This window comes from Trachurus trachurus (genome assembly GCF_905171665.1).
Source record: "Trachurus trachurus genome assembly, chromosome: 5".
Lineage (NCBI taxonomy): Eukaryota > Metazoa > Chordata > Actinopteri > Carangiformes > Carangidae > Trachurus > Trachurus trachurus.
The window spans coordinates 25,681,804-25,753,892 of NC_139896.1; the positions used below are offsets into that span (position 1 = coordinate 25,681,804).

Here is a 72,089-nt window from a genome sequence, read left to right on the forward strand (position 1 = left end):
GGCCAGCATAGCACAGATGGTTTCCATGGCACTAAGTCCTACATGGAAAAACAAAACATAGACTAAAACACTCAAACATTTAAAACAAATCTTTCCATTAATAATCAGATTTAAAAAAAAAAAAATTAAAGTCTGTGTTTGCTCTACATTTAAGATCCTAACCATGTCATGCAGTAGTGTTTTGTGCAAGTATGTCTTATGCAATACATTAGCAGATTACACTGACATATTTTCAGCAGGAAATGACTACTCAATGTGACTTTGTACACAGAGAAAACACATAACAACTTTCTGATCTTCTGTAGCAAACAGATCTAATCTCCCCCTCATACTTAAGTTTCACTAAGTCCTTTGATTCAAAAATGAATCCCTTTCACAGAATTCACAGCAGTAGACTGTTTTAAAAACTCCGGCTCACCTTGTTTTGTTGGTATGAGTGAAACAGTAACTCCATTCACCTCCCTGGCAGTGAGCTTGCCTCCATGTCACGGCTGTCTCTCCACTTCCTACAAACTTGGAACAGCTAAAGGGCTGATTTGTTGGCATAGTGGCAGGTAAAAGTGGGCAGGTCAGTGCTTTGTAAACTTCCTCTATTGTATGTTGCCAAGGAGACAAAGGGCACGGCTATTACCTAGACCAAAGCTCAATCTCTCTGTCTGACTCCCCCTTTCACTCCGTTCTAATAAATTTTACAGCCTGGAGTGGAACAGAAACCACTGCAGACAGTTAGTAAATGTTTTTTCCTCACTGTACTGTATTTTCTTTCACATACATCAGAGAGGTCAGACACACACTTCTCTGAAGTTTGTTTTCAGTCAATATTTTGTACAAAATATTTATTTTGTGACAATTTTTTACAGGTAATTCATAAAGGTGAACGGCTTTCTTAAAAAGAAATAACAAGGCAGTAAAAATAGTCATAAACAAATGGACAACAATATTCCAATGTACTTGTCAATGTCAGGATGAAATGATGAAGAACAGTGTTCAGGTAGAACATAGAGCTAGCAGCCACTATCAGGGAGGACAACTGAACAAAGGGCAATAAAAGTAAAACGATTCTGCCACATCACTGCTGAACAGGAAATGGGAGCAGAACGATCTGTGTGTTCCAAACGATGTGGCGACCTTGTGCTACTTAAAGTGCCATTGTTCCGATAAAGATTGCAGCAGCTGAAGTGTCTGATGTTACAGAAGAAACATTTTCCTGCTATTTTTTTGTTTGTTTGTTTTGCTGCTGGATGAGCAAAATGAGAAATAGGGATGTTTTTACATTAAAATGACAAGTTTATGGACGCTTATCACTAGTTCACAAAATCAAACATTTAAATGTCATAATTTATTTTAGGATAAATATGCACATAACACTTTGAGGCTTTTTTTCTTAATGCAAATTAAATGCACCACACCAATATAGCATGCAGCCAAATAATTGTGGCTTGTCATTTAAAGCAGAAGTAAGTGATATATTTGTGTTAATATAAGTCTTAAATAGTTATATCTTCCGACAGCAATCACTTACATAGAGTGTTTGGACCGAAACACGGGTCTGTCAGTCACTCTGCTCTGCTCTGAGCCGAGGAGAAAACATTTATCGTATCCTACAGTTTTTATCCAATGAGGAGAGAGAACGGCATGCAGGGCTGTGTGGGCAGCCAAGGGACGCCGTGAATGTGGTGACGTAGGGACGAGGACTGTTATGGTGCGTTCAAGGAAACTCGTAACTCGTGTTTTTCCGACCTGTGAAGTCATACCAGTTCGATCTGGTACGAGTTCACGGGTCGGAAGTTACGAGTGGCCGTTATAGTGCACTTTCACAGGTAAAACAGGTCGGAAAAACACGAGTGGGTTGCCTGAAACGCTACAAAGTCGTAAGTTGTGACTTGAAGCTGTAATTTACGGTTTCAAAAGCCTACCTGGAACGCAGCATTAGCCAAAACGACCGGATCGCTTACTTCTGCTTTAAGTTATGTCCAAAATGAAATAGAAATGAAAATGCGTCCTTCAGGAACAGCATTACAGTTTGGTGGCTTTAACATCTTTGCTAATCTCTTCCATCTCTGTGTATGTGTGATTGTCGGCTTCACTGTGAAACTCTGGCGCAGTCTTTTCTGTGACATCTGATTCCTATAGTGGGGTAAGAACACAAAGTAGCACATTGATAATAAGAAATACTGGTACAATATATCATTACTTTGTTGCCAGTTACCTGACAAGATGACAAGACATCTTACCTTTGATCTGAAGCAGATCAGGTCAGTCTTCCTCACAAACACATCAGACCTCAGCTTCGCCTGTTTGCATCCACCTGAAAAATTAAAACAAAAAAACAAACAAATTCACAACCACAAAACTGATTTATAGCAGGTCATTACATTCAACCTTTAGACATTTTAGTGTTTCACCTGTCATCATGCTAATCAGCAGACCAGAAACCATAGTTGTCACCATGCCCAGCAACGAGAAGTAGACGTAGGACAAAGAGTACCAGGAGTCTGCCAATGGTGGTCGGATACTGATAGACAAAGGAAATCATTTTAGTAATCAGACCTTGATGTGCTACATTAGCTCACATTCAGTCACCACTTGTGATACCGTCTAAACTTTGTATTTGACTGTTTAGACTGTCTCCATAGTAATCTCCTGTGCAACACTAGCGACAATCTTCCTCTATTTCTAGACTATCTTCCATCTTGTGATATAGATTTATAAAGCTGTGATACAATTTGTTAGTTTTATTTGATTTGACGATTATCATTCCCCTGTGCTGGTTTCTTTGTTTGAATTACACCAATGGGTGGAGGGATGGGACATGATGTCCCATTAAATGTTGGCACAGATGTAGCTAAAGGAGATATACATACACATCTATACACACATACACATATATACTGTACACATCACTTTTGTAGAGATTGTGTGATATGGCAATCCTACATATATTTATGCCATTGATGTCTCTGAGTTTGTACAAATAGATAATAATCCAGATCAAGTGGAAAAAAAGAAGATGATGAATCTGCACCATACAAAGAGTTATTATGTGACACCAGTAGCATTTAGTAATGCTTACATCAGTATTTCAGTCAACCATCCTAATAGAACAGCAGTGGTGCAACATGGCAACAATTCATTCTTCAGCAGAGCTGTAAGCTGATACCATCTTTTTACAATTCAGGTAATAAAGCCATATACCTGTCTTGTAGAAGAGTCAGTAATACAATAAAACAGTAAATGAATAAATAAATCTGTGATTGATGAAATGATGTTCAGGACAGTTTGGCCTTGTGCGCTCCTCTGAGTACTACTCAGTAGTTCTTTATAGTATTCAGCTAACAGGACTGTACCCAAAATAAATTTAGTTTATTATGATATATAAAGCCACAGAAAACCTGCACATCCACATATTTTGTTTTGTTTGTTTTTTGTTTTTTAACTTGCCTGACCAACAGTTGCTGATGAGCTTTCTGTCAATTTACTCATCAACTGATAAACTATTAGTTGAAACTCAGGAATAAACATTTGTACTTTGTACATCTAGCCTCTGTGTTTGGACCTTTTCTTTATGTATTTGTATTTTCGTTCTGTCACTGTGTATGACATGGATTTCAGAGTGCACTGGAAGTCTAGACAAAGGTTTACCTCTGAACTGTCCACTGAGTGCAGCATATTTGCCTAATCAAACACAGTAGCACCTGTTCTTGTTGCATACATAGAGGAGCATTGTCTCTATGCTGGCATACACTGATGAAAGCAGTGAGGGTTTTACCTTTTTAGCCTCATTTGTTTTTTTAAAGAATGGAAATTTACTGTGGCCATAATATTGCTAAGATACCATCAGATGGGCATGACTCACTCAGGCTGAGGCTGGGAGGTCAGAGTCACTGGACTGGTCCAGGGAGCCAGCGTTGTGTAGTTTGCAGGATCACAGCCTATAGTACTAAGAGGGAGAGGAATCGTCTTCTCATCTGTCGGTGGGTAAAGCTGGGCTCCAATCCCCACCCACAGAGTCAACACTAGGCCAATGATCATCCCCATCAGTCCACCCTACAAAGTAAACATGACTGTAGTCAAATATTTCATGCATGTATCACATTTCTTTTGTGCTGTCAAAGGACATCGTTGTCTGAGTAAATGTTCCAGTGGTAGAGAATACTCACTATTGAATTTGTTGTGCGGAAAAGCATACCTAACAGATAAAGACCTAGGAGCGGCCCGCTGATCATGCCAAATATAGACAGAGCTGCCTGAAAGTAGAAAATTGTCAGGAGGCTTGTAGTTCTAAACATTCAGCTCATGGTGGTGCTGTAGAGCAGCAAGTGGCTGCAGCAGTGTGTCTTTGTCATAGTGCGAGGAGACGTTTACCTGCAGAACACTTCCCATCATAGAAGCAACTCCAGCCATCCCAATACACAGGCCACCAAAGAATACACCTGGGAGATACACAATTAAAGTTTGAAGGCAGATTAGCTCATTTTCTCTACAAATTTTACGAAAACGTCAAATCTCCATCAGACAGACTAAGTTATTCTCAACAAAGATTTGTCATAAGTGTAACTGGAGAATAGTGTTTTATATTTTTAAAAGACAAAACTCAAAAGGTATAGAATAGTTTACAAAAGTACTAAATTACCAGTATTGTTAGATTTTTTTTCTTCTATTAAATCTTAGGTTGTTATTAGACAACAGTTAAATGCTTATAAACTAAATGTGAAATTGTTGTGTGCAATGTGTGCAAAGAGAGCTGTTTAATCCTGTGTTGGGAGGTGCCAAAAAAATGTCAAATAATGATGACACATCATATCAACCCAACTAGTTTTTGACTTATACCTTTGTCAGTATAATCATGAAACACATGTTGGAATGGATTGGATTGGATGATTTTTACTTGATAGATTTACAGTAGTGTAGCGGTATATCTTATCAAAACTTTATTGATCAATCACAACATATCACTGTGGAAAAATTAAACCACTATTAACTTTTATAATAGGAATAAAATGAGGAATGTATCAGTTAAACTTGGTGAACCCCACAGAAACCCTGGAATAGGAGCACTACGACAATGTGTACAAATAGCATGCAGACCCATACTTGTACTAAGCCATGTCTGCAGCAGTGTTCTTACAGAAAATGAGATACTAAAGGCCTGCCCTTGATGTCAACCTTCCCGAAAGAAGCTCTACATGTTCCTGCCTGTGCATGTTTCTCAGTAAGTCTGCTATCATGTGCAGTTATCTCCTAAAAATAACAAGATAAGATAATGGTTGTCTTGATGGCTGCTGGCATTTAGCGACTCCTGTAACGATCACTGCGTTGTTCATTAAAAGACACTGCTGTAACCTTGTGCTAGATCATGCAGTATTTGGGGATTTTCACTCCCATCTCAAGTAATGTCTTTTATTTTAAATTTATTTTTCTGGACCATTTTTCCTGTAAATTACAAAAACTCACTCCTCCTTCATTTTCAATCTTGAGCTCTGATGCATGTTTTTTTCTTTGTTTTGTTTTTTACACAACTTACTTAGGCCCATGTTCATCCAGGTCACTTGCTTCGGTGTGAGGTTTTTGAATACTGGGAAAATGAAGTCCTCCACAGTGACAGCAACCAGGGCGTTAATGCTGGAAGACACTGTGCTGAAAAACAGGCAAGCAAACACCTCTCAATCACTGAGGAGAACACTAAGGCAGATATGTGTTTATTTGTGAATGTTAGACTATAGAACAGGGTGTCCGCGGGGTTTTAAAAAGTATTAAAAAGTGATAAATCAAAAAAGCAAAATTTAATGGCCTTAAAAAGTGATAAATTTGGTCCAAAGGTATTAATTTTAAAGAATAGGTATTATTTTTTTTCTTTTGGACAATGACTGGTTTTATTTTGATGAAACAGGCGTAATAAAATAAATAAAGCATTAATATGATATTGACGTCATATCAATTCATTGTATTCATTGGCCGCTAGAAATCTAAAATCGTCTTCGCGCGCATAGTTGTCAGGCGGATAGAAGTGCTAGTGAATCTCTTCGGATTTTAGCGTGTGGCAAAACGTTTCGAATATGGGAAAATGCAAGTTTGCAGAAGACTTAAATTGAGATGACAGGCGCCTTGATGTAGCCTATGTGTGTGTCAATGTAGATGCACGTCACGCGCCGCACATCCGATGTGCTCTTTTTTCATGCATTCGCGGCTCACAGCTCCATGAACCTTCTACCGCCAGCCCGGTGTTTAGTCGGACCGGGTCCGGGTCTGCTCCGTTTGAAAGGGCAGGAAGCCCCGAAGCGCTACAGATACAGACACCTGCAGCAGCTGCAGCTTCTACTGAGCTGAGGTCAGATGGAACGCACGTGAGACACAGACCGACGGTGCAGATGTGCGGACATTGTTGAAACTTTTCACACTGATGTAAAAAAAAACATATATATGGCCTACCACTGTGTTCTGTGACGGTAGAGACAGAACCAGGTATTTATTTAAAGAGTTAGTGAGGTGAGTTGGGTGAGGGAGGGAGGTGAGGAAGGAAGACGGAGCGAGGCAAACTGGGTGAGGGAGGGAGGGAGGGAGGTGGAGTGAGGTGAGTGAGGGGGGGGGGGGGGGGGGGGGGGGCAGGTGAGGGTGGGATCAGGGGAGAGAGGCTGGTGATTGAGAAAGGCATGATAAGATATTTTATTTATGATCAAATGTTCCTGATGACTTATGGATGATGCCCTGTTGTGCAACCGAGTCTCCTGGGTAATGGTAATGATGTAAGTAAGTGTTGGATGATAAAATCTATGTACATGTCATAAAATCTCTCTGATTGATACTTGGTGCAACTCGATGTCGTGGTGGTATTAAAAAAAATCTGAAGGTAGTGAAAAAAGGTATTAAATGGTAGTAAATTGACTCAAAGATTTGTGTATATACCCTGTAGAAGGATTAGTCAGTAGTGGCATAATGTGTAAATAAACTGCCTTTAATTGTAAAGATACAGTCACTCGTCTGGTTGTCGATAGATCAATGATGTGGACATGTGGATGTGCAACATAAATCATGCTTTGCCAGTTTATTACTTCCTTAAGGCTGGCCCTTATCTACTACAGTATGTCCTTATCAACACAGCATTCCCAACTGTGAATGGAAATAATACATTATCCCTGTTTTACAGGACTCACCTTAGGGTCCCACTGTAAGCAGCAGCTACAAACAAGCCAGGGACTCCAGGGTAGACCGCCAGAATATCCATCACCAGGTAGGGCAGCAGCTGGTTTACACATATAAACCTTTGTACCTTTTACTGACATACTTTGTTAAGAAACAACATGTACAGAGACAGATTAGTAGTAGTTACCTGGTCAGATGTGCTTAAATCACCGTTTGTGAGTGGGTCACAGTTTTTGTAAATGGAGTACATGGTGAGACCAGAGAACACAGCCATGCTCACAGTTACCCACAAGCCAACCATGTTCACATACAGAGACCTGAGAGGTAAAAGAGGGCCTGTCAGGACATGAATATTACCTCACAGTCACTAAGTACAGTGTAACTCAGATTTCTTCAGAACACTCACATCTTGGCATGTGTCAAGGTTTTGCAGGCAATATAGCGCTGCACCTGGGACTGGTTGATGGAGTAGATGGAAATCCACATCACACTGCCACCGATTACAATGGTCCAGAAAGTGTGTCGCTTCAGAGGGTCTGGATCAAAACTGTTAAAAAAAAAAAAAAAAGAGAAAGAAAAGAAAAAACCAACGACATGAAACAGACCAGTTTTCAGTGAAATTTCCTTCCTGCAATACGACAAATACACCAAGGTCGAATTTGTTTGTTTCCTTGCAAAACTTGAAGACCCTAATTCAATTGCTTTGGTTCTGGAAACTCCACCCATCTGGTATTGTAATGAGCTCAACAACAACAAACATGTACTCTGGACTTACTCAAACGCCTCCAGTCGGCCTCCTTGCCGAGCATCCTCCCAAATGTTAGTCAGGCCTCCCTGCAGCACAGCCCCTCTTATTATAACTGCTGCAAACCCTGCCAGCATGACCACCATCTGAATCACATCTGTCCAGATCACTGCTTTCAGACCACCCTGCAACAAAATCCATGTTAGGGTTAGATAAATAGATAAGTAGTTAGATAGTTAGATATACTGTTTGGTACACAAATCATTAATTGAATACAATACATAATATAATATTTTCTGAAAGGCACAGTACGAACCAAAGTGCAGTAGAAGATGCACACCACTCCTGTGGCCACCAGCACTCCCCACAGATCAAGTCCAGTGACTGTAGCAAGGAAGTTAAAACTCTGTCATGATTCATACATAATACATAATTATACATGTATCCATCTTTCCTGTTATTTATAACAACACAAGTGGGACACCGATTTGGCTTGTGCATAACAGCAAAAAACAACAGCGTGGTGTAGGTAAGCTGTTGTCTGGACAACACAGATAACTGTAAGAAGATTAGACAGGATATTGTATCACCAGGTTACAGTTCACTAATGCTAGCCTACAACCTTTACAAAAAAAATATCTACTCCTGCTCTGTGTGCTTTTGTGAGCTTTGACTTACTTTGATTTAGTGCAAGCGCTGGAGCATAGATGACCAGACCGGTGTACAGGACCTGAGGGAGGATGCCACCATTAGTTGATTAGAAAGAAGCGAGATAAACATGTGATTCATAATCATGGACTCTTGGAATTGCATCAAGAATCAGTTTTACATAAAGTCAAAAACAAAAAGGCAGGTGTTATTCACTCTAGATTTACACAGCCATTTGCTCCATTGTTTTTTGTAGTATTTATAATTACAAAACGTTTCTGAATATTTCTTATATTGTTTAATAAAAGCTGTTGTAGTTACCGTTTGTATAATGTACATTGATGTCCCAATGAGCCGAATGGGCCGGCTGAAGCGCAACTCCAGGTACTACAAAGTAAAGACAAACTTACACTGTCAAACATTTGTAAACTGATGGGTTGGATTCTTCACACTGGCTCTGTGTACACATCAATCTTTACATACAGTATATTAAAGATGTTTTCTTCTTTTATATTTAGTTACAAACAAACTTCTACTCTGTTTACTTTAGGACAAACAGTACTTATATTGCAGTTAGATACAGTACAGCTCATGAGCCATTGATTGATTCAAACAAGCTTGTCCAATATAGTGGATGAATCTGTAACCACATTAACCTTTAAGAGCTCACCTACAAAGAATGTTTGCTCTATTGATCTTTAGATTTTAAGCTTTCTCCTGCTGCACCTGTCTGCCAGCATTTGTACCAAGTAAAGTGTTTGTGTCTCACCTCGTAGGCGCTGGTGATCCCCAGTCGGTAGAAAAGAGGGACAAAGATCTCGGCAGTGACAACAGACATGATGGCATAGGCGAAGCCGAAGAGCCAGAAGGCAGCTCCGAACCGGTAGGCCTCGGCAGGTGTGCCAATGACCGTGATCCCAGACATGAAGCTGGCAGTGAGCGACATGGCCACCGGCACAGCTGTCATTTGCCTTCCACCCAACAAGAACTCAGCGCTGCTGGTCTCCTTACGGCCTCGAATGGCCTGGAAGAGGCCGACACCGGCTGACACCAGAATAGTCCCGGCAAACACCACATAGTCCCACACAGAGAAAGTGGACACTGGGCCACCTGTACCAACCATGGTTAGCTCAACAGAAGGAGCTTTCTTTTACACCCTTCTTTGCGTTGCAGTAAAGAATGGTTTGATTTAACCGAATTTCACTCCTCCGTAATCTTGGTAATGTTTAACGTGCTTCCTTCTAAATTATCCAGAAAATGTCCTCAGGTCCACCACATATACCAGTAGCAAAAGCAAAAATGCACTCAGGAGACAGCAAAATAAAATGCTCGTTGCATGTCCGAATTGATCAACTGTCAGACATAATGATATTTAAATCAGCTGAATTCAAGAGTTTCTTGTCAAACCCTCAAGAAAGAGTAGAAATATCCAGAAATTTCCAAGTTTTTGTCATCTGTCGTTATCTGTTCTCGTTCCTATTCTTTACCAAGGTGTTTATAGAGTCTCTCCCGTTGATAGTGAGACACTACTTGGTCTGGTCCACTCTGATATGTTCGGCAGACCATAAAAATTTCTTCACTTTAGTTAATAATCCATCAAGGCCACATGGTCTTGTAGTCAGCCATAATTTAAGAGATAGTACAAGGTGAGTATCCTGTTATGTCTTTGGAGTCAACTTCAAATGGCAAATAAGAAACACTTTTCTGTCTTTTGAAACAAAGTGACAAAGTGATGCATCCAGGAGGGGTTCTTATGGCTCCAGGTTACTCAGAGGTTATCAGTTTGGTCAGAGCTGGTTAAATCTTTAAAGTTGCATCACTGCTACCTCATCCTGTTTTATGTAATTATCAGTGCTTACCTAGCACATCTTTAACTTCGATTAACACACCAGGGAAAATGTGACAATTGCAGAAAATAAATAGCTCAGATGTCAAAGAAAAGTGGGTGTCAAGCTTCTGCCTCAGGCCTTCGTCAGTACAACTGATAAGAAGGGTGATTACTTGTAATATTAGTCAGCAAACACTGATTTAACGGCTGATTTCATTCAAGTCTCACTTGAGGAGAATCAGTTCCAGTTAAGTCTTCGAAAGTTAATGTGAAGTGGCGCTCACCGTTAATGTTTGTAAAGATTAGCAGGGGAGAGATGAAGAGCAGCTAAGATGGACCCTGAACTGTTTATGTTTTCATTGTAATGTAACCGTTTTGGGACCATTATCCCCGGTCACTGATAAACTAGAGAATGGCAACACAGGCCAGGCAATAACAGGTGTGCAGTAAAAGATACCTTTTAGATGAGCATCTAGGTTCAGAAAAGGGTACTGTCTTCTGTGGCAAGAGAGGATCCCATAAATTACAAAGGTCAGATGTAATAAAGAATGAATTAAACATCACTAACTATTTGACTACTGTGACTCGAGTCAAAAAGTGCCTATCCCAACAATCATTAAACCAACTTATAGATAAGAAAAGTGCCTGGAGTCTCAATTGTTGAGGACTAACTTTTGATATGGATATGAGTACTGCTGATGATTACTGTGTTTTCATTCTTTACTTACGATGAGAAATTATTAGATTAACTCTCTGAATGTTTTCTACTTACGTTCAGCACAGGTTTGAACTGTCACACTTTGTTTTTGACTTTGCACATTACTGACTGTTCCTAGCATCAGTTTCCAACCGCCAACAACATCATCAGCTGCACATGCACATTCTGTATTCATGACTGCATTGAAATATTTTCAACTTAAAAGGAGCTTCAATAAGTTTTTATTCAGATGACAGACATATAAGGCTTGTTCTGGAAGGGAAAGTCATGATTACATTTGAATGGTGCTTTCAAGCAGAAATTAAGCCTTTGGGCAGACTGTGATATCCAGTGGGCACTGATTTAATTACTTTGGTGAGAAGCAGATACAGAGTTTGACAGATGTTCACAGCTGCTGCTGCAGTATCCATTGCGTCATTCTTTTTGGTGTATGCATGAACTAGGTCTATGAAAGAATTATTAATTCATGTCATTCACATAATGGACAAACCTTTAAACACTAATTGTTTAAAGGTTGATTACATTATGTTTGTATAAATACTGTTCAGCAGGGATGGACAGTTTCAGAGCATCATCAGCCCTGCAGGTGACCACATCTCTCAAGCAGGTGATTCTTAGAGCAGCACAGGGAATGTTGAATTTTACATACCAAACATTTGATTGTCTGTTATCTGGTTGTCAATTTTTTTCTTTATCTTTGTTTCCTGTGCAGGTCCTACTGATTGGTAAAAAATAGTGTTACTCAGCATGGAGACTGCCGTGTTGAACTGCTGGCTCCTTTTTTTGATGTTCAGTCCAGCAGTTCCTATGTGTTTACCAACAGACTTCACCCTGTACGCAGAGAAACCTGAGTGTGACTTCTGTGTGGCCATCAACACCACTATCTGCATGGGATTTTGCTACTCAAGGGTTTGTACAAAAAATCCTATGTTGAAAGTACAGACAGTTGACGCTGCCTCTTACCTTTCTAGGTGGAAGGAAAGACAGTTGTACAGCAAGAGAAAATCTGTAAAAGTTTACGCCATGGGCAGTTACCATATAAACCAAAACAAGTGTGTGTAAATGAAAGGTAGGTTAAATAGACCAATATGTTGTCTTCATAAAGCTCATATGAAATTTAGGAAAGGGACGGAAAATCATGACGGAAAAGATGATGGTTAAAAAGAAAAAAGGAATCCCAATAAAATGAAAAATACTACAATTTAGGGACTTCATATTTTTTTAGAATATTGAATTTAAAATCTGGTAAATGGCTACGAATAACTTACAACTGTAATATTATTACATCAATTGGATTATACACAAAGTATCATCCCACTCATCGATTAACTTTTGTGTCTTCACAGTAGTACAACATGAAACATTTTCATTTAAAGGATTTGCTGTTTTGTTTGACATTAGCTAAGGAAGGGAAAAAATGAAACAATCATTATCTTTCACCAGCTGCATCTGAAATCCAGTACTCAGCGATGAACTCTAGGGAAACGTATGAAAGCATCATTATTAATGTGTCCCTGTCCCTGTGTTTGTGTGTGACGAGCAGGACAGCAACGTGAGGGACCTGTTCGGCTCACGCTATCTAATCCAAAGAGGCTGCACCTATGACAAGGTGGAGTACCGCACAGCCATACTGCCCGGCTGTCCCATCGACTCCGACCCTGCGTTCACCTACCCTGTGGCTCTCAGCTGCCACTGTGGTGCCTGCAGGACAGACAGTGACGAGTGTGCACACAGAGCCGGCGGGGACAGAGCTAGGTGCACCAAACCAGTCAGACGTCTCTACCCATATCCTGGTCAGAGCAGCTACATGATCCCTTTCTGATTGTTTTGGTTTTGCTCCTTTTTTTTTATCTCTAAGGTTACAGAGTTACACTGCCTGATCCACAAATGTTTTTTTTAATAAAACATGTCATCCCTTAGCTTGTGATGGATACAGTCATGTCTGCCCTGCTCATATTGTGCCTTTGTTGCCCAGCATGTCTGTGCTGCAGCTCTGCTTCTCAGTTTACAATGAGGGTTTATCCTGGTGCATATTTCTGACAGCATCATTGTCCTCTTGTACACTCGTGTGTGTGTGTGTGTGTGTGTAACTCCCAGACTTGTGTTTACTCGAAAAGGGATACTCTGAATCCATTTCAATTAAAGCTGAAGTCTCTAAATAACTCTTTGACTAAGCTGTGTTTGACTTAATCACATCCTGTGTTTGACCACAGTTCTGTGTTTACTACATAACAAATACAAAGCCATGACGCTCTGCAGTGTCACCTCGGGATACTATATTTACCTCCCCACTCATAGTGGCAGCACATGATTGTTGACACACTGCTTATTATTTAATGGATTACCAGTGACAGTGTCAAACCTCAAGGATTTGGAGCAACAGTCACCAAACAGAATTGTGAATCACCCCCCATCAAACCTCACACTGGGACTTTGTTAGCTGTAGAGTTTGTGTGTAGTTTTGCATTCACAAAGGGAATTTGGAAGGACAGCTGGAGCTTATTAATAGCTCAGCAGTTCACTGTGGGAGGATGTATGACAGGTCCATCATGTGGATCTCTGTGACATCACTCTTTCATCCCCCCGTATTACAGTATATTCTGTCACTTGTGTGTGTGTGTGATTGAGCTCTTTTCGTGACAGTTTTGTCAGAGTGACTGTGTTGATGGAAAATAACTATATTGTTAGGTTTAGCTTAGACAGTTGCTGAATGTAACTGAGTCTTATTTGTCTTATGTGTTGACTCTGCAGCTGTGTCAGTGTCACATGTTCAATAGCTCAAATACAAAGTGAAATGGAAAGCTGTAGAAAAGACAGCATATCAGATTTAAAGATGTTTGTGATGAAGGGGAATTTCCCTCCGACAGAAAGAGAAGGTCTCACTTTCATCAGTCAAAAGGGGCGATCACCATCTGCAGTGTTCCCCTTCCCCATATCAAAACTTTAAAGGCTGCTGTGCCACTGATGCTCAGTTCATTAAATTATGACACTAGAATCAAAACTTGTGGGCAAGGGGTGTTTTGAGGGTTTTGTCTCGGATGGAAAACCAGTTCATATAATGCTGACACTGGTTGTTTACTTTCTCAGCCATGGCCTTGAGGAACCTTGTACAACCTGACAACCTGACACTTTGTTTAACCTTGGAAACAGCTGACAAAATGGCAGAGTGTTATATCCATGCAGAGATTTGTAGTCCATTGCTGATGCCCTCTGAGTGAAAAAAAAATAACAAACATACTGTTTATTTCCCTGTGACCAACATCTGTCAAAGGGTTAAAAATGTTTTTTTGAGAATGTGGTTTATACTTTCAGTGCAATTTTTAGACTGCAGTATTTTTACCTCTCTGCAAAGGAGTGGCATATTTAGCATATTTAAAACACATACCGTATACTAGTATTTCAGTAGTTCAGCCATTTTCTGCTGCTTTTATGGACACTGGTTGTGATGGCAGCAGGTTAAATGAGGTAGTCCAGACACCACTCTTTTATGAAACGTTTTCCAGCCCCCCCCCCATGGGAGTCCAGAACATTCCCAAACCAGACCAGCTATATATATAGTCTCTCAACCATAGTCTGGGTTTACCCTGGGGGTCTCCTGCCGGTTAGATGCGCCTGGAAAACCTCAAATGGAAAGCACTAAGAAGCCAAAACAGTATGTTTTTTATAGTTATGACTGTTCAAAGGTATGATTTTACCCATGAATCCACATAATAGAGGGTTAGTTTAGCTGTTTGCTTTATATTAATAGTTGACCTGATATGACTCTAAAATCATCAGCCTGATATGGCACAATGGTCTGAATTGCCCAGCCGAAAATTCCATGTGTAGTGGTGTTTTGAAAACGCTAATACCCTAATGGATAAAGCAGTGGATGAAATGGAATTTGCTTCCATCAGCACACCAAGAGAACCAGCTATGTGGGGCACATACCGATCACTCTTTCATTCAGACAAACCGTACAGTTTTGTTTGTGTTGTGTTTATTCAGCTAGAAAAAATGTGAGAATTTGTTTGAGCTATGCTAGTGGTGTGTGTGGCAGGGATATGCCACTGGCGCCCCATCAGTTCGTTAGTCCATCCACCACTTTGGTCTAGACATCTCACCAACAACTGACTGTGGTGAGCCCATGACTTTTCAGCAGGTTGACATTTTTGGGTTGAAGTATTTACCTGTGTGGGCACCTGTTGGGTGGAGTGCTATGGAATTTAGTACAGATGTCCACCGTGCTCATCTGACGATTTTGGTAATGACCCTGCCTTTACTGTGGCGCACCCAGCTGGTTAAAGTTTTCACTTGTCAAGTGACATATCTAAATGTTTACGTGGTGAAAATTCCTTCTGGCTTGGGTTTCTGCCTGGCCTTCCTTCTATCACCTCCATGAGAACAACATGGTGGTTTTAATGGACTGCCATGTTATTAAGTTTGAACCCTAACTTCACCTTTACTCTAGCACCATCATCAGGTCAATATTTTAATTTGACATTTCAAACAACCACCACAAATTAGCAAATGAGAGAAGGTCACCATGTTAAACTAAGCTGTATTAGCATTTAGCTCAGAGAAGAGCTGGCTAAGTAGCACAGCATTTAGCATGACTAGAGATTCTTCATCTTGTTTCCCAATCCTTTCCTGAACACTGGTGCTCTTGTAACAAAGTGACATTATGATCCTGATGATTTTTTGCCACCCTAATTACTCAGTTTCTTATGCACGATACTGTACAACATACTAAAGTCAAATGTAACATTCAATGTAACTATAAAGAAGGTCCAATTTCAGTGTTGCTTTATTGATAAAAAAATAAATTAAAAAAAGAACCTAATTTTTAATGAATCCTGAATATTACCCATTTACACCACAGCCTTTTTGCTGTTACTTGGGTTTATGATGAATGGAAATTATTCTTGATTAGCTTGGCTTCTTCTGTTCTGCAGTAGATCACTAGATGTTTGGTAGCCTATAATCTTATATGCATAAAAGAAAGATGGTGGGCGGGGAGAGACAGAAGTTATGTAACTATGAGATTCCAGCATGTCACATATAGCCTACATATTTGACATGCAGATGTCCTAAATATTATATAACTTTTCAACATCAGTTATGTAGCATAGGGGAAAGACAGGTTCATAATTCTTTGTAATCTGCCCACAGCATAAAATCTTAGCTAAACCAGTTGTAATGGTAACATGATCCATCATGCCTCTGGCATCCACCTTGTATTTTTCCACCTGCAGTTGAATCCCATTCAGCAGAGTATAGCAGAATCTCTTTTGAGTAATTTGATAGGCTACCTTTGGTTCTTGCTTCAAACAAGACAAGTGATCCGGCATGCATTTAGTTTTTTTCTTTTTTTACATTTATTTTAGATGAATGCAAAGAGCAGAGTGGAGAAGTCTCCACCCAAGTCTAATCCTTGTATTCACACACTGCATAATCAAACCGGTGAGTACATGCCCAGGAGGTTCACAGTCACAGTTGAGAGCGAGATGACTTGCTCAAAGACACCTTACAATGTACAATGAGAGAGGGGTGAAACTTCCCTGTGCAACCGAGGGGTTAAATGTAATAACCAGGATAGCAGTAGGAGAAGTGGATAACTTTCTTAAATTAAAGTGGCAATACTGTATTACTGGCCTGAATTCAATTTTTAGTTGGTGAGGAATTATTAAGCATCAAAAATGAAAGTATTCATAATGCAATAAAACAGACCTTAATTATTATAACCTTTATTTAACCAGGTTTGTCCCATTGAGATCCAAGATCTCTTTTGAAAGAGAGACCTGGGTAAGGTAACGTTTGTTTGTTTCAAATTATTATTTATGCATTGACCTATGAGCATCTTGCCTACAGCCTATTTTAACTGTATGGCATAGCATAGGCTAGTATTCTAAATCACTATATTTTGTAACATCAGACAAATGAAATTGAGTAATAGTTGTTGTTTTTTTAAGCAACATATTTCTCTCTGAATTGTTTTGTAGAAGTGCAAAGTAGCTTATTCAAGTATCTACTATCCATGCCTATGATTAACTTTTAAGCACCTGAATGGGATGGAAAAGACTAGAAGACCAAACAATAAGCATGATGTCACTCCACTAGTGCAGTCAATGAGCTCAGCAGGGTGGACTTAATGCCATTATGATCTTAGTTCAGAAGATGATATATTAACCTTAAGATATTTTGAGGGAACTGTGTCTCGACCGCCTCACTTATTTTTGACAAGTCCCTCCGAGTAAAAACCTAACTTGAATGTGTCATCTCATACACAGGCACCTACATAATTCAACTCTCCACATTTGAAAGAAATGCTCGCTGAACAATGGTTTCTTTCATTTTACATACTTCATCATTGTAGCCGTGTGATTGGTGGAACCGTTTGATTGATTTGTCCTTCTCTCCATTGAGAGAAGGGGAAGCTCAAAGACAACCAATCAGATCTAGGTATGTAAATTTACTACCCGGTCATTGGTTGTAATTCGCCGGCGCCGTCTCTGTAGTGGTGCTGGGTCCGCCCCCTCGGGTAAAACTCAGTGGAAATTTCCTATCTCTACTCACAGTCTGCAGACACTACCGGCGTTGCGAGAGCAAACGGAAACAATCGTGAAAGACTACCTTTAAGACAATCTTTTGGTAAGTTAAAAGTTTAAACTTATGTTCAGACAGTTTAGCACTTGTTTAAACGTCGCCAAGTTGCTCGCGGTAACTAGTTTTATGTTTTTTTTGAGGCGGTAATGCCTTGAATGGGCATCAAGCTAAAGCGGCCTGCCAACCGTCATGCATGCATTCAAAAGGCAGCTCTCAACGTGGGAAGAAAACGTCGTTTTGTTATTGTGAATTGTATAAATGCAGGGAATTTGTTTTTACTAAGTCTCTTATTCATTTCACTTTCAACATGGCACCGGCGACTTCCTTAGAAATCCTTTAGATCAGTATCAGAAATGTATGAAAGGCGGTAATGGCCATATATGGCATTCCGGTATGTGAAGTAGGACACGCCCCCGGGTTGTACTACTCATATTGCAAGTAGTGGGGCCGCTTCATCATGGTCCCGTGACTGTGAGGAAGCTACATAAGCCGTGCAGTGGGTGGAGTCTAAGTGCATTTATTCCTGAGAACTCAGAGACTTGCCCATACACATGAAGTAACGGACCCCTGTCGTTTTCTCTGTCTAGGACTCTATTTATTAAATTGACTGAAGAACACTTGGATCTACATCACTTTATTTCTACATCTTCTGAACTCTTCACTTATTTCAAAGTCATCATGTCTCAGCAACAAATCAGGTAAGTGCCACACACTCACTCTTTCTCCATGTAAGTAAAGTTGGGTTTTTGACTGTTGGTTGGACTAAACAAGAAATCAGACTAAGTATCCCTACATCTTGTAGACCAAATTACAGTATTAAGATTAATTGACGTGCTTAATTAAATTCATTAAACACTCTAACATTATAAAGATATAATGGCAACTTGCAAGTTTTTGTATTTTTAACTAATGCTGCCAATTTTCTATTTTTCTGTCTTAAAGCTCTGGTAGCCAATGACATATCAATAAATAATGAAAAGAGTCAAATCCCTTAAAGTCACAAAGTTTGACATAACAAGAACTTTTATTTTCAAATTAAACATTGTTAGTCAATAACGGAAATTGATGGAGGTTCATTTTTAACCAAAGTCTAAATTGTTGTCCATGTTTTTTGTTTTACTTTTCACAACATTGCAGTTTATTTTTATACTAACGCTGTGGCATTCCCCTCTGACGTTTCCTTCCAGCCTCCCAGCCAAGCTCATTAACGGAGGTATTGCTGGCATCGTTGGGGTTACTTGTGTCTTTCCCATCGACTTGGCAAAGACCAGGTTACAGAATCAGAGACAAGGTCAGCAGGTCTACAAGAGCATGTGAGTATATTTATAGTTGTCACTTACTACTGTTTACTGTTGTTTTACATGACATACTGGGCAACAGCGCCTGCCAAATCTCTTGGCATTATACCTACTACGCCTGTGTATAATCCCGTATTATTGCTGCTAATCCCACAATTACACATGGAGGGCATTGGGATGACTGTGTATAATTAGGGAAATTCCTGACTTGATGGACCGTGGTGACTGTTCATCCTTGTCATTCCTATCCAATGAATGAGGCCACCTATACAGACTGCTTTTGGAGGGTGAACATTTCCAATGTTGCTCCCACCAATAATATTTCTCTGCTTTCCTCCTCTGTAGGATGGATTGCCTTGTGAAGACAGTTCGATCAGAAGGCTACTTTGGCATGTACAGAGGTAAGATTTATACATGTCTGAATATTAAAAACAGTAGTCTAGAACATGTATTAATTGTAGGCAAGGGTAAGATCTGTCTGTGATGAGGCTGAACATTGATTTGATTACTACTGGGTGGTCTTCATCTTATATGCTGTATGTTCAGTGTATTTACTTGAAAATATGGAAGTGAATTGGAAGAAATTGTCAAGGAGAAGTAGCCAAAGCTGTTCTCATGCAAAGTGTATTTGTAGCAAAGCTGCTTTCTTTCTTAAACACCAAACCAAGAGAAACTCATATCCTGTCTTTATAAGTTCACTGATAGAAAGGGAAAAGTGTGGACATAGTTTTATTATGAGGAAAATGGAGGCCTTTAGTTTGGGTCTCTGCTTGTGTGAGGAATGCTTTTTGTTTGCATCTGTGTTTTTCATATTACAGACTTGGGTCCCCCTGGGATATTGAAGGCTAGCCGATAAGGCGCAGCCACGCTGGAGGCAAATCATTAAATGGTTCTTACAATATTGCTCTATTTAAAACTATAGGCACACGTTTTTGTTTTGCCATCTACTTGTTCTGTAATTTGACTTTTCAATAACTACCTGGCTGTCTCTTCACTGTCCTGTCCTGTCGAGTCTCTTCCTCTTTTTATCTGTTTTGTTGTAGATCCTCATCTTCTAGACTATGTATCTTGCTCTTTAAGACTGTGGTTGATCCTACAAATGTATCTGTGGTGAACAAATGTGATGTTTTTTCACACAGTCTCACAGATCCATTTTTAAGTTAGCCCAACGTCTGCAAACAGTACATAGTCTGAGGTTCTGTCTGTCTTTTCACTAACATCTCTGCAGTTTACCGACTTGTAGCCTTTCTGTAGTTGTAAATCTTCCACACAGTGTGGGCTCTGTCATTGTAAACTGACTTGCTGTACTTGATAAACTTTGTTTGCATTGCATCCTCCTCTCATGTTCACCGCCCCCCCCGTCATCTCCTTTTTCATTTTGTGTTGTGCTTGTTCCTTTTCTCTCTCTGTTTTTTATTGTATTTTGTCTTCATCTCCCTTCATCATTACTACTGAAGCTACTTTAAATTGATCTTTTGTCTTGTCTGTGTGTAGATTAGCTATACATTGGCCTTATAATACTTCTGTTGTAATGATAGTGGTAGGGAATGTGTTTGCACTTGAGCTAAAGAAAAACCTGATTGTGACGTCAGTGCTGACTGCGACTCTCTTTCTCTTCAGGTGCTGCTGTTAATCTGACACTGGTCACCCCTGAGAAGGCAATCAAGCTGGCTGCTAATGACTTATTTCGCCATCATCTGGCCTCAGACGGGTGAGTAAAAGGATCTTAATAAATCATGTAATGGACAGAAAGCGTCGTGTCAGTTGTGATACTGAACATGTCTCTTAATCTTCGAACAGAAAGGGGCTGACGGTGTTCAAAGAGATGCTGGCAGGTTGCGGTGCAGGCATGTCCCAGGTCATAGTCACCACCCCCATGGAAATGCTCAAGATCCAGTTACAGGATGCAGGCAGACTTGGTAAGAGGATTACAAGTTTGATATTTAACTCCCTGCCAACACGAACCGCAGTATCACTTGAGTTTATTCATGAACGTCTTTTGTCTTTTTCTCCACAGCGGCCCAGCAGCAGAAACCAGTCATGATGTCTCCCACTAAGCTGGTGGCCACCAACACCATGCTCAGCCGCTCGTACAACTCCGGCACTGTGGTGTCGGCGCCGCGAGCCGTGTCAGCCACACAGATCGCAAAGGAGCTGCTTCAAACCCAGGGAATCCAGGGGCTCTACAAAGGCCTGGGGGCCACGCTGATGAGGTAAAAACTCTTTTGAGAGGAAGCAGCCGCTGTGAACTTGTTCAACCACTTCCGTCCGTATGAGAGTTTCAGTCTAAGGCAACACTTTTTTGTTTGATGTCTTTCAGGGACGTCCCCTTCTCTATGGTCTACTTCCCATTGTTTGCCAACCTGAACCGGCTGGGAAAGCCCAGCCCCCAGGAGTCGTCACCCTTCTACTGGGCTTTCGTCTCGGGGTGCGTCGCAGGATCTACCGCTGCAGTGGCCGTCAACCCCTGTGATGGTGAGGTTTTGAGAACAGTAATCAATAATGTGTTGGGTCCGCAGCAGCTCTGGGATGTTATCTAAACTTTTATGTTCTCTCTGTTCCAGTGGTGAAGACGAGACTGCAGTCACTAAACAAAGGCTCCAGTGAGGAGACTTACAACGGTGTTGTGGATTGTGTAAGGTGAGACGGTAGACTCATTCATTATTGCACAACTACCTTCCTTTTTTGTCTGCTTTGTGCTTGTGCGTGTGACTCAACCAACAACTCCTTGTCTCTACAGTAAAATCATGAGGAAGGAGGGTCCCTCCGCCTTCCTTAAAGGCGCAGGCTGCCGGGCTCTGGTCATCGCCCCTCTGTTTGGCATCGCCCAGGTCATGTACTTTGTTGGCGTGGGCGAGTACATCCTGGACAACTCGCCCCTGAGCCTCCTGTCGGCATGAGACCACATCAGTTCGCTGGCTTTGCGTAGGACCTGAGCATAAATGATAAAAGGAGCGGCAGCTACATACCAGCAGTTTACAGCATAAAGATTACACAAGGCTTGTTTGACAAAGTCAGGAAGGCCTCAGGGTGTAGAGACCTGTGATTTCATCTTGTGTACGGTCTGACAGCTGTGTTGCACTGAAACACTTTTATGACTTATTCAGAAGGCTGTGGCCAACGTTCGCTCAGCTGTTAGCCTTACTGTGTTGAGGGACTCAAGAGTTGCAGTGTTATTCTTTCTTTGTCCCGAGACAGTCTTGACCTGTTTCCCTCTGTGAGGGAGGGGAGCTCACTCCATCAAAAAGACAGACCTGTTTCTGCATTTTCTTCCATACTATCACTTTTCATATTATTTTATATGTGTGAACTAGAGTTTTATTTTGAATTGCTGAATGCAATAGTTTGCAGTACTTTCCGTTATGTTTTTTCCTCCTCCTCCACTGCTGTCTCTTGTTACAGAGCCTTCAAATATGAGGAAAAAGGAGGAAGGCTTTAAATGGAAGAGACAATAGGGCCCAGTTTACACAGTTAAATGCAAAGGGATCTTTTTGTTGTTGTTTTTTTTACATGAAACTTGAGCACTATCTGAGTGTACACGTTAAATTTGACTGAACCTTCCGACTGACATGGGACCATACAGGTTGCCAAACCATTACCAGCGTCCTGTTTATATACTTGATACTAGCCCTATTGTTAATGTCATCTGTGAACCTCAGTCTTTGTATCTTAATATCTGCAAAAACTTGAGAAGCATCCATGCACATTTATATATATATATACATATATATATAAATATATATTTTATGTGTGTTGTCACATAACCTCAGTGTAGAGATTCCTACATGCAATTCCTTTCTCAAGAGTTAATTTTTTGGTCTATGCCTTAACACAGATGATTTGGCATTTTTCTGAAGGAACAACGCTCTTGGCCAAAAAAAAAGAAAAGAAAGCATTATTACTGTTACTGTGATGTGAAAAATGACTGTTACTATACTTTGTGTCTGTGATGGCTTTTGTACATATTGTGTGTATATATATATTACATAAAGAATTTCAATGCACTCATGTCATTTCAATGTCTTGATTTCTACACATTGTCATAGATTATACATCTACATTGAACAAAAAACGCAACACCCATTCTTCATGAGCTAAACTCAAAGATCTAAAATGTTTTCTATGTACACCAAAGAATTATTTCCTTCTCTATTTCTCTAATTTGTTTGTTGATTTATGACAGCCCTGTTGATTATCATTATACTAAAGTCAATTGACCTCTAAGGGGTCATTCTTGACCTTGAACAGAAGATAATTAATTAATAATATAAACCTGTTCTCAACACAATGTGCTATGTGTTAAACCACTGGCACTGGTTGTCTGGAGACTTTTGGGTAACTGGGGCATTCTGACCGATATGTGTGTCACAGTTTCCTGAACCTGTCACCCTCTGTTAGCTCTGGTTTAGCATTGTGCCGCCATTTCTTGGCATTGACTCACCACGTTGCGGAACGTTCAGGAACTTCAGCGACCGCAAAATTTACATTCATGAAACTTTTCTGCTCTGCTGACACCTTTCGAAAAAAAAACTCAAACTCAACTCACTTCACAAAGGCAGGAAACAGAAAACAACCAGACGTGAATAAAATCACCCAATGTTGTTTTTTTTATTGTGTTTAACAGTACGGCATAAGCTATTACTTCATATCTCATTGGCACACCAACAAGATTTGCATTGAAAAAAATTCACACAAAATGCAAACTAGGTCACTGTTACAGTTCACACATGCTCCAGGAGAGCTCAGGATGTGGTGTTACTCATCACCTTTTACATGAATTTGGAAATTTACAGAGCATAAGTTTTTCATCAGACCTTCCTAACCCTTTGGGTTTATATCACATCTACACTTCTTCTATTGTGCTTTAAAGTAGCAATACTTCAGAGTGGTGGCAGGGAGCAAGCGCAGTCTTCAGAAACACAGGTGATAGATAATAGTGAAGAAGCTAGAGGCTTGTACGTGTGGCTAAATAGGCAGACAAAATGTACTCTGCAAAGGTAGGCTAGTCCTCAAAACATGTAAGCACACAATTAGGCCTTAAAATGACATAAAAAGACTAAAAAGGGCACAGAATAAATAATGTTAACAGCAGATGCATAAAATAGGTGTCCATATTTACAGGGAATACTCCTCAGTCACGACATTCGTGTGTCAAAGAAGGCTTGGTGTTCTGTGTTGTATGTGCAGCGGCAGTGTAACGACAGGATGTTATAACCAGGGAATGTCACAGAGGCATGCCAGGAGCAGAGCGTGTGTTATGGAAACAAACGGGGGAAATTGGAGTGTGTGTCAGTGCTGGTGGAGCTGAGGAGAGGGTGTGGAGATAAAGATCCAGCGTAACGTGTCGAACGTGGCCTGTTGATAACATAGAGTTGTGCTCTCTTTATCTGTGATATGAAAACTGCCCCCACCAGATGACAGTGAGATGTAACTTTGGCGTTTTCCCTTCCTCTGCAGATGGGGTTGATTAGGAAGGGGCTCGTAGTGGTCTGGCTGGTGGGTGGGTGGGTGGAGAGAGGGCGGTGGAGGGGGTGTGTGGGAGAGAGTAGTGGGGTGGAGGAGGTCAACTCACCGGCTATATAACCTCCCTGCTGTTCCTGATGGCACAACACAGCACCATACTGAAGATCATCCCTATGATCTGAAAACACACAGATGTTCAGGACATGGTTACGTCCCTTTACGTGTCATCTTCATGTTGTTTTACTCACAAACAATAACAAATAACCAAATAGAATCTAAGATTATTAATCTATTAGCTATATCAATCAGCCTGAAGAAATACTTTGCTTTGTTTTCATGTGCTGTGCAATTATTCAAAACATTTCATTGGAAGTGTAGCTGTCAAACTGCACTAAATCACATACTGTAGCTTCATGGTCCATGCATGACGGACCTTTCATAACCTTATTAACAATTATTCAGAAAATGCAGACCTATAAAATAAAGTGATACCACTAAGAATTTTTACACATTTTCCTGCATTCCCCCTACATGTGTATACAGCTCTGGAAATAATTAAGAGACCACTCCCAAAATGATCAGTTTCTCTGGTTTTACTATTTATAGGTACTATGTGTTTGAGTAAAATTAAATTAAAACAAATTGTTTTATTCTATCAGCTACTGACAACATTTCTCCCAAAATTGAAATAAATATTGTCATTTAGAGCTTTTATTGGCTGAAAATGACAACTAGTCAAAATAACAAAAAATATCAAGTCTTGAGTAATAATAATGCAAAGAAAACATGTTCATATTTATTCCTAAACGACACAGCAAGAATATTTTAACTCAGGAAGAGTTTATAAATCAGTTTTTGTGGGATGAATGTCAATGTTTAATCCCAGCAGTGGTTTTTATAATCCTCCTAGGAATCAGATGTGGTTCAGGTGATCACCTCATCAGTGTCTCATTAAGTAGTTTGTGTTGGTATTTAAAAAAGAAAAGAAAAGAATGACTGTCATACATGTCTCTTTTCCAGAGCTATATATATATATATGTATATATATATATGTACAGTATATGTTTCTTAATATTGGGTTGTATCAAACACCACACACCAGTGTAATAAGAAAGATAAGTAAGATAGTTTTGAAAATTCTCACCATCACACCTGCGACCCCAATCCCAATGTATCCAATGATGTGCAGTTTTTCATTGAAGAAGTCTGTTATTGCAGACAGACAGTCCTGAAAGCAAACAATACATATATTTTTTATAATTATTACACGTACTGCTCACAGTTCTGTTTGAAAATAATCCACTGAGAGGTGTGGCGGGGCAACACACTGCAGCAGACGTTGTGTTGCTGAAACGGGACTCTGCTGCCACCATGTGGCTGTGGAGTGTTACAGCAGACGTCAGGGTTTACCTTGGTGTCAGGTGGAACGTCTGCACACAGATCATTAGACGCCTCTGATGTGGAGCCCCCGCAGCAGTTCAGCTGTGAAGGTGAAAAGTGAGACGCTGTGACACAGGACGCTTCGTCTGTGACAGTTACATGAGCGACATGACGTTTAACTCACAGTTCTGTGGTAAATCAGTGCGATTGCAGTGCCGTTTGAGGTGGGGGAGGGTCCCACAGAGCTGCTGTAAAACTTTTGAACTTCCTCCACAATCTGTTGTTAAGAGAAGATGAAACAAATCAGTTCATGTGTGGTTGTGAAGTTATATTACAGCCTGATTAAATAAGTACAGTACCTGTTCCTTGTTTATGAATCCAAACACACCAGCGGCAATCTCTGCACCGAAGATTATCATAAGGCAGGCGAAGAACTGCAGAGAACAGAAGAGCTTTGTTTTGTCTTTCATTCAAAAAGAGACAGGTGAGTTTTTCCCTTATAATTTCCCAATATTGTAATTTAAAGTCCAATCTTGACATTGCATACAGCAGAAACAAACAGCAAACAGGTTTCCTGGAAAGAAAGTGCTCTGGCATTTACGCAGCATCCGTCATTTAAATGTCTACCAGAGTTTACATATCACTGCAAAACACTATAACCAACAGATGAGACAAACACTGTAGCAAAAAGTAAAAAGAATCAAAGATTTCTAGGAAGAATAAAAAATAGACAAACTTTACACTGTTTTCCCCTGCTGTGCAGTAATTAAAAAAACAACAACTCTTGGTTACATTTACAAGCAACTGGAATAATTTGTTGAAAGTGTAACTATCAAATTACATTTCCCCTCTTCATTTTTATTTATTCAGAAATCATGAACCTATAAAATAAAGTGATACCACTAAGAATTTCAGAGCGATTGATGTAAATCTGTAGCTCTCAAACTTTTCCAGCATGTCCCCCTCATAAAATATTATATATTATGTATATCCATCATATATATTTGCCTAAAGTAAAAATTGAATCTAATACAAACTAATTTACAGAAGTTACATACACAGTTACACACGTCAGCTTTTCATTGACAATAATGGGAGAAGCTAGCAAATATTTAAAAGCTCACTCAGTGGAAAACTCTTGTTTGTTTGTTTGTTTGTTTGTTTTATCTCTACATAAATAATCTTCATTGAACTTAGTCTTGCTTTATATTCATGCAATCAGTTAGCCTAATTTTGTATAGAACCACTGCAGCGAAGGAACAGCATCAGAGCATGAATGAAACCAAGAGAAGCAGCACTTGAACTCACCGATGCGAGGAGACACTGAGACTCACGTACGGCCCCGAAGCAGCCGAAGAACCCAACGACCATCATCAGACTTCCTGCGCCGAGGAGGATGTACACAGCTGCAGAGAGAGAGAGAGAGAGAGAGAGAGAGAGAGAGGGGAGGACAGATGAGGAGTCTGGATTGAAAGAATAAATTAGGAACTGATCAATCAACCAATCATTTGAAGATCCTGGTTGAAGAATTTACAGCTTTAATAAACACAGACAAGAATCTGATCCCTGCTGGTGCTCGGTCACATGACTGCAGTTAGTTCACACATCCAACTAAGGGTGGCAGCATTACCCACCCTCTGTCTTGTCTTGGTTGAAGTCGGGTGTATAAAAGGACTCTTGTTGTGTTCATGTGCCAGCAGAAGTGTAGGTGGAAACTTCTTTAATAGTCTAAAAAAACCTCTGAATCGCCTCCCACGTTACTCTGAGCTCACTCCTTCAGAGCGTCCGCTGAGGGCGTTTAAAGCTCCGAGTCGAGATGAAAGAAGTCAAAAACAAGACGTCTGTTTAGATTATTGTTCCATTCCTCACTTGATAAATTAGAGTTCCGTCGGATGGAGACAGGAATATAAACTTAGAAATATATAGATCTCAAGATGAATCATTGCTTGTTTGGACGATTCAACAACTGGCACCAGTGAAAACAAATACCTGCAGCGTCCATCTGTCCGTCCTCTGTCACAGTGGAACCTAACCATCTATACACATCAGAGGCAGACTGCACATTAAATGTGAACTAAACCCAATGGACCTGGAGAGTCTATTGAGAAATGAGTGTTGTTTCTGTGTTACTTCCAATTACTATGTGTGGTTTTGCAGTGCTGCGGACTGTAGCGATGAACCTGATGCCATCTGTCTGGTAAAAAAAAAAAAAAAAGCAAATCTAATTTTTTAGAGGTTTGGGTGATGCAGTATTAAGACGCCATCCGTCACCATCCTAACCCTCTCTGAGCCTCTGGATGTCGTCACCTCCCCAGTCCGCTCCCCTGCTCCCAGTCGTCACTACTGAGCCCGTTAGGCTGTAACTATACACCGGGGCCGGCCCCCAAGGGCCATGCTAAGGGCCTAATCAGTGACATAGACAGCAAGAGCTGCAGCAAGTTAATTAATCCACATGGGGAGGAGGATGCAAGCTGTTGTTTTGCTGCTGTTGAACAAAAAGGGGAGGGTGAAGACGAGGTGAATCGAGGGACTGGTGCAGCGCTTCAAAAGCAGAGAGTCTGGCTTAGCAGTGGAAAATATAGCCGGCCAAGACGGCTTCTACTGTATATACACAGTGTCCAGACAGGCCTGATCTTGGCTGCTGTTGTTTCCATCACTTTAGTATGTTCTGATTTACTGTGGCACTTCCTCTTAGTGAAAGCTCTGATATCTAACACCTAACACCTGCCAACTGTGGTCTGCGTCGTCCGCGTTAAAGCTGCAGACAAGTCGCTGGGAACTGTACAAAGCTAGTGAGGGTGAACATCTCCTGTATATTCAGATAATGGTTGTTTACTCCCTGAACAAGGAGCAACAAAGGCAACAGAATGGAAAGTGCATCACCCATAGGAACGATGCCGCTTTGCTTTGTTATGGTCTCGTCTCCCTGCTTTAGAGGAGCAGGCAGGCAGCAGCTCTCCACCATTACTCTGCTCAGGAAGCTTGTGCAGATATTTATTTTGTTGTCAAGGCTCCTCTGCTGGATCGATGGGATGTGGATTAAGTGATAACTGGCTCTCTGTGATCTTCTGCACCCTTTGTTGCCTTGAAATCCTCCATAAGTCAAATTGTCATCAAACTATCATGACCAAAAACTACTTTAAGTCCACAGTAAAAGTAGGAGTACAGTCCATTTGGACTGTTCCATTGTGACCACTCTCATTGTGATTTGATTATTGCTGCTGATGCATAGTGAATTAGCAGCCTTTTAATGTTGTGGCCAGTGAAACCAACTGTTATTCTCATAGATTTATTTGCCAATCATATTTTTAAGGTAAACATGTTTAATTTTGTGTGTGCAAAATCCTAAAGGAATATGTTATTTTGGCTTCTTGCCAGCGAAGATACTCTATATAGAAAATATCACATTAGAGGTATGAAATGTTGTACACTTTCGGGCTCCTCAATGGGCATGGTCATTATCACTTGCTTATATGAAAACATAACATTAATGCATAACATATAGATTTTAAATTTGTGCCTGGTTTTGCTGCTTGTTTTTATCCACTAGCTTAATATTTGATCAGTGGGAGGTGGGAATGACCAGACACCCCATGATACGATATCAAGATATAATGTTATGACAATACGATATTAGCACGATATTTTAGTCATGATCCGATATTATTGTGAATGAGACTTTTCACCTTTTTCCCTCAAAAAATTATGTCCTGGAAGGAAAACATTGCCATCATCTTTATGATGATAAAGTTCTCAGTCTGTTCATCTCCAATCATTTTTACTCTTGTAAAGTGGGATCATCAGCAGACTGACCAACACAACCATAGAAAGTGTCTTTACAATGCATATCATAAAAGATCAATACTTGGTGTTTGTGAATCAATATCAACATTGCCACACAGAATATAGCAATGTATTGATTTTTCTTTATCCCTATAATCAACTCAGTACAAGATCATATCAGTCTAATAATACTCTCTATTTTTCCTCCAAAAACAGTTCAATGATAGTGAGTGACAGAATTATTAAACAAAGAAACACTAGTTTTATTTCAGTTACAATTTTATATTCATGATTTCAAATATAAATCTGAAAAGTTTTGAGCTTCAGAAGTTTTCTTTGCAGCAGTGAAGAGAGATGTTGTGAGATCTCACGAGAGTTTGTTGCTGAGACAGAAGCAAATTGCGGATAAAGTTAATTTTATTCTGATCTGTGGCTCTGAAGAATGTCATGTCGATGACAGACTGAGAGGATCTGTGCTTCGTGTATAATGGCTCCGATATTTACTTGGACAATGGAGCGAAGGAATCTTTGATAATCTGTGATCTTGTTTGTTTCTCTCATTAGAATGAACAGACTCAGCTGCTGGGCTCCTACAGGCCGGGGTGGTGGAGAAACCCATGTGACACAGATACAGGAGGAAAATGGAAATGAACTGTCTCATTTCTCTACCGTCTCTGATACTAGATAGACTAAAATATGTTACTGTAGTCAGCAGCTGGTTAGCTTAGCTTAGCATTAAGACTGGGGTAAAAGTCAGCCTGGTTTCAGACTGAAGTGTAAAAAAGGCCATATTTAGGATTTAGGGTGGATTTATGGGCCTGGCTATTTCTTGGCCCTGATAATTGAGTTTTCCTGTGAACCAAGTTACTTCAGCTGGCCTTGAAATATAATCGTCCTGTTGAGGTGTTGAAGTGAATAGTGGTGTAACTATACTGTGTATAACTGTGAGAAACAGTCAGATACAGAATGAGTGTGAATGCATATGTGGAAAATAATTATGCGTGTCTTTCCTCAGAAGTTGAGATTTGCATGACAGTTTGACCGAAACTGAACACAATTTATCTCAAATCCTGAAATTTACATGAGCATTTGCCTGTGAGAAGATCAGTGTGTTTCTATTCTTACCCACTGCAAAAACAAGGAACCGCTGTGTGATGTAATAACGGCTGACGCTGAAGGAGACACTCCTGTCACCTGCCCCACCCAACCTGTCGCTGCTGTCCTGAGGGAGACAGCCAGTTCCATGAAAGCCCAGCAGAGAACTGATGAAGTGAAGTCACCATTTTAGGTCATGGTCTAGATGGGAGTAACAAGAATAGGCTTCTTTCTAATGGTCTGCTCCTACGCTCAGCGAGGGAGACAGGGCCTATTGTATGGAGTCTGCAGCACTATTACTACACACTCGAGGGTGTTTTTCTTGTCTGCTGTATGTTTTAAACATACACTGTGTGTTTTATTGGGAGCTCTGTAAAGGAGCTCTTCATCTGATATCAGTGTGGAGACAGAGCTGGTCATTACTCAGCTACAGGCTCTGGTTTGTTCATTTGTCAGCATTTGTTTGTGTCTTATTGATCATCAATAAACCTATAATCCAGAGTGCTAACACTAATAGAGGATCTCAGTGATCATTTGACTTGTCTCTTTCACTTCTCCTCTGCACCACTGTCCACTTGGGACATGTCAGAAGATTTAAAGGCATAGGTTTTTGGCATGGACCTATGTGCATGCATACTTATTAGATACAAATGAGCATGTAGCGAGTCGGGGGCACTGGCAGACAAGCAGGATCATGTGTTTCTGTGCACGGGAGCTCCAGGAAAACTCCTCTTAGACACTTTTACAAAATGTGTTCATTGAAACAAGATATCTGTTTACATGGTCACTGCATGTAGATTATTCTCAGTGGTTTATCTTCCTGTTAAAACATCATCATCATTTTAGCACTTCATTTTTTCAACCTCTACACTGTTTATGTTGTTTTTATTTCTACGCACAAGCAGCTCCACAGGTGCAGTGATGTATAGGGACATATAGCGGTAGTGCTGAGTGTCCTTTATTTCCCTAACTGGGAGCTCATTGCTCAGGATCTACTGCAGGTAATGCCGACCATTCATGAGCACTTCACACAACCCTACTGTAGATCGATAAACCCAAACTGTCCCTTTAAACACTTCCCCCTTTAACAGGCTCAGTAACCGAGGATATAAACAACGACTAAAACTATACTCAGAGCTTCACTGGTGCAGAGGAAGGTGAAGAAACATCACGATCCACTGCAAAGATTAAATGTGCATCTTAAACATTCATCGTAGTTCAGTAGCAGCTGCGGCTGCTGACAGGCTCTTCAGCTGAAATGGTGACGAGAGCTGATTAGATCATGATCATTACGACACACCGTAAAACTTGATGTCATCAGGTGTCGCCCGGAGAAAATGTGTGTTCACCTCTGTTGAGCTTTGATTTATTTTCAAACATGTTATATCAAGATGTCAAACTGTTGGATAAGAAATAAATCAGCACAGTTTATACTCTAACATCAAACTGGAGCTTCTCTGGAGCTAATAAGACCTGGTGGACTATCTTGTTTCTTTTCTTTCTTTCTTTCTTTCTTTCTTTCTTTTTTATGAGGTTGCTCAGCCCTTGATACTTGATACTTTCCTCACCTACTTCTCTTAAAAACTATACACAATGTATTTACAGTATAAAATTAAAATATATATTTAACATAAAAACCCAACTGAACTGCCACTATTGATTTATTTAAATGACTAAACTAAATAAAGACTCTTTACTAGTTAATCACAGACACTTTATACCTCTAACCTCACCTCACACATGTAGTACTGTAGGTGTGAGAGGAGGTGACGTACCTATAAAGAAGGTGTCGGGGGCGCCATCGTCTGTCAGGAGCTCCACTGTTTCTGGGTCAAACCGGAGCCACAGTCCCACAGCCAGCACCAACAAGCCCGACAGCTGAGGGATAACACATTATTAAACAACATTCATGTTATACTCATACACTGTTGCAGAATACACAATGCACTATTGTCCACCTGGTTCTAGTATTTTGGGGTTTTTTGTCAGGCTTTCAGTGGCATCTTTGGTGAAGAGCTCTGGATGTTGTCACATGTTTGACCTTAAATTACTTGACAATCTTGAAACTTCACTTAAGCAACATTGTACAGGCACTGTTGTCAATGTCTCATCATCAAAGTAACTCACTGCCAGCTGTTCATATATATATATATATATATATATATATATATATATATATATATATATATATATATATATATATATATATATATATATATATATATTTCTGTATATATAACTTTTTTTCTTCCAAAAACAAGACATGTTATGGCTCTCAAACCATCTTTCAACTGACTATGTTTTCTGTGTGAGACAATATCCCATGTAATAATCTAATTTCTTATGGTCATAGACTAAGACAAAAAGCAGGAGCTCAGGTGTAAAGTGGCTGATGAGTTTGTCAACACTGAGAGACATCATCGCTCCCTGGATGATCTTCATCAGAAATAAACCAATCGATTGAGACCAAGATGTTATGAGAAAGTTTATCCTTCTGCTTCTGACCTTCTAAACACACACACACACACACACACACACATAGAAAACACAATCTGCTTTAAAAAGCCACCGTTATATTAAAACATAAATGAAGGGGTTTAATGCTAAATGTGTATAGGTGTGTTATTCAACACAAAATCAAACATGAGAACAAATAAGTACCATATACACATTAAATTATCCCCCATGTGTCTTTATTTTATAGCGGCAGTATTAATAGCTTCAATGATTGAGTGTGATCTCTAAGAAAAACATAAAAAATCTGTTTGGTTTGTGATCTTTTCCCTGGAGAAGTTAAATCTCTGCCGTCAGTGAAGCACCGGGAGGAGCAGCAGCTCCTGTTTCCATATGGACCATCAAAGTGTCACGTCTGAACGCCGGCATCACCCTCAGCATCAGTGGTCCATCTCCCATGATGCATTTCAGCCACAGGCTGTGCCAGCCTCACGGTGCCTGGGTGATGTAACTCACACTGGCATTGGCTGCTTGTTTGGCTCAGCACCCCAAAACGACAGTGTACTGTATACGGCTCCTTTTGGCTCCGACCACAACAGCTCTGCTTTCAGCCCCAAAACTGTGCAACAAAGAGGCCGCTGTCTGTTTGGGTGACAGGAGTAGTCGTCCTCCAGAGCACAGACCAGTCAGTGCAGCCGCTCACAAGACAAACTGTATCATTTAGCAGTAAACCACCAGCCTCAATTAGCTACAGTCACCAACTGAAACTATTAATCAGTCAACAAGTAAAAACGGATTCATAAAAACATTTTTCAACCTCTATTTCCAATATCATTTAGCTTAGTTTTTCCAGCTGTGAAGATGTTCTGCTTTTTTCTTGTATAAGATCGTAAAAAAATATATTGTTGTAGTTAGAAAAAACAGGGGCTTTAAAAACAACACCTTGTGATGAGCATCTCTCACAATTCTCTGACATTTCATAAATTAAAATGATGGATTAATCAAATAAGTGGCAGAATAATCACTGATGAAAATAAGTGTGAAGTGCAGACTGAACAGCATCTTTCATAGCTACTGCTTAGATGTCTGAAAAAAAATCTCATGTGGAATCTATTTATTTTATCACTGGTTGTGAAATGAGTTTTATCTTTTGATTAGTAATACTGAAATGGAATAAAGAATGTTAGATGTTAGAGTCTGAAGTAGGAGCATAAACTGATGTTGCTCTCTAAATTAGTGGCTCCAGACATGGAAGTTTCATGGTAAATCTGAACTAGAAGAGAAGCGTGCTGCAGTGGTACATCCACAACTGTCTTATAACATTTGCATTTGTTGTTGATTGCTTATCTTTCAACTTCTTCTGGCCTCTTGGAATTATTGAAATTATGCAATCTGAAAAGAAAATGTGTTTTCTTTTCTTTGCTCCTCATTTGAATATATCTACAGCCTAGAAACCTGTAAGGAAGAGTCACGAGTAGACAAACAGCACAAGAGCTTTGTTTTCCCAAGACAAAAACTTAACACCTCTACACTACACTAGCAGGTGATTACCACCTCTGTGTGTGCTGCAGCAGCTGGAGCCAAAGGTAAAACTATCATGCAGCTGAGCAGATCTCCGGTAGTAAAAAACAAAACAAAAAACTGCCTCAATGAACCCAAAACAGATTAAACCTGTGTGTGAAATACAACTGTGCACGAGTGCTCGTGCACACACACATACAACACACACACACACACACACACACTAGTGTACTTGCATTGGGAAAGTCACCACAGCACAAAGCCATATCACCAGAGAGGATCTGAACAGTGTGTTGGAAAAGTAGCAACACACTGCACTGTGTGTGTGTGTTGCAGGATGACAGCAGTACTTTACATACTACATAAATCACCTCAGCACTGGAGGTCTTACAGACTCTTATTTGATTTACTCACTCATTATTAAAGAGAACATTTCATGATGGAGGAAGTTGATGAGGAACAATAATGGACTGAAATGAAATGAGGATGATTGATGGAGTGACTCAAATTGATCATTCATGGAGGGAGAGAGGTCGAGAGAGAGATATGAAGAGAGAGGCAGCAGCATCAGCACCACTCCCCGGCTCTCCAGTCCCTCCAGTTAATTAAATACCATAAAACACCATCAGTAGCTGCAGGATGTTGAGACATGTAAACGCCACTGAGACACAGCATTGGCTTAATCATCACTTCACGTGAATAAATCAAACTTAGGCTACATCAGCAGCAGAGAAAATGTCAATAATCGCCCGGCTGTTTCTACAAACGGTGCATGGCGCGCGGACTTACCCAGAAGATGAAGTTGAAGATGAACAGCAGATATTTGACACATTTCATCCCGCCCTGCACTTTGCTCATGGTGCCACCTGACGTGTCGCTGTCTCTGCGGTCTAAAAAATACAAAAACCGCTCTGAACGCTGCTCTTTTCTAACAAGAAAAATCCGCTCTTCACTCTGACCTGCTCCGCTTCACCATCCAAACCTCCAAACATGCGCACAAAAGCCGCTCGCAGCGCACAGGCGGGCTGCTGCTGCTGCTGTTGCTGTTGCTATTGTTGTTGCACGGCACGCCGACTCGCCTCGCACCGCCCATGCTGCGTGTACGTGCGTACGTGCGTGTATGCGTGCGTGCGTGTGGACGCTGAGGTTGCCAGGTGAGGTTCAAGGAGGAGCCCGGGACCTCTGAGGGAGAAGCCTGCAGGATGTGGAGGTTTGATATCATTGCATTGCATTAGTAGTCCATGGGTAAATGAAGGAAATACACAATAAATGAAAAAATAAAATACATATGAGACCGAATTATTCAGTGACTCGGGCTCAAGCACCTACAGTAACGGTAACAGATTAGTGTAAGGTTCAATAATGAATGTGAGAAGGAAACAATATGTCAGGATACAATAGTTCAGGGCAACACTGATGAAAAGAAATACAACACTGGCACACTGATTAATTTATTAATAAACAAGACTCTCCATCAATTAAACATTGATAGTTGCTTTTTTTTTTTTTTTTTTAGGTTTTTCTTGAAGGTGGAAATTGAGTGTGACATTTTTAGTTTGTCATCAAGCTCATTCCAAATCTGCGGTCCTCTACACACAACACTGAAACTAGAGCTTTTTAGCTTTCATTTCCCCCCAATGATAAGGTGTGGTAGGTGTGCAGAGGTAGGGAGACACATAATTTATAACTGAGTTTATGGATTTATATAATAGCCTTATAATATTTTAAACAGTTATCCCTCTGTGGCATGAATGTTTACTTCAGGGGGAGAAATGTCCAACATCAGTTATGGGGGGCTTGGAAATCACTGATGATTACCAGTTTGAGCTGGTAGCTGGTAATCAGCTTGAGCTAGTAATTGGTAACTGGTAACCTGCTGGTTGCTTGTAGATAGTTGGTGGCAGCTACCAGCTGGTAAAGCATGTTAAAAAGTGATACTTAAAACACTGTTTGATGGTACTTTGTCCCGTTGTGGTAAGGAAACAGTCAAACCCACTTCAGCTCCACATTTTGTTTCTCATGTTTTATTTCAAAAGACTTAAAGGGGCAATGTGAGCGCCACAAAAGTAAATTGAGTGGCATAGAGGGTTAAGTTTAATTAAACATAATATCATCGTCCTTACATTACCTTACATTATTGGACAAACTGATTAATCCAGGTGTGTCTGAGTAGTCACAATGGTCAGACACACCTGGATTAATCAGGTTGTCCAATAATGTAAGACAGGAAACAAAGGAGCTGCCTTAAGTTCAGGAACTAGTGGAGCTGTGCAAAGAGCCCATTAGGATGTAACACATAAACATAGTTATAAATGTTTAACTCTTGTTTAAAAAAGCCCATGTTTAATGTGTTTAATGATATGTTTAAACTTAATAGCCTAAATGATGGATTCAGCCTAATTATTATTTTTTCCAACCTTTCATTTTGGAGTTGCTCTTAAGATAACTCATAAAATACCAGTAAATTATAACAAACTATTCACTAGCTCTTACAATGACTTAGACATGTACTGATAATGGTAAGTTAAAGGGTGCAAATGGATATCTTATCTCATATATAAGCTTATAATTACACACTACTTGGTATCAGCGTAGGAAGAATGCTTTACAAATGATGAATTATGTATTTAATCATGTTTAGCTAATGCTTAACAGTTGTGTTGTTATTAAAAAGTGTTACCAAAGTTAATAAATACCAAATTATATAAGTAGTTGTGTGGGTTGGAGATGTGAAACCAGTCCAGAAAACTGCCATCTGTTTGCAGTCCCTGCTTTTTTTGTCAGTGCTGAGTAACATAGTGAATTACAGTAAACTGAGTGAAGACTCTTTTAGAGGTCTCAGACTCACACAGACACTTTCATATAAACCTGCCTGCCATCCCATGACCTGCCACTGATATCACTGTTTATTATGAAAATACAGGATCTTGTCTGCGCCCTGCACCTGACGCACAGTGAGGTGACTGTCTGTAAACTCCACTCAGACAAAGACATGACCTCAGTGTGCACCATGCTGGCAATATTCTGTCACTGTGAGCATCTGCAGTACTTCCTGTGTGTCTGTTGTGGCTGCAGCTAACGATTACCGTCATCACAGTACCAAATTATCTGATGATTATTTTCTCAGTTGATTATTTTGCCTCTTACTGTAAATGTCAGACAATTGTGTACGAAAAAAAAAAGTCTGAAATCACTTCCCACCGCCTACAGTGGTGTCTTTAAAGCAGCAGAGAGATGCTCAATTTACATAATATTGTGTAGGACAAAAAACGGCTTCAGTCCACATATTTGTGAAGCTGGTGCTGTAAAATCTTCCCTTTTTTGTTGTTTTATTTAAAAACTGAGATGTTTAATCATCTATCAAAATCCCAGCATGCATTGTGGCGCCACATTTGCACGCTGAACGCCAGCCAGTCCCTGTGAATGAAGACTGCATTGGAGCGCCACCAAAAGCTCCTCTGTGTCTTCTCTCTGTGGGCCCCGAAGAGAAGGAGGTGGGAGGGTGGGGGGGTCAGCTCGGGTTCACCCGCTCTCACATTCAAGCCTCTCATGTTTGTGCTTCCTTTGTTTGCTCCCACTGATGTGGGAGGGGGGAGAAACAGCGACCCCCCTGTTTGTGTGCCAGGCTATCAGTGAGGATCAGCCCGACTGGATCATGAGACACTGCACATCACTGCCCACTCTACTCCTGTCTCATTAGATAGATAGATAGATAGATAGATAGATAGATAGATAGATAGATAGATAGATAGATAGATAGATAGATAGATAGATAGATAGATAGATAGATAGATAGATAGATAGATAGATAGATAGATAGATAGATAGATAGACTGAGCATTGTGTCAATGTTAACCTAATATCCGGTTGGTCACCCAATCCTGTCATGAACACAGAGCTCTAATTATCACCCATGGAAGTAAACCCCAACTGAAACCATATCCTCGGGGTATAATGGAGTCAAAATCCCATTATCCTTCCTCAGCCGCTCCTCACCGTCCTCTCCTGTGCTTGATATGTAAATCTGGTGCAATAACGTAACCTGATCTCCATATGGTGCAACTGTGAGTCATCCCTTATGATCTGAGAGACATCACAAGTGCAGAAACACCAGTGTTGTGAAACCAAAAATAACTATTGGCACAGACGCTTTTGAACCAGTGTCCGGCTGATTCGGTGCTTTCAAAAGTGTAAAAGAACATTTTGGGGTGAGGGAAACAGCTACAAACTTGGTGGCAGTGTCTATTGGTGGCCATTGGTATTTTTGTTTTTAAATTGGACATCAGCAGGACAGGGAACATGAAAACCTGAGAACTAGACTCATATCTGCTTGTACCATGAAGGGTAGAAGTGGGGATTTATTGTGGAAACCTTTGAAATGAGCAGGACCAGACAAGCACTGACAGCACAAGCTTTATGAGTCTGGATGTCTGGTTTAGCTGCATCATTGTCTCCATCAAGTGGACGGACTGAGAAGTGCACAATCAATATGTTGGCTGTTTGGTGCACGTATTTTCTTTTGCAGAAAACCTTTGTCTCTACTGAAGATATTGTTGTAATTTTCCTAATTATAAATCTGTTAACTTTGTAATGTTATTCAATTACAAGTTTTATTAAAGCACTGGTCAAACCACTATCTATGAGCCTAATCTACTATCAAACCTACTTGATGTGATGTTCTTCTTGTGATAATTAAAGCAGAAGTAAGCGATATTTTTGCGTTAATATAAGTCTTAAATAGTTCTATCTTCCGACATCAATCACTTACATAGAGCGTTTCGACCGAAACACGGGTCTGTCAGTCACTCTGCTCTGCTCTGAGCCGAGGAGAAAACTTTTCTCGTATCCTACAAGTTTTATCCAATGAGGAGAGAGAACGGCATGAAGGGCTGTGTGTGCAGCCAAGGGATGCGCGTGAATGTGGTGACGTAGGGACGAGGACCAATAGATAATAATAATAATAATAATTCATTAATTTTGTATAGCGCTTTTACAGTGACCCAAAGACGCTTTACAGATGCAGTTACAGATCCATGACGAGGGCGGGGGCTGCTAACTCCGTCGGCTGACAAGACGTTATGGTGCGTTCAAGGCAACCCGTAACTCGTGTTTTTCCGACCTGTGAAGTCGTACCAGTTCGATCTGGTACGAGTTCACGGGTCGGAAGTTATGAGTGGCCGTTATAGTGCACTTTCACAGGTAAAACAGGTCGGAAAAACACAAGTGGGTTGCCTGGAACGCTACAAAGTCGTAAGTCGTGACTTGAAGTTGTAATTTACGGTTTCAAAAGCCTGCCTGGAACGCAGCATTAGCCAAAACGACCGGATCGCTTACTTCTGCTTTAATAACAATTGAAACATACAATCTCTTAGAAGTTATATGCCTGTTTTTAAGTAGCTTTGTAACTGTGACAGTTTTGTCCACATGTAATTGTTTGTATTCCTCATTTTCATTTTCAGTTACTTCAATCACCAACACTGTAAAATTTGTATTTTACATAACACAGTATCAGTCATAACCTAATGATATAATGGCATAACATTGACTGTTTTCTGCATTCAGTACTTTTACTTTTTATTTTATTCTTATTATCATTTGGTATTAGTACCTTGTACTATTTTTTCCCCTTTATTTTGCACAATAGTTTAAAATAGTATGAACAATTATTATGATTGGGATGTGCGAAGGGGAGGTATGAAACCCAAAAGGGCTTATATGAAAACCTCACCCATGAAGAGCATAATCAAAAACCAAATTTGTTACAAATAAAGACAAGAAAATAAGGAATAATTAACCTTTATTATTTAGTACCTTGGATTTATATGTTGTTGTATTACAGTATGGTATTTGTACTTTGTGTGGCATTAGTGCTTTGTATTTGAACAGTGTGGTATTAGTATTTTATGTTTGTACTGTAAAGGATCTGTCTGTCTCCCTTTACTGGTCGGGGAGTTGTTATTCTCTTTTATTTAGTTTTATGGGAAGTCTCAGTGTATTAGACATGTGCCAACCTTGACCCTCTAGAGGGCAGTGTTGTACTGTGTTATGAGTGTGATGACACCTGAGGTAAACACAGCCAGTGGTACACTACATAAAGTGTCTTTGAGATTTCACATGTACAGTTGACAACTCTGTGGAAATATTTCCCAGAAGATTTCCAGAGAAATAATCAGCAGATGCGGCCCTGCATCTCTGTTTAAGTTCTCCTCCCGGCTCACAGAGCTTACATCAGATATTTTAAATGTCAGCAATGACACAAACTTGGGCTAGAGCTTAAAAAAAAAGTCACGACTGATAGCCACTGTCAGCCTTGAGTGCAGTTTGTAGAGCGCTCACGTCACTAAAATGCCACTGACAAATCAAAGAAAACTGTAAACTACGGTATCAGCCAGAGTTAGACTGATGAATCACAGGCAATCAAATTTATGTTTATATCTTCCTTTCCTTGCTTCATATCAACTGCAGAATGAAGAGCAGCAATAAAAACACAAGGCAAAGCCAAAACACAAAATTACTGGCAGTAAACTGAGGCCACATGGGGTTTCTCTTCATTTCTCATTTCTTATCATGTCAAGAGTCAGAGAAACAACTGGCTCCGTATCCATTCAGTAAGCTTCATAGACCACACGGTGCATGTATGTGAGTGTTTAATAAATAACAATGTCAACATTAACATTTTACACAAAAGTTTTGTTATGTCAGACCTGGGTCAAACTGTATTTCTAACATTTGTGGACTTGGAGTGAGCAGTTGGTGCTGTAGGAAAATATAAAAGTGGCAGAAAAATACTATAATTATCCTGATTGTGTTGTTGTATAAAACTTTTGGGGCTGTTTTTCTGTGACAAGCTCCACTGTGGTTTCTAGTTCAACGCTCCCAACTGCACCTGTGGTTCAGCTACTGTGTCCTGCTGAAATCACAAAAGGCCACTAGAGGTCAGCGTATCTGAGGCTTAAATTAAACCTGCTGCAGAGGGTGAGTGTGCAAATCAACATGAATGCAGATTTCTATAACTCAAATCAGTTTTGTTAATCTCTCATTATTAAAACACATCACACATCACATCTGCCTCAGAATATTGTTGCTTTAATAAAGATGGCCGATTACATGATGGACTAAAGCAGTGCTATTTACGTAGCAGCACAAGTCCAGTCCTGTACCTGCAGACACGAGGTCAGTTTGTCCCTAATTTACGCAAATGAGGCATGAACAGTTTTTAGTAAACTGAAGCTACATGATGTAAAATGTGCTTGTGCTAGTCAAAATGATAAAACACACTTTAATGTTTTTTTTTTTTAGTGATAATGAAAAATCCAATGGGTCAAACCAGGCTACCCCTTTTTAACATGTCTGAATCACACGTGTGAAGGTTAAATTATCAACTTCCTAATGCCCTGAAAGTGATCTTAATTCTGAGAAGCAACACACTGAACAAAACAAAATGAACTTTTGTGTGCGGAGCATATCAGAGAATAAATTGTAGGATTTTCCCCTTAGATTACACAATATTGCAGATGCAGGGGTCGGTTCTTCCTGTAACTGCTTCCTTCTGCTCTGAGCCGACATGTGATCAATCATGTAATCACCTGAGAGTTGCTCCTTACACTTGTGAGCGGGGGTAAGTAGTTTGATAAATGTATCTTATTCCTCACATAAAATGAGATTTTGAGTCATTTTATTTTGTTTTTTCTTTTGTTTACCCTAGGGCCGGTTTCTCTGTAGAGCTCGGTCTGACACAGCGGCCAGGTGCGACTGAGCAGCTGCGCTTTAAACCTGTGCAAGCTGAGCCTCCTCTACACCACAGCTAAAATAGCCACACAGGCCCTTGATATTTGGTGTTTGGACCTAGCCACAAACCAACTGCAGATACCATTTGACCCAGGCCTGGTGTATATACTGTACATGCAGTCCTGATACTTTGACATATACCAATAATTTACTTTGTGCAGAGAGTGAGAAGTCTTTGGTGATAAGTTACGCAGAGAATGCCACAACTGCCTGCATGATAGCATGAGTATGTCTTTGTTTGTAGTTTGTACTGCCCCTGGACTGACTGTGTGAACCTGTGTGTGTGTGTGTTGTACAGATCAAGTCGTCACTGTCGCCACGACTTGCGGCTGAGCACACACACACAGGCCACGTTGATGCGTATGAGCCTCCAGGCCACCAGGTTTTTCCAGGAGGTCAGAGCTCGTACAAAAGTGTGTGAGTTGGTGCAGTAGGAGTTCCAGTGTCTGGCGTCGATCCCGAGGCAGCCCGAGCCGCCGGAGGGAGCGCTGTGACACGTCGTCTCGAAGAAGTACTGCTTCTTGTTGACATTGTTGATGTTCACGTCCGGGAGCACCGTGACCTCGTTGCCTAAGATGTCCGTGGCCTTGGTCTTGTTGCCGACCCAGACGCTGATGCTCTCGCACACCGAGTACACGCCGCGGTGCTGAGGCTGCCCCGCTCGCCGCCGGCTCCTTCTGCCGGCGACCTGCGACGCTGCCGGCTCCGCATCGGGGGGCTGAGAGCTGAAGAGCACCCTGGGAGAGAGGTAGTGGCGCTCGGTGAAGAGTTTGGGGTCCACTGTGGGGATGGAGTTGGGGCTGTCGCCTGGTTCCTGCTGCTGCGCCGTCGTGGCGGCACACGAGTCTCCTCTGATGGTGGCCACAGTCCGGGCACTGACGAGGAGGAGGAACAGGACCAGCACGGACGACCTCATGGGCACGCAACCTAAAGATGTCAGCAAGCACAGAAAACACAGTTGTCACTGTAGATCTCCTCTGCCACAAAGTGAAATCCAAGCCTGTGACAAGTCATTTTGTAGACCTAGCTGTGAACAGAACACTGACATATTATCACCTTATTCATGCGATATGGTGAACCTGGTGGTAAAGTTGACACTTAGCTTAAAGGGAGAAACAGTACACTATTTATTCAGTCAGGTTTTGAACCACCAGTGAATCTGTGTCCTATTTTTTCTGTCTTAAATCTCACCAGCTCCTGTGGGAAACATCTGCCTCATCTGAGCAAGGAGCAACTTCTGAGGCTGGAAAAATGAAACCAACTCAAGTAAGTACTCAAAAACTGCACCTGGAGTCTAACTCTGTGAGACAGTCAATCTCCATAGACCACCATGTAAAATAACCAACTTTACAGCAGATAGACAGTACTGTACAACATTCAATGTTTTTTTTTTTACACTGAGGAAAGGTAGGAGACCTGTATACGGTACCCATCCTCTTAGTATGTCTGGTTAACGTCTGGTGTGCGCTTATGTGCCCCTAAGGTGAAAAAGAACAGGTACAGACATTCATTCATCCCCACTTCCATTAGGGACCTGAACCTGGTTGAACGATGATGGCGATGTTTTCGATGTTGATGTTGGGGATCTACTGTATGTGGTTGACACTTCACTTGGAATTGCCTTCTTTTGCACTATTGTTTTTTATTTTTATATACCAGTATATATACATATTGAGGCCGCGATCTGTTGTATGTTGGAATGTATTGTTTTTTATGTTTTTATACGCCTAGACTGCAACCAAATTGCCCAAGTTGGGACAAATAAACTATACCTGACTTGACTTAAGGCTTAAACTTCTGCATAATTGAGGGCATGGCCGCTTTGAATGACAGATCGGCACATCGACTCATGTCCCTCTGCTAGTCAAGATGCCAAGATGGCGGCTCACTCTGAGCTTCAATCCATTACATCCAATCCTGGGTAAGAAGTGTAGTGTAGGTAAACAGCAGACTGAACCAAAACAATGAGCTGGATGTCTCTGTGAAGCTGTAGAGCTGCAGGGAACTGATGTCTCTCAGTGGATTCATCACTTTCATTTACTGCTGTCACATCTAAGCGGTCCTGTGATCTATTGCTTTTTATATACCTGAAGCAGTGTCAAGGTACAGAATTTGTACATCCCATCCTATTACAGCCCTGGTGGAAGATGGAAGGAAAAATGAAAAAATGTGGTTTTGGGAGCTCTCTGTGTGTTTGATAATGACCAAATTTACATGTAGCTATGTAGCAGAAAACACACGGTGCATAGCACTAACATTTGTCTGGTACATACAAATGTTCTTGGTCTGCAGCACTTGATCCAAGGCTGCAGGGCAGGTTTAAGTTAGAGATGGTTAAAAGTGCAACAATTCACATCACAGATCTGATCTTGTCACATTGAATCATAGGACCTACAGTATTTAAAAAAATATTCTTATAAATCCTAAAATAGGCAGGATACTGCCTGAGAGGCTCAACACAGGGCAACAATGTCCCCAAATTTGTATTTGTTGATGTAAACAGGAAGCAGTTCACCATTCAATATCCAATTTAATGGTTAATAGCCAAATTGTTGACTTAATTCAATCCACAGTGAGGAACTCTGCACAGTGCAATGTCCTCTACTGTCTCTGATGGTGTTATGAGGGAGGAAGGACATCTGCAGTATGAAATTAGATAACATGTCAGCTAAATCGTAATTAAACTTACAAATTAGCCTCTTATGCAACTGTTTTTAGCCTATGGTTTTATTAAACAGATATTCTATTTCTATGCGCTGTATTCAGCGTTGGCTGATGATGCGAGTATCACATTTTCAGGATTTAACCTGACCCCAAAGATACCTACCATTTGATCTAAGCCGCGCAAAGGTCTCAGTTTAATTTAATCTTCAAACTGTATTCACAGAGAGAAGAATCCACGGGTCTGTGTCTGGTTACGAAAAGTGAACGGTATGAGAAAAACAGCTGCATTCCTCATGTGGAATAAAAAGAAGATGTTGTGTGTCGTTATCCACGGGAAGAGGTGTCTCGTTACCCACAGGAGTATTACTGACATTGTTGTGACATCCCATCACTTTGAAGCCATTTCCTTTCATCACACGTTGACTCCACTCCTCTCTCTGTTCTTATTGGTTTGCAGAAATTGACAGCCTGTGTACTGCGTTTACCACAGTACAACAGTCACGGGCGTGTTTACGCCTGTAACGTTGGCGGTGCTGGCAGGCTCTGTCAGGTAGGTTTATTATATGCTATGTTTGCCTCAGGTGTGACAGTGAGCGCTGCTGGATTCAAACTGTTGGGACAACAAATCAAAAGAAAGACACAGCCTCTACAAAAGTACATAATGTGAGCTGTGATTACACTAATAAATGCTTTTGGGGCATGTCCAATTCAGCAGAGTATCTCTGGTCACACCTCACCACTAGGCCCTGTCTGTCTTCCCCGCATAATTTGGCTATTAAAAAAAAAAACATTACTGCATCAATTGTAGGATGATTGGTATTATGCTTAAGAGAGCTGCTTTACAGCAGGAAGCACGAGACATTCAGCCAGCGGAAAGAAGAACTAAAACTTTTGGAGTCAGGTGCACGGCTGATGAAAAAGAGATGTAGATTAATGATGATGAAGATGAAAATCCATATTTTAATGATCACAGTGTTTTTCCCAGTGGCAGTAATTCTTTCACAAAATGAATTAAAATCATCAAGATACTGAGAAACACAACAAACTCACTATGGAAAAACAAAGGACAAAATGATCTTTTTTTAAATAGCTACTAAAATCAAGTTATTACAGTTGAATGAATTGATGCTTAAAATGCTCCCTGTGGCATTTTACCAGGACATGCGTCACTCGTATGAAAGAAAATATGTCAAGTGTCATTATAGAGAACTACTGGAGCTTTAAGTCTGCTGACATTTTGACATGTAGGCTACAGTAATGTTGAAAAAATACAGGTGATTAACAAAATGAACGATAGGTGGATTCCAACCAACTGTCTGAAGTTCATGGCTTTGGTATGACACCGCTGGCTCCCTGCCATGGCTCACTGAGACACCTCTATTAATTCAAGAGCATTGCAGATTAGAACCCTGATTACTATGGTGCAAAAACACAGGAGAGCCGTTTATCTTAGCCACTCCTTTGAATTTCATACATCCCTAATGTTTTTAACTGCATGTGTGATAGGAGCAAAAAACAAATGCAGCTGACCATGAAGGCATCATCATTCTCCTTATTAAAGTAAAATCATCCTGTCTCATCTTAACCTTTTCATTTTTTGTTTACTTACATTTTTTTTGGTTTTACTTCACATGGATGTATAGAAGAAATTGAAAACCAGAAAAAAATCACATTTGACCGTCTAAAATGTAGGTAGAATTGACAATTGACTATTTATTTCCTTAGGCCTAAATAAGGTTTTCATTCAATCTTGTGCACGTTTAGGTCTGCATTAAATTAAATACAGTGTTATTTAGGATGTCATCATGTTTGTTGCGACCCAACAAGAGGTTGGACTGGTTGATCTATGAGCTGCTGGACTGATCAATATTTTATGTGCCTCTCAGACTCTCTTCCATCCATCTTCCTACCTTTTCAGTGTCTCCCCGTGAACTGTAGCACCTCGGAGGCTCCTAAAGGACGTGATTAGATCTTGCTGCGTTCCAGGCTCCTGCCATCAGGCCCGGCCGTGGCCCCCATCCAGCGCGACTCTGCCCTCCTCTGCCTCCGCTCTTCAGCGCTGTTGAAAGACAAGCACACAAAGTGTCTCAGCCCAGCTCATAAACCCACTATAAACACATTCTTTCTCAGACTAATACAGGAAGAGAAAGTTAATATGTTATTCCCGCTCACCAGATCCTCACATACTGAACATTTCAAAATAAAAAAGCAGGTCTGCATAATGTAGATGATCTGGTGTGGAAACAGTTTATGTATGTGGAAAAAAGATATTCTATACCTCATATACGTATGTAAACTTTGCCATTTCATACTTGCAGCCGCTTCAACACTCCTTAAAAGACAGATATATAGCAAGACATTGGAAGTTTAGAGAATAATAAAGGACCAAACACCGGATCATTTAGTGTCACCACTACATGGCATTTTATTTAATCAGGATTTTGCTCTTCATTGTGTCACTCTATTAAATATTTCCACCTGATTTGATTTCCTACAATCAAAGTACCACGATCAATTTTTAAGCAGGGATGAAACATGGGCACCACACCGGCTGGCTAATCCATCACAGTGAAGCAAAAGCCCTAATTTTGTTTTGTCGTTTTGTCCTAATGTTTCGCGACTGTGCTCAAGAGTGCTTGAGTGAAGTGTTTTCATGTCAACACAATATGTGTTGTTACACCTTACTTAGTGTCAGTCACCTGAAACCCACAGGAATTAAGCTTGCACCACTTTAAAAAGCTCCAAAATGAATCCCTGAAAACATCTCCCCTCACAATTTTAATTCTCTTCTTTTTTTAAATCCAAGCTTTCCAGTAGCAGAAGAAGTTACAAACAGTCATTAAGATACGGAGCACACATACAGGAATGCACGGTTAAAATTGCAGGAATGTAGGCTAAACATAAACAGAAGTAAATGGGCTGTAAATCTAAATGACACTGGTGTATTCCTGTAAAGAATCTGCATGGGCACAGGAGGTGTTCTTGCTTGACAGCTCCTCAACAACGGTGGTCTCTGGCAGACGGGGGATTTAAACCTGTGACCTTTCACCTGCAAATGGACTGTTTCATATGGAAGCCACCCTGATTTAGTACTGTCTGAAACAAAAAGGAGCAACACTGACCACTGTCCTCACACTAACCCCAGAAACCACAGCATGTGACTGTCATGAAGTCCAATTATAACACGTTCTTCTTTTCTGGAAATTGTTGGACGAACAAAGAAGTTGAACAGTTACCAAGTCGCTAAGGTAATAAAAGCCTTGGATGAACAGAACGTTTAATCCAGCTGTGTGTTGACACAGCTTGCACTGCATGTGTGGAGGCAACTATTACAGTACATACTATTAATTAAAAAAAAATACTGATCTTGTTTGATGTTTGATAACACAATACTAGCTCAAGGTTGACTTTTCTCGCTCTTTCAATATAACATTCACTGGCAGAATCACTTTGCTCAGTTGTATTGGGGGTGGATCTGTTGTTTTAATGATCGAGGGACACTGAGCAAATGCTTATGAAAACCCTGTGATATTGCTGAAATCTCTGGGAAGAAAAAGTACACGAGTGGATCTTGAAGAAAACAGTAAATACCTGGCTCTAATTTACATGTATGAACATTTTTGAAACTCATGGATGTTTTGGGTCCTGCTTTGCACACCGTTTAGAACTGCCTTCTTATGCACATCATGTATGTACCAGATTTTTGCTGTGGATTAAACACAAAAATTCAAAAATGTAAGAAGAAAAAATGCAATTTAAAAGTGAACCTTGAGTTTGGAATTTTTTCTCAAACGATTATACAACAGTTGAAAAATGTTGCTAGACTCTTTTACAATGGTACGAGGTACAAAATCTGATCTGACCCCACGACAGACCTGAGACACCACAGTCAAAGCAATGTTGTCTAAATTCAGACATACTAATCTCTGTTTGATCTCGATTGTGACTGCTTTTGATTTGTTTCATAAATACTGAAAATTAAGTGGGCAGCTTGATCTACTCAACCATTTTGATATTTGTTATGCGATGCCACAGATGTGTCACAGATCAGCAGAATAAGAGTAGCAGAGCACTAGAAAAACACGTCATGTAATAGCTTACCTTATTGAAGATGTGAAAATAACAAGATGTAAAATCCTAAAAATGCAACATTTAATTGGTCTCATTATTTTTGCGGCTGTTCACCAAGAGCTTTGTTTGATATTCTCGAAAACAGGATGAAAATCTGAGATCATGTTAGTAGCAAACAAGTCATTATGAGGATGATTGCGGCTTTTGACACACGGCTCAAACAGCTACACAGTGTCTAGAAACATGCTGTCAGCAGTGCTGTCCTGTGGTGAGAGGAGAAAGGCAACATTCATTCAAGCTACTAGGTGGGCTACAAATATGCACATAACACCGCTGTACAACATTAGTGTGCACTGGGGCATCTCACATCGCACTACTCATCGAGCCTTGAAGCAGAAGGGCTACAGTAGCACATGTCCACCTGATGACTGAAGACTGGAAATATGCTGCACGGTCCGATAATGTTAGTGGTGCCACAGTAAAGGAGATGGTATTTCTTGGCTCACCGAAGGACTCATTGTGTAATTATTAGATTATTTCAGCTGGATAATAGGCCATGTCAGAGAGGAGTCACTGTGCCATGTTAGTTTTGATTTGACTTTAGCTTCCCTAAGAAAGGGCCTCAACACTTCCCAGACCTAACCCAATAAAACACAGTTGGGGTGGTGTGGAGCAGGATGTGCCAGTGATAACACTGCAGGAAAGCCTGTTGAATCAGCATGAACAAAGTCCTTGTGGAACATTTCCAAGACCGTGTTAAAACCGTAACCTACTTGGGACAATTCAATTTGTTCTTGGGCTGTAACTTTTTTGGGGACAAAAGTTGAGATATGCAGCAAAAATGGCAACATTCCAGCTTTGCTAATTGTATGCACTGTTATCAACTTGCTTTATTGTGTAATTGCACATTAGCTCCACTGAACCAATTATTTTATTTTTTTATGGTTCATAAAAGATATGAGTTGGCAACTAAAGTTTGTGTTCTTTATCATTTCTGGCTGGTCTCCTGTTTTAACAAGTAGGGTAGTTAGCCTAATCTACAGGATTAATAAAGTTTTTTTTTCTTTCTTCTAATCAGTGTCCTTTTCAAAATTAGCTGAATGGATGTCAACACTAGTCACAGATACAGATACATTCAAATCTAGATTCTGAATTTGTGTCAAAAACATTTTGTGAATTTTCATTTTATGCTTCGTTAGCGCATTCAGTGGGGTCAGGAAATTGCGTGTAAACTGCGTCTTCTTACCCTCATTAATCGCCATTTTCTCTACGCAGCAGCAGAAGGGGGTCGTGCGTTGTGGGCATCATGGGCCTATACCATGTTTGCAAACATGACTAAATGGCACAACCGGGGAATCCACGGGTAGTCCGAACGACATGCATTGCTCCGTGACACCGCAGTTACATAAACCGCAGGTACCTTCTTTTTACAGTCTATGGCAGGTACACGAAACAGATTTTTTTTTTAGGTCACGTGGGTAAAACAGTCGCGTGACCTACGTCATTTTCGGTGAGAGGCGAGCACGTCGGCGGTGTTGGCGGGTGTTTTTAGCGACGTTCATGGGACAGTACGAAAAGGAAACGATAAGATTACACGGTTTGAACCGCAGTCCCGCACTTTATATCACAAGTTTCGGCGGGCTTTTTAAGTTTAATCTGAAGCTGATTCACAAACTTTGGCGTAGGGTAAACGACGCCGTAGGCCTCACCTGTTCACCGTCCTCAGTTACTGGCCACATGTTTGTTCTAAGCTGTCAGCTACACGGACTCTTCAAGCCGACAGAGAGAGGTTGTGGACCTGCTGAGTCCTGACCGACCTTCTTTTTACAGTCTATGGTCCTGACAAGCATCTCCCAACACCGAGACGCCAAGTTCATCTCTGCACATCAACAAAGTAAGTGTTTATTGTGCTAATGTGCTGGTCTGTGAGTGAGCTCCTTTATGATTACAGTAGTGGCCTAGTGTCCTGCTGTGCTGCTGTCGTTTACCTAGGCCTATTCATCACTGTGTGTGTGTTAATGTGAGATTAATTTGATTATTTAATGCTGCCATGCTGTTTTTATTTAGTAGATATGGTGGAGGACTATGAATTCTGACGTCTCAGTGTCATTGGCATTGCATTTCCCCATAGGTTGTTGTTGTGGAACATTTCCTGTTGGAAACCAGATGCAGAGAGATGTTGCCTTTACTGTAAAAATGATCGCATATTATAGATTACATGCAAGGGTACACAACTAGACAGCCTTTCCTTATTTTTGCTATGATAACTGGTAAACTCCCGTCAACATGAAGCTTAGGCTAATTTTGCTGCTCTTTCAACTTCAGATTGTGTCCGAGGGGAACAATAGTAATTTCTCCTTAAGAGGCTGTCTGCTTTGAAATATGAGTTGTTTTTTTGTGTGATTTTAATTATGCATTTTAGTTGTCTGCGCCTGCTGCTGCATATGAGTAGACTGTATTTGGGGGTTTTCCATAGAGGTTTTTACCTGTTACTGCACAAGACACAAAAGTGCAAATAATAATCATGATAGATATGTTGAATTTAAGTGTCTCAGTAAGCCACACTCCTGAGCTAAATACCAGAGTCCTGGCATTGGGAAACCTCAATGAAATGCAGACATGGTTGTTATTAGGAACATGTGTTTTCCCTGCTTTGACATATCAAACTGCCTGCTTTGAAAATGCTCTAATGCTAAGATTACATTTATCCCTGCCTGTTTTCTATGTAATATAATCCCTTACAGTAGTGGAACATGCTTTGATGAAGAATATAAACATTTAGGCTAGTTGTGACTGTGAGCAGGCCTTCAGGTATCGTAGAGGATCCAAAATGATTTATTTGCAGCACATTAGAAAAGCCTGGCAGGGACTATTTTTTAATGCATAATTCCATTCTTATTACTCATTGCCATTTCCCCAATGTACACTTAATATAACGGCTACTGTCAGCGTGTAATGAGATTTTGGGGCTGTTCAAGCAGTCTGTATCGCACTCAGCCTGGAATATGCTCATACTGCAAGCTAGCTGCAAGCTAGTTGGTGCTGTGGTAGCCTACTTTGTCACTTTGCAACACACTCATGCAGATTTTTCCATAAATCTGAAACGATAAGTCTCTTGATCAATCAGTTGAGTAGTCATTTGTAATAAATTATATTTGCAATCATTTTAAATGATTGATCATTTGAGAAAATGTCAAATAATGTCAGATTCAAGCATCTCCAATGAATCGCGTGGTTTAGGCTACATCATGTCAAGGAAAAATGTGAAAAAGTCCAACCGAGTTCTTCAGTGTTCAAGGTCATGTCTTCAATTGTGTTGGTCTGTCAAGACAAATAGTTCAGTTAAGTTATTCAGCATGAAAAAATGACGATCGTCCAAATAGTTTTTAGATATTATTTTTCTATCAATCAACTATAATTTCAAGTTCACAATAGCTACTTTTGCAATATTTTGGTGATCTAAGTTCCCCCAGGCTCTGCTACTCTATGTTGTAGGTTGCCCAGATGTCATTATAAAACAGTTTATTTCATTTCTGGCCCAAAGAGAACCTGCACACGACTTGAGCTTGACTCAGCTGCTGCTGAAACTAGCTCTTACAGTACATACCAACCTGCAGCCTGTAGATGGTAGATGCTGAAGTGGACACTTGGGAGCTTAGCGGCTCACTGGGTTTGTTCATGTACCAGAGTTGTGGTGGACTCCCTGTGTATAGCCTGTGTGTTTTGCCTTTTGTGACCGTTGAGGAGACACACTGTTGTTGCCGTTAGGTTACGTTACACAACTTTTACTGCGTGTGTGTGTTGGTTTCAATATTGTGAACAGGTTATTTCCTATTTCTACTGTCATTATACAACAGCATACATTGGTAGGGCTTTGTTTGCAGTAAAAGTACCTGTAACTGTGAATATTTATTTTTTTCTGACCATTTGAACCTGCAACAGATTCAGATGTGCACCGAAAGTTGACAAAACAGTTCTACCCTTGTTGGTGTGAATTAACTGAATCAGCAAGCCAGTTAGTTATGTGCTCTGTTAACCCTGAATGGAGAGGCCACCCACAACCACTGACCTACAACTCATTAGCTCTAATGGAGGCAGTTTAATGAACCCCGTCTGGGTTGACTGACACGCAGCCCAGTGTGACTCACAATCCAGTCTGCAGACCAGGAACAATCCACCTCCCTCTGAAAAAAAGGCAGTGGCTTCATTCATATGGTAAAAGTCACACAGTCCCTCCAGTAACATGATCCACTGAGGCTGGCTCTCATTCAGTGAGGAAGGGAGGTGCAGGTGACTTTATCTGAAAGGCACCAGTGGGCTTTGAATGACATGCCGCTCATTATGTTGCTGCGGTCATTTGTGCAAAACTGCTCACCAAGTTGAAGTGTAGCTTTGTGCAGGATCGAAGTCATCAAGCTTCAATTCGCTGCAAAGGTTCCTGAGATGATGGCCACAGTAAGACCTGTGGATCTATTGTATGAGATTAATGAATACTATTATGATGATGGGGAATAGTATTTCTTTCTTTTTATCTTTGTAAAACTACCTTGCCATGGACAAAAAAGGACAAAAGTTCATGGTGAAGGCTCTGCTCAAATGATTGGACAGTTCTCCTGGTGCTGGTGCTATCGCAGCTATTCAATTTTCCAAATGAATGTAAAAAAAACCAACAACTTTGTTTTAGTTTTAACACAATGAGTTTATATACAGTATGCCTTTTCAATTTCAGATGACAACTTATTTGTATTATTATTATCAGAATTTAACCATGTAACTCAGATGCATATCCATAAATCTGTCATAAAGATGGGTAAACATCAAAACCCAAGATTTACAGGCATTCACTGAACACATCAACTCTGGACAAAAACATCAAGTTCAAAGATGTTAAGGATAACTAGGGCTGGGCGATATGGCAAAAAACTTTATCACAATATGTTTTTCCATATTGATCGATTCTCAATATTTTTATTCGATATGTATTTTTTGCTGATGCTGCCAGTTCAAGGAGCATTTAATGTTGATTAAAGGGACAACGAGGAGTTTGTCCATCGGCAGAATGAAAAATTCTGTGACAATAAAAAAGTCTCATATTAATGTGGATGAATCTACGTTACCCACACTTGTTAATGGGTCCATTTTCGATAAATACTGTATATCATTTTGTCTCTATCGTTATTTTGTTATTATTAGTGGTGGTGGAAATGCTGGGCGAGCCGACCAGCGTTTCCTTACTTTTGGTTTCGTGGACGCTGCCCGGCGGGTCATTGGAATAACGCCGCCGAATCGCCGTTTATGGTCGTAACTACGGCGGTATCTGATCGTCTTCGAACCTTTGAGTTTAATTCTTGATGAATGAAAACATTCTTGGCAAGATGTCCGTCTTGCGCCAGTCCAAGAATTTCACTGTGCACGCGGAGGCTCATGGTAAATGTAGTGTGAAAACACTTTGCTTTACAAAACGTAGTGCGTTGTGACGTTCGAGGTAGTAAACATGTTGATAAAACAAAAAAAAATGTTGTTGTGCGCAACGTAGTAGAGCTGTAGCTTCAAAAACGGAAACTGGGTTTTTTTGCCCGTTTATTCGGCTGGGGCTGTGCGCCTACGTGTTTCCACACTTCACGCACACCTTCTTTTTTTTTTATCGACCGATCCATGGACCACTTATGTGCTGATCACAGATCAATCTGTAATTTGGAGGCTCCTTAGGTTGAAATCCATGTGGTTTTACGAGCTGTTCCCTCAGTTGTCTTCCAATGATGTAACTAGTTTTCGTATTTGCATAATACCACCCCTACCTGGTACCAGTAGAAGGGGTGGGTTGGTGCAAGCAGTGGTTCATTTGCATTTAAAGGGACGGGCTCTGAAACCATCCGTTCTGAACAGGGCTGTTTTGAGAGGATGAAAAAAGGCCTGTGATGTTTGATCCTTGGGGTATTTTTGACAGAAGCATGTCACAGACATGACCTTAAGACACCTGGGAACTATTTTAATTTGTGGAAAGGAGGCATAATATGTCTGCTTAAAAACATATATTTAAAAGGAAGTAGCGGTGGGGACAGGACAAGCAGTGTTTCCCATTAATTAACGAGACCAGCCACAGTCTCTCACAGAAAAAAAAAAAAATTCAATTTTTTATTTATTTTTCCCTCACGTGTGTCTACGTGCGGTGCGCCCGCACGCGAGAGATGCGGCAGTTTCACGCCTAAAATACACTGGATGCGGAACGACTCCGAAACGGGTCCGCTACGGAACGGCTGCGTACTCTGACTCCGTCAACTCACACCGGTTCCGTCCGTGATGTTGATTGTTGCGGCTCCGCCGCACAGCGGGAACACGTGATCTCGCGATAAAGCGGGTTGTAGTTTCCATAAAGTGAACCATAAAATCAAAAACAATTAATTTAATCCAGAGGAGGAGTAGAGAAACAACTTGGTGCTGACCTGACTTGATTTTACAATCACTATCTCCTTGTCCATGGTGTAAACGGGGTGAAATTATGTCTGAAAACCTCCGAGCTGCTGACTTCAGGCCGGTCGCTGCCCATTACAACGTTTTCAAGGTGTAAAGCAGGAAATATGCTCCGCTGTAAACATGGTGTATTTTATTTTGAAAATTAACCGGGTGTTTTATTTTGTAATTTGCCCACGATTTCCTGTCATACACGACCTGCTCTGTGCTGCTTGATGCGCCGTCCTCCGGCGTCCGGCAAAAATAGAAGCTCTGCGTATCTTTTGCGAGGGCTGCCGGATGCCGGTGCCGTTCCGGACCCACGACGCAGCGGACCCGGAGTCGGTGGACGCTGCCACGGTGATTATAATTAATGCGTATCGGCTCCGCCGCCGTACCGGAGCCGTTTCGGAGTCGTTCCGCATCCAGTGTATTTTAGGCGTCAGAGGCTGACTGGCAGAGATGAGAGCTGGTGAAACGCTAGCTTGGTTCAGGGTTTCCCGCAGCGCTTTCCTGTTAAGGCGGCCGCCTTAACAACAATGAGCTGCCGCCTAAACTAACGTCTTAAAAAAATTAAAATGTAGCGATAATCGCCGCCGCCCTCGGACCAACGACCCGTATTCTTTTTAAACTTATGAATAAAAACACCACACACTATGTTAAACAACTGTATTCTATACTTTCACTTTATCGAATATAAATTGAGCATCATCATTGACGGCCACAATCACATGGGGTCGCCAGAAATTTGTAAAAATGTCAAAATGGGGTCACGAGCCAAAAAAGGTTGGGAACCACTGACATAAACACTAAGCTGTAATGTCCTCTTCCCCACGGATCATAAGAAACTCTCCCATCTCACTGTCCAGGGTCCCACTTGACTCTAACGACTGTCGTTCACTAAAGGCCTCATAGGACTCTACCAATGGTCAAGTGAAACTCCATCTAATGGCGCTTTTCCACTAGTGCGGCACGGCACAGCACGGCCCGTTTTTTTCTTTTTCCGCTAGCTGCTAGTACCTGGCACCAGGTAGTATTTTAGTACCGCCTCGGCCCTGGTTCCAAGCGAGCCGAAGTGATACTAAAACGTGACGTCAGCCGACTGCCTTCCACTGATTGGGCAGAGCGTCGTCAATGGAAGAGTGCGAGCACGACGTCCGACATGAGACTCAAACCTGGAAATTTCAAAAACAGAGCAGCAACAGCGACAGCTGATCTGTATCGAGACTGTTGTTATTCCTTCACCCGAGTTAAATGATGCTGTGTGGAAAACCACGCTGTGGTCCGTAATCGAGGTGCAGACGAGTGAATTTGGAGCTGATGAGAGGATCGAAAAAAGAGAGAGAGACAGTGCGGCCCCGTGATCACCCCGCGACGACCCCGCCCCCACTGAGGAAGAACTAGAGAACTCAACTGTAATGGAGAAGCACCTTTACCGTGCCGTGCTGTGCCGTGACTGTAGTGGAAAAGTGCCATAACACAAGTACTTTTGTGAACACTCCCACAGAGGTTAAATACGTGGGTCCTACTCCACTGAAACTAGTGAGGACAAGGGGCGTTGCGTGGCGTAGGCTTGTGGTTAGAGCGGGCGCCCCATGTATAGAGGCACAGTCCTCGCTGCAGTCGGCCCTGGTTCGAGTCCCGCGTCGGGCGCCATTTACTGCGTGTCATTCCCCCTCTCTCTGCCTCCCCGTTTCCTGTCTGTCTCAACTGTACTATCCATAAAGGCATAAATGCCCAAAAATATATTTAAAAAAAACAAAACAAAACAAAAAACTAGTGAGGACTAGTCAGACCAATGCGAACTGATGAAGCCCCTTTGATAAGAGGCGAAACGTCTTCCTACTTAGACAAATACAGTTGCCTTCGATTCAATTTGTTGCCCAGAGATACTATCATAAAGATCTCTCTCCTCATCGAGGAAAATGTTTTGCTAATCAGTGTGAAATAAATTTGACAGATGACATGTAAAAGGCTTGTCTGAAATTTAATTCATTTATCTTAAAGCTCTCTAAAGCATATATTTTCACCATTTATAAACAATATGGCTACAATCTAGAGGGGCTATTCTTTTCAATTGTACCTTTAATATTTTTTCCTGATTTAAACTTTATGCTTTTGAGGAGTCTTTATGTGTTATATAAAGCAGAGTTTCTAATTCTAGAAACAGTAGGCTATTATTGATAGTAGCTTCATAGTGATCACTGGGATTTAAAATTGTTATTGTAGATTATTTTAGAGTGAATAAATGTTGTAAATTCTTTTTATTTTTCGCCATTGTTACTAAATTGCCAGACTGTCGCTGTATTGCTGCTTGCCACTATAATTAGACTTTAGTTACTGGCAGCACATTTCAGCCTCTGCAGTTGTTACAGTAATGTCCTGTTTGTTGATCCATTCACATCTTAATTGATGGATGAGAATCCCTCAATTAACCGTGCAAGCAGCTCTGCTGTGGTGTTTTCATAGATACACAAGGAGTAACAGGAAGATACAGCAACAATAGTGTCTAAACATCTCTGAACTTGAACAGTGTTTTCTGGCAAAGGTAAACGGGGCATAATTTTGTTGCTATGGCAACTCTGCAGCATTTTCCCTCCTGAGGCTATTTTTTTTTTTTTTTACAAGCCACATAGATAAGATGTACAGGAGGAGGTTGTGTTAAGATGGGAGGAAAACGCCCCGAGAGGCACAGAGAAGTGAAAAGGCAGTGGCACTCGAAAGTTGCACATTGATTATGTGCTGCTATATTTAGTTTTATTCGCTACAAAATAGAGAAAGGGCTGAAAGCAGACGGTGAGGTCTGTTCCTGATTAATGAATTCAGTTCTTGACTGTGGTCCAGAACAAAAAGGTGAATGATAGTTCAGCCCATGTCCTCTCATTGATACTCCCAGTGGAGAAATTATGTTCTACAGATCTCGCATCAGGCTGCCCTCTTTGTATTTAAAGTGGAGTCTGTGTGACAACGGCCTGAACACACCAATGCACCATCACACAGCGCACGTAGGCAAGTTAGTTAAGTGATAACTGGCAGACAGTCACTGAAATCACCGAAATGTAGTGTAGTTTGGTCTGCTTTTTGGCCTTTGAAATACCGGGAAACTTGAGTGGAAACGGGGAAAAAAATGTAGGCCTATCAGTCAGTAATCGGTTCTACAACAGGGAGCAGATTGAATAAGCATGACGTCAGTTAATGTCATTTACGGTTGATGTTGGAAATTTCCAGTGAACACAATCTCCTGTGTCACATTACTGTAGGATGAATCATTTACTGTTTTTGAACAATGTTAAGATCTATCACCTGAACAAAAGAGCTTCTGGCTAACTTTTTAGCAGTGTTGCTACTGCTAGCCACAGTAGTAAGGAGGCTGATTATCATGTTAATTTCAGCAAAAGTATATAACTCTATGAATTGTGTTCTGTACGGTAAGTTTGTTCTTATTAGTTTGCCATCATTCTACAGTATGACTGAAAATAGTATTTTGCTCTATGGGGTTTTTAAGAATGTAATTTAATCAACACCACAGAAGCTCTTGATGTAACACAATACAGGTGTTGGGTGGGAACTTCCTACTACAGTTGAACACATGCTTACACATGCTATTGAACGGCGGGCTTCAACACAGGTGTGAGCATTGAACATTACAGTGATCAAAGACAGACATGCAACACACTTCAGGTAACTTCATGTCACTTTTGCACCTTTGCATCTACCTGCCTCAGCTTGTCCACAAGTTGTAGGGATGTGAAAAGTCTTTTTTTGTCTTTGGCAACTAGTCAAAGGATACACGCTAAGAAGCAGATAATAGCATGCAAGCTCATAATTTCCCATTTTTCGCCTGACATTGCTGTCCTGTAGCATCTAGTTGAGGCAATTTTCTGTTTTTGCCATTCAGACAACTATGTGGGAAATCATTTCAAACACAATATGACCTTTGCTTAAGAAACGGGGCCTCCGCTGGCAGTAGATGGTGATTTAAGGCAGATGTGTGAAAGTCTGTCTGGCGCTGAGACCACATCACGTTCAAACTGAGACCCAACGGAGTCGAGCCAAAGAGCATATCAGGGAGGGCCAGTCAGTCAGCGAATGCTCAAAGTCTTGGAGAGATTCTGACTTTGCATCCAAAGCTTTTAGTGATGCAATAGATAGAAACTTCAGAGTTATCACCGAGAGCACCGTCTGATTTCAACATCTGGATGACAATAGCAGCCTATTGTTTATGTGCCCCTGCAAAAGGATACACAGTCTGCAGACATTATAATGTAGCTTTGTTTTTTAGCAATTATAAGCTTAGCAGTTCCCGCAAAAGGGCTTTGAACGTACTTCCTGTTGACCACAGAGATTAAACAGCAGATCAAACATCTCCACTGAACACACATGCAACAGAAACCTAACAAACTTTATGATGTCGGGCATGAGTGAAAACAGCTTCAGAAAGGCTGTTTTTATAAAGAGCATCATTCTTTATATCACACAGACCCAACAGCCTGAAATATAATCACCGTCTGAGAGTGAAACAACCACATGAGAACGGTAAATGGCAGATTTAACAAGGACAGTTTCATTCCTCACTGATGGTTGTGTTTGGTCTCAGTGCGCTGAGGAAACACAGCTGACCCCAGTCTCTATACACAGTGTAACTAAACACAACAGACTCAGCGGCAGAAACAGGCTCTGCTCAAGTACTCCAAATTAGTTAAATAAACTCTTCCATCAATGACTCGAGGGAGTCGGAGGATGTGTGTTGTTCTCCGTTTTCATCATCCAGTGGCATACACTCAACAGCGGAAGTTTAGCTTCACAGTTTGCTCAAATCTTGATGGGCCTCAAGTTGCCTGAAATGAACTATAAAGTATGTTATGGTCAGGTCTACTTGTGAATATATTTTGGCTCAGTGAGGGGCTGAAATTGGAGGGGGAAAAAAAGAAAAAGAAAAACAGGCTCTGTGACACGGAGCCGTCTCAAATTCGAATGTAACCACACTGATTTTTCAGGATTACAGCCAACTGCAATTATTTGAAGATGCTACGACAACAGATGCCAAATCAGATATGGTTTTCAGTGCTGGGAGAGAATAGCTGCTTTGATTTCTCCATTTACTTAAGGAAATTGTTTGGCCAAACCTTTGCATCCCTCTGTGTCCACACTTGGCCGGTGTTTAGTCTATTACTGTTACTGTAAGTCTCACCAACAACAATCATGTAGATCCTTTTAAACACAACCGTGCCAGACGGCTACTTTTCAGGAATTTTACTAAAAAAAATTTGATTCAGAGTCCAACTGTTTTTTAGTGGAAATATAAAGGGACCCATCTGTTTACCCTGGTTTGTGTCTGTCAGCAGTATAACTGTGGCGTGGAGTGCCAGTTCAAACACTCACAGATTGCTGTTACTCTGAAAAAGCATTGTATTCTTGGTATTACCAACCATCCAGCAGCTCATGTGGTGGTTTGTGAAATATTGAGTTGTGGTCTTGAGTTGTGTTCAGGGTGACTTTTGCCACTCAGCGTTTTCTTTTTATTGCTGTTTTTATTTTCACCAAATGAAAACCAGTATGCAGAGGGCAAAGTGGGTCATCGTGACTCTTCATAGATGAAAGTTATGCTTGTATTTGCACCCTAAGTACCACATTTGGCTTTGGCCTTTGTGATGTGTCGACACTCCTCAGTTAAAGAGCTTCCAAATACAAGGCAGTACGAAGTCGGTGTAACCTCTCACAGTCATTTTGCCACCTTGTGGATAAGGGACTAGTTTTCCACCTTTGCTTTGACATTTTGTGGTAAAGTCAGTCGAGATTGATTGTTTTAAAGTGTCGGTTCACCAAGGGTGTCGTATATCTGCACCCTTTACAGGCCAATCAGACAGCTTCTCACATACACTCTGACACCTTTGTGGCTGTTTTAGTGTAGCCTCAGTTTTCGTCACTGCAGTTTTCTGTATCCCCACATTATGGTTACGCCTTCTTCTCCAAATAAATTCACCCCTGCTGTTATGGAGGGTAAATAAAGGGATGCCACAGATGTGGCGGTGTGTGTGTACGAATGCATACGTGGTCCTATGTTTGACGTTTTCTGTTTCTGCAGATTGGACTGTTTGTCTCCTGCCGCTTTTAGTGGTTGTGGGGCTTTTGCCTTTGTTTTTAGTGGCTCGAATTAAAAAGAGCATTCTATTACACAAATTAGTCTGCCATCTGTACCTGTGACAGGTGACGAGCACAGACAAATTACAAGTTTGAAAAAGTGGAACTACCAAAGACTTTACACATCTGGATAATGGACAAGTCCACTGGACTGTGTTCACAGTTTTCCTTCAACCACAGTAGTAGAAAGAGCTGGACTGTGTTCACAGTTTTCCTTCAACCACAGATAGAAAGAGATTATTATCAGTATTGAGTTTGGATTAAAACACTTAAATAAAAAGTAACCTTACACCACACTGTATAAAAATAAAACACCAGTTATTTGTATTTTAAAAGCAATTTTCCTTTCTCAAGTTGCCTTGACTGTCTGTAATACACATTGTTGGGTTACAGGGTTGAGTTGTAGTTAGCGCGCTGGATGAGGAGGGTGAGGCACAGTTCACACTGTGTGTGTGTGTGTGTGTGTGTGTGTGTGTGTGTGTGTGTGTGTGTGTGTGTGTGTGTGTGTGTGTGTGTGTGTGTGTGTGTGTGTGTGTGTGTGTGTGTGTGTGTGTGTGTGTGTGTGTGTGTGTGTGTGGCCTTATTGTAACTTGCACTGCGAGATGATGAGGCTCTCCTGCTAACAGGGGCACTTCACTGGAAAGAGGCAGTACAGCTCAATCACAGGCACAGGCCTGTTGTGTCTCTGTTGCTCATTCCCACGATATTCACTTTTACTCTTTTTCTTCTCTGTGCCATTTTTATAAACTGTCTTACAGTGAAAATTACAGTTATAAATGATCAATTGGAACCACTTGATGTCTTTAAAGTCAAATGTGATGTTGGAGGAAAATGTTTCTCCTAAGAGATGCCATTGCACACAAGGAGGTTGAACAGAAAACCTACACATAACACCTACACATGTTTTTCTTTTTCCTGTTTTGTGAGTCCCATGTTATTTGAACTGTGCCTGAGGCTGGAAGAGATGATGGGACATGTCTGCATGGAAGGATAGATGCTAATGCAATTATACATGAAGGGGGGGTAATCAGGTTTAATCCCAGTAAGGGGAGGAATAACACGAGCCATGGGCAATAACAGTGTACTTATTTTAGGGACAAGACAGGATGAAATTTACAAGAAATATTCAGTGAGTGTATCAAACTCAAAATATAATAAAATATGTATCAGCATTTGACCACTGAGAAGTCTGCGCTCATAATTTTAGACACTTAAACCTCTTTTTTTTTTTTAACAGTGATTGGCCGCATTCTGAAGCGGAAAACGGTCTGCAAATTACTTCACTCATTTTTACTTATCCCACTGTACTTGTCAGCTGCTAACTATAAAGCTGTCAGGAAAATGTGTGTTGGCCTTTATCAATATTTATTAGGTCCTCTTTAGACCATGAATTACTGTCCTTGACATTTGTTTAACAAAATTGTAAATTTATGTCCCTGAGATAGGAGCCGAGTTGCTTTCTGCTGGTTTGATGACAAACTGAACCCTCTCCTCGTTAAAGCAGAAGTAAGCGATCTGGTCGTTTTCGCTAATGCTGCGTTCCAGGCAGGCTTTTGAAATCGTAAATTACAGCTTCAAGTCACAACTTATGATTTTGTAGCGTTCCAGGCAACCCACTCGTGTTTTTCCGACCTGTTTTACCTGTGAAAGTGCACTATAACGGCCACTCGTAACTTCCGACCCGTGAACTCGTACCAGATCAAACTGGTACCACTTCACAGGTCGGAAAAACACGAGTTACGAGTTGCCTTGAACGCACCATAACAGTCCTCCTCCCTACGTCACCACATTCACGGCGTCCCTTGGCTGCAGTGAGAGACCCGTGTTTCGGTCCAAACACTTACTTCTGCTTTAACTTAATAAATCAATGGCATATTTTGATAAGGATATTCTGTTAAAGTCTGCCAGCAAAAGAGGGATTTTTACAGAAGCCATAGAACTATTGCAGGTTTGCAAGATCAAGTACACACAGTAAAGGCCAATGTTTCCAGTGGAGTGAGCTGTGGTGTCCAGCAATGACCTGAGTTTCCATCAGTTTTTGCTGCCAAAGATCAGTTAAACAGAAATGTGAACTTTGCAGTCATCCGCTAAGTGCACAACTGACTGTTCCTAAAAGTTGTGTAGTCTGTAGCATTCTTGTTATATGCTTCAAAAAGATCTTATCTGTTGTATGTTTATGAATTACTTTTCTTCTGATTTCTTACGGAGTGCCTGTCCTTGTCTTGATGTTGGTATTTGTTGGAGTGCTGTCAATGAAACTAAACAGTGGCAAACTGAGAAACAAGATACTGCTGTTTATAGAGGCTTAGTTTTAATGACCCGTGGGTTTATGTCTCATTGAAATATTGACAAACATTAATCATTAAATGTAAATGTATTGCTTGATGAAAGAAACTATTTTTAATCTCCACCAAGTTGTTTTTACTTGAGTGTTTGTCTGTTTTCAGTACTGAACTTATTTGCACCATCAATTTTGTTCCAGATCCATGATCTGTCTTTTCTTTACTTTTCATCACTTTTCTTTCCATTGTGGTATTTTTGGCACTGGCAATTTCACAGGAAATAATGATGTAAAAGCTCAGTCATATTTATGGTGTTGAGGCCTTGGCTTTAGTGCAGTTTGGGGCAAATCCAGATAATAATCCAGATCTGGAGGAGGAAAATGTTTGGCCTAGGCCGAGCTGTGTACTGTACCAAGCACCATTTCCGTGTCAATGGTTCACTTTGAAACACTGCATGGTAGGACTGGGGCTCATTACATCTTCAACAAAGCACTGCCAAACAAACCTGAAGAGAAACAGTCAGGTGTCTGTCAGTCAGATGAATGAATGGCAAACAGCAGGAGTATAACAGAACTCTGAACGTATTTATGTTTATCACATCCTCATCTCTGGTTTATAGCTAGCTTGGAAAAATGTATCAGCGACTGAATGTGCACGGAGGTTTCTGCGTGTGAACATTACACGCTCACTCGCCTCAGATGGACCGTACGGCATCTGTAACCTCTCCAAAAACGTCTGAGACTGGATTGCAAGACCATGTTCATCCACCTGTGGAACAGATTGTTCAGCGATGAGGAATTACAGCTGGTGTGCAGAAAATCTGCACTGATATATATTGTCATTGCCTGCATACCAGAAGAGATGGAAAAAGACAGGGGAAGCTCAACTCCACAGTTTTACCATCCACTCCGACACCTTTGGACTGAGTTTAACACATGTGACACGCTATTCACAAAAATGTGAAGAATGCTGAAATGTGAAGAGATCTGGAAAAGTTTCAGTGTGTGGTCTTATGTTCAGTTAGTTTGGAGCCAAATGTAAAAGTCAGCATTGGGCTGGTTTTCCACTGGCAGTCACATTCAGTATGGAGTTGTCCTCTATTACTATTTACATTTACAAACGTTGGCAACATGGAGCAAACTGCACAAGTCAGTCAAAGTCAAAACATACCAATTTATATGAAGTACTCCTTCAGGAATAGTAAAGCAGGCATGTTGAAAACCAGAACATGAATAGTTTTGAAGTGTGAACTGGGAAGTTCTGCTGTGGCTATCTCGCCTGTTTCTGACTATTGGCTAATCCAGCGGTTCCCGCACCCCCTTCAAATTCCAGACCTAGCTGACACAACCCCAATGCCCGACACATGAGGGAAAAAAGGCAAAGGCCCGTCGGGGTGGGGTGGGATTGGGGGCACATCCTAACAGCTGTACTTCCAGATACTGCCTCCCCCCCAGCCCCAAAAAAAAAAAAAAAATATGAAAGGAGGCTGAAATCACAGGACATGTCTGTTCTTATGATACAAGTCAGCCATCCTGAAATGTGTGTTTCTCTTCTATAATGCACATTCTACATCTCGGAGGAGACGTCTTTCCACATACGGGCTTCCTTCACCTTTCAAATGGGGCAGAGCTTCGTGGGAAAAAGTAGGAGAGACACAGCCCGAGGGAGAACCGGGACACAATGGCCCTCATTTATCAAACGTGCGTACACCAAAAAAATGGGTGTACGCCATATCTACTGCAAGAATTGGCATGCATCAATCTGAACGTGAGCTGTGTAAACAGAAACAGTCAATGACAGACCTTGTTACAGTATTGTTAGATCACAGAAACGTCCAACATCTGCTGCAATAGAGTGATAAACAGCTGCTCAGTCTCTGCTGGACACTGGAGCTCAGATTGAGGAGGGAGACGAGCCGCTCCGGTGTGACATCTGTCCAGGTGTTTCACATCCCTCTATCTTCCGAACTATACCATCAGTGCTGATGGTTATAAAGTCCCATTCACTGCAGTAGGCTCTGAACACTTTATGTTTAGTAAACTGCAAGAGCATTCATGAGATCGCTGGGTTTCCTAATGTTATCGGTGATACGTGAGTCTGCAACCTCCATCCACCAGTGATGACGCTTTTATCTAATGGTGTGCATCTTCACTGGCCTCACAATTTAATTACGATTCACCAGTCCATGATTCGGTTCGATTCGATTATACGATGCAATTCAATGCATCATATCCTCAATTTTCTATGTTGCCACACAGGGCAGGTCTGTATGATGATACAAGTTAGCTGTGTAAAAATCAAGGATGTGGGACTTTGAAACATCCTGAATGCTATGATATATAACTGTTGTGTAGTGTGTTTATTGACAACAGGAGAGGAGATTTTCAACTAAAAAGGACATGTTAGCTCGTCGGTATGGTAACGGCGGACTTTACGTGGAGCGGACTCCGCGGACGTCCGCACGTACTCGGGGTGGACTCAATACGACCCAAAGCGGACGTCTGCCTGACACATCCATACTGTGAGCAATGAGCATAGTACGGACGTGTCGGGCGGACGTCCGACTCTGAAGCAGCAGCGACATTAATGAAATAGTGGCCCCTCACCGCCACTGAAACACTAGATGAAATCTCCGATTAATGCGGGGCCGCGAGCGGCATCTCACTTGGTAGAGCACGTCTGCTGCAGGTGTGATTCATTCACCCTTTGCTGCGTGTTATTCCCCCCTCTCACGCTGTCTCCCCCTCCTTGTCTCTCTCCAGCTGTCCTTTCAAAATAAATGCATAAAAAGCCCGGAAAAACGGACTCATGGGCTGGTGGCGGTGAGAAATTTAGCGGTGGTGGCCGCCAATTGTCTGAATTTAAAAATCGATTATGTGACATAACTGCATCGATTCAGTATCGTCCAATAAAGAATCTCGATGCATCTTTGGAATTATTATTTTCGGCACCCCTACTTTTATCAATCACAAAAACTATCACTCTATTAATGTCCAGATATTTAATGGTAGGGGTGGGAGAAAAAATCGATTCACCTAGATATTGCGATATCTTTTTTTGACGATTTTTAAATCAATTTTTTTTTTCAAAAATCGATTTTTTTTTTGAAAAAAAAAAAGTTTTGAATTTTTTTTTTTTTTAAATGTTTTAAATATTGTGCAATGTGTATTTGTTAGCCTCTTTTACATACAGAGAGTACAGGCTTTAAAAAGGGTTTAAGTTCACTTTATAATGGAGTATGTTAACAGATAAATGTTAAAAATGCAGACTAAAAATCGAGAGAATCGGCAATATCGTAGAATCGCAATTTAAATCGAATCGCCATCCAAAAAATCGTAGAAGAATCGAATCGGGAGAAAAGCATATCGTCCCAGCCCTATTTAATGGTCAGTAAAGTCCCTCTTCTTGGCCATCGTCTGTGTCTCCATGTCATAAAGGGGGCAGGACGAGGCCTCTAAAGCAGGAATATATCGGGGCGTGACATTTAAATTACGATCGTTTTCAGCCGCCAGATTTATCAACACCATGCTGGTTCTACACTGTAATTGGCAGCATACACACTGATATTTACACCAGAATCTAAACCAGGTTCTGCAAGTTTGATAAATGAGGGCATGGGAGACGTGCCTGGAAAAACAAGCGCATCGCACCCGACTGTGCTCACAACATGTTGGGTTGTGAGCGTGCATGATGCATCTTGAAAATAATGGGTTTATGCATGTAAAAGATGCTACATCTGAACAGCCCCCCGTGCACACACGCATGCTTTAACAACGGTGGCGGTCAAAAACACCCAGGCGGCCCACCTTTGCCTTATAGGCTGGGAGGGAAAACCCTGCTATTAGTAAATTCTAACAACACACCACTTTTACCCTTTTCATGTTGTGCACCCCCTAGCGACAGCTTGCGCACCATAGGGGGTTCGTGCACCACAGTTTGGAAATCACTGGTCAAATCCAAAAATGGCCAAAGAGGAGGGTTCCATGTGGAGCCAAGACTTCAGCACATGCTGACCTGTGGCAAGCACACCCTCACCCACCTGTCACTGAAAGCAGCCACGGCCTCAGTTATGCAGAATAAAAACTTGATAAAATTTGAATGGTTAAAAAATTGGTTTGGTTTAGTGCAGAAAAATTACGGTATGATGATAAATCAATTGCCCTATTTTCGGACTCTAGGTTGTGCGATGGCATCATCTACACTTGTGACAACTGAACGCTACTACACTACCGAGGAAAAAGCTATTCTGCTGTTCCTCTCTCTTCAGCCTGGTGTTTGGCTGCATTTTGTATCAAACATGTGAAGATCTAACCTCCATCTGAGCGCCGTGTGCTTGTGTTTCATAGAAAGAAGAAAAAAAATTGTCGATCACCGATAGAGAATCGGGTTGCCGATCGGCACCAGTCACATAGCTACATTTTGTGAATTGATCAGTTAACAGTTAATAATCGGTTAATGAGCATTGGTTAGCCTTATTTTGTGTAACTGGAAATCAGTTAGGCCTACCACGCACAGGCGCTGGGTTGGGGATGTAATGGCGGATTTGAAACTTGAGAAATTGAAACACTCAATCAGGGGATCAACCCAGAGATTTTACAATGTCTGGCAGCTGTTTTTGAACTACTTTAATCGGGAGTTCCCAGCTAGGGACACTGAGACTTAACTGACTCACAATATCTGTAACAGGTTTAAATCTGTACGCTTTATGTTTAGTTTCTGTTATTGATGTCATTATATTTATTTATTTTATTTTTATACATTTTTCATTTTATACGCGTATGTTTATGTTGTTACTGTTGCTCTATTTTTCATGTATATTGTGACTGCGGTTTGCAGCCTTGTTGGCTGTGTTGTATGTATTTGCAGTATAAAAAGCTAATAAAAATATTTGAATAATAATGAGCGTCGGTTAACGGTCAGGAGAAAAAATTAAATTAAATTCTTCCTAAAACGTCCTCATCGCATTTCAGGCGACCTTTTGCTGCCCTACTGCAGATTATAAAGTATGCAGCCGAAAATGGTTATCGAGCAGCAAAAGAAAGTTTGGGGTGAGTGAGAAAGTTGTCAGGGACTGGCGAAAAGCAGAGGTGACTTTTACTGCTATGAAAAAATCAAAGAAGGCTAATTGTGGGCTAAAAGCCCAAAGGCCAGAGCTGGAGGAACAAGTCCACAGATGGGTCCTTGAACAGAATGCTGCTGGCAGGGGCTTGTCAATGGTGCAGTTACGTCTCCATACCCAGGTAATTGCTAAGGAGATGAATATAAATAGGGATGTAACGATGCATCGTGACACGATTAAAAATCGGTACAAATGCGTGACGACTCGCACTGGTTGACAGAAAAAATAAATTTGTTCTTTTAGAAATATGTTACATTATCTTTAAAAAAGGTCACTGGTTGGTAATTAATTTGTTCAACGTCAGACGTCAAGTCAGGTGACTTACGTTGCTACGTATAGGTACGGGCACAGAACGAGGGAATACATGGCGACGGTAGGCAACAACTTTGAAGACGATGCACCGAGCGGTTTTAAATCACCTGTGTGGCGGCATTTTGGATTCCCCATATACATACAACCGGTGAGAAATGGACAGAGAAAACCAAAACAGCATGTAAATACTGAAAAAAGACTGCTGACATATACCGGCAACACGAGCAACAGGCAGCAGCATATTAGCTACCACCACAGTGAGAAGCAAAATAACGCCACCTCCTGAGCGAAAATTGCCGAAGGGGCAAACCAACCACGCTGGTTTGAGTGTGCCGCGCGTCGCACGCTTGCTGGGTCGGATTTGGTGGATTGTGAACTTCTTCCACAGGAGCCCAACAGCCACTGCTGTGTTGGCTGCGAAGCAAAAACTACTGCTTGGCCCGGCGGACATCTGAGCACAAGCTAATTGTGGACGTTATCACACGCTGGAATAGCAGCCTGGACATGTTGGAACGACACGTCGACCTGCAACCGGCTGTGGCTGCTGCTTTTCTTAGCCTAGAAGTCCGACGTCGAGCCTGTGAAATAGACCCAAGTTTCCGCTCTCTACCTCATCTTACCAAAGATCAGCACCAGGATGTGTTCCAGAGGGTGAAAGAGAAAGCTGTGCAGATGCACAACCAGGTACTTATTTTACTTTAAATTACTAATAGTAGCGTTGCTTTTGCGTTAAGGCCAGGTCTGTGTTTCATACTGATTTTTGTCCTTGTTGTTATGTCGTTTTTTCTGTGTTTTTTCCTTGTCTCTTTCCGCTTTCTGCTTCTTTTCCTTTTATTTTTATTTTTCTATTGGTTGATCCGTTTTAGTGATTTTGTATTGGAGGGGAGGATTATATATAAGCCCTTTATGATTGTTTTCCTCTTCTGCACAATTATTCACCTTTACATCATTAAACATATACATATATTATTTATTTATTTTTTTTAAAGTATATTATTTTGGGCTTTTATTGCCTTTAATTGATAGTGCAGTCGAGAGAGAGACAGGAAATGGGCAGGCAGAGAGTGGGGGAATGACACGCAGGAAAGGGCCGTCCGACGCGGGACTCGAACTGAGCGACTGAGCCTCAACATGGGGCAGCTCTACCCAGTGAGCTAAACACCGCCCCACATATATTATTTTTTAATAATTGTGCATATGAATAATATATATATATATAACTAAGTTCTTGTCTTGCTGTTTACAGACCAATTCCCCTGTGGAGGAAACTAATGAGGGTGTAACAGACACTGGTGCCTCTACACCTGCAGCAGAGCTGCCTGCTGACCAGGCAGACATGGTGGATGCAGACCTTCAACAATCACCTCTCAAGATTGCGAGCGGATTGATCGGCGGCGGCGAAGAATATCGCTACATATTTATTTTTTTTAAGACGTTAGTTTAGGCGGCAGCTCTTTGTTGTTAAGGCGGCCGCCTTAACAGGAAAGCGCTGCGGGAAACCCTGGAGATTGTTTCTAAAGAAAGGAGGTATTTTTCATGTATTTTGTTGTTTAAGAGGACACAAACTGTTTCTGTAAAGAAAGCACCTCTTAAGATTTTTTTTCCTATGAATAAAAGATCATTTTATTCGGTCATAATTTGTCTGTAGCTCATTTTGATAAAAAAAAAAAACATCGTGAGAAAATCATATCGTGAACTGTATCGAATCGTGAGTGGAGTGTATCGTTGCATCCCTAAATATAAATGATTTTGCTGGCTGGCCATCTTGGTGTTATTGCTTCATGCAACACAACCAGCTGTCAATTAGAGCATGGACCAAAAATCAAGAGGATCAAAAATAAATGTGATTTATAGACTGATGCAACTATATGTTTTTTTTCTCTTCATACTCCGGTGCAACGTATAGTCTAGAAAATATGATAGATGGTCTTTTAATTGCCCAATCCTATTCCTGCTTGTAAAATACGTGCCAGTTTGAGATTTTCTTGTCAGTGAGTGTGACATTATAATAAAACAATGTGACACAAAAAACAACATACAGTATCTGGGATTTTAATCAATCCATATAGGCCCCACATCCAATCATATTTTGAAGATATTTTCCCGGTATTCACAACAGGGACTCGGTGCACACCAAATGTGCACGCCAAATTTCACACACAACATAAACAATGTATACAGATATAGTGCAGGAGGAGGCAGAGACCAGTGGATGATGTTGATCCAGCCACGGTGGACCAGGACAACAGGCTGTAGGCAGAGGTCTGTTTTGGACTTTGATTTGCGTCGTTGCTAAGGCACAAGTTCGAACGTTAGTTTCAACACTTGAATCTTCTCATTTAAATTTTTTTTTAAATTCTATTCGAATAGCTAAGTTCATTTTGACAGCCCTAATTGCACTGGGAGGAAATTGCCAAAACAGACTGCAGTGCATCCAGAAAAAAAATCTATCATATCAGAATGAAACAGTCCCAACATTTCAAAGACATGGACAATCCCTGGAGACTATGAGTGACGGACAGTGGATCCCTATGCCATAGCCTGACGTGCATCTCCAAAAAAACTACACATTGCGGTGACGCGAAACGTAAGGGCTCTGATTGG

The 72,089-nt window shown here is 41.0% G+C and overlaps 5 protein-coding genes across 5 annotated transcripts; 2 read left to right on the top strand and 3 right to left on the bottom strand.

Moving 5' to 3' along the window:
- Window positions 1–2,016: 2,016 nt before the first annotated feature.
- Window positions 2,017–9,656, bottom strand: slc5a8l (solute carrier family 5 member 8, like; the record flags this gene model as incomplete). The annotated part of the gene is made up of 15 exons (XM_083972148.1): window positions 2,017–2,127; window positions 2,235–2,308; window positions 2,406–2,515; window positions 3,857–4,047; window positions 4,161–4,247; window positions 4,366–4,433; window positions 5,525–5,637; window positions 7,152–7,240; window positions 7,328–7,457; window positions 7,547–7,687; window positions 7,916–8,070; window positions 8,202–8,269; window positions 8,564–8,615; window positions 8,855–8,920; window positions 9,303–9,656. 15 exons carry the CDS (start codon window positions 9,654–9,656, stop codon window positions 2,017–2,019), a joined length of 1,809 nt encoding a protein of 602 aa, XP_083828274.1.
- A 2,170-nt stretch (window positions 9,657–11,826) lies between these two features.
- On the top strand, window positions 11,827–12,901 carry tshba (thyroid stimulating hormone subunit beta a; the record flags this gene model as incomplete). Its single annotated transcript, XM_083971626.1, has 2 exons — window positions 11,827–11,988; window positions 12,623–12,901. The coding sequence occupies 2 exons, from the start codon at window positions 11,827–11,829 to the stop codon at window positions 12,899–12,901; spliced, it is 441 nt and encodes a 146-aa protein (XP_083827752.1).
- Window positions 12,902–17,589: 4,688 nt separating this feature from the next.
- On the top strand, window positions 17,590–22,908 carry slc25a55a (solute carrier family 25 member 55a). The gene is made up of 10 exons (XM_083972271.1): window positions 17,590–17,709; window positions 18,252–18,362; window positions 18,852–18,977; window positions 19,308–19,363; window positions 20,583–20,673; window positions 20,763–20,881; window positions 20,980–21,175; window positions 21,283–21,437; window positions 21,527–21,602; window positions 21,703–22,908. Exons 2-10 carry the CDS (start codon window positions 18,343–18,345, stop codon window positions 21,860–21,862), a joined length of 999 nt encoding a protein of 332 aa, XP_083828397.1. The 5' UTR covers window positions 17,590–17,709; window positions 18,252–18,342; the 3' UTR covers window positions 21,863–22,908.
- A 1,556-nt stretch (window positions 22,909–24,464) lies between these two features.
- tspan2a (tetraspanin 2a) lies at window positions 24,465–35,678 on the bottom strand. The gene is made up of 8 exons (XM_083972058.1): window positions 35,448–35,678; window positions 32,459–32,561; window positions 27,114–27,211; window positions 26,165–26,239; window positions 25,990–26,082; window positions 25,836–25,907; window positions 25,570–25,653; window positions 24,465–24,603 (listed from the first exon to the last, which is right to left on the bottom strand). The coding sequence occupies exons 1-8, from the start codon at window positions 35,514–35,516 to the stop codon at window positions 24,538–24,540; spliced, it is 660 nt and encodes a 219-aa protein (XP_083828184.1). The 5' UTR covers window positions 35,517–35,678; the 3' UTR covers window positions 24,465–24,537.
- A 7,036-nt stretch (window positions 35,679–42,714) lies between these two features.
- On the bottom strand, window positions 42,715–47,145 carry ngfb (nerve growth factor b (beta polypeptide)). The gene is made up of 2 exons (XM_083971739.1): window positions 47,021–47,145; window positions 42,715–43,373 (listed from the first exon to the last, which is right to left on the bottom strand). The coding sequence occupies exon 2, from the start codon at window positions 43,360–43,362 to the stop codon at window positions 42,754–42,756; it is 609 nt and encodes a 202-aa protein (XP_083827865.1). The 5' UTR covers window positions 43,363–43,373; window positions 47,021–47,145; the 3' UTR covers window positions 42,715–42,753.
- Window positions 47,146–72,089: the final 24,944 nt, after the last annotated feature.

Bases quoted from the DNA above. Each gene is read 5' to 3' on its own strand.
- slc25a55a (XM_083972271.1), top strand. From the start codon at position 18,343: ATGTCTCAGCAACAAATCAG. The intron at 19,364-20,582 runs GTAAGATTTATA...CTTTCTCTTCAG, and splicing joins CTACTTTGGCATGTACAGAG to GTGCTGCTGTTAATCTGACA. The intron at 21,603-21,702 runs GTGAGACGGTAG...TTGTCTCTACAG, and splicing joins GGTGTTGTGGATTGTGTAAG to TAAAATCATGAGGAAGGAGG.
- tspan2a (XM_083972058.1), bottom strand. From the start codon at position 35,516: ATGAGCAAAGTGCAGGGCGGGATGAAATGTGTCAAATATCTGCTGTTC. The intron at 25,908-25,989 runs GTGAGTTAAACG...TCACCTTCACAG, and splicing joins CACTGATTTACCACAGAACT to CTGAACTGCTGCGGGGGCTC. The intron at 25,654-25,835 runs GTAAACCCTGAC...GTTTGCTTTCAG, and splicing joins ACGTTCCACCTGACACCAAG to GACTGTCTGTCTGCAATAAC.
- ngfb (XM_083971739.1), bottom strand. From the start codon at position 43,362: ATGAGGTCGTCCGTGCTGGTCCTGTTCCTCCTCCTCGTCAGTGCCCGG.